The sequence below is a fragment of the Hydra vulgaris genome, chromosome 06 (assembly GCF_038396675.1).
Source record: "Hydra vulgaris chromosome 06, alternate assembly HydraT2T_AEP".
Classification (NCBI taxonomy): Eukaryota; Metazoa; Cnidaria; class Hydrozoa; order Anthoathecata; family Hydridae; genus Hydra; species Hydra vulgaris.
In genome coordinates this window covers 25046299-25118387 of record NC_088925.1, presented here as the reverse complement: position 1 = coordinate 25118387, position 72089 = coordinate 25046299, and the positions used below count along the sequence as shown (strand labels likewise).

The 72089-nt window shown below is 27.6% G+C and overlaps 3 protein-coding genes across 5 annotated transcripts in view; 2 read left to right on the top strand and 1 right to left on the bottom strand.

Annotated features, from left to right (window-relative positions):
- The first annotated feature begins 13947 nt into the window (after nt 1-13947).
- LOC100208710 (gamma-secretase subunit PEN-2) lies at nt 13948-14694 on the top strand. The gene has a single exon (XM_065799682.1). The coding sequence runs from the start codon at nt 14050-14052 to the stop codon at nt 14353-14355; it is 306 nt and encodes a 101-aa protein (XP_065655754.1). The 5' UTR covers nt 13948-14049; the 3' UTR covers nt 14356-14694.
- Nucleotides 14695-16381: 1687 nt separating this feature from the next.
- On the top strand, nt 16382-37390 carry LOC100201679 (microspherule protein 1). Its single transcript, XM_065799684.1, has 12 exons — nt 16382-16714; nt 18748-18804; nt 22251-22325; nt 22426-22535; nt 24701-24809; nt 25161-25299; nt 26097-26172; nt 26249-26376; nt 31930-32012; nt 35822-35908; nt 36060-36185; nt 36294-37390. Exons 1-12 carry the CDS (start codon nt 16421-16423, stop codon nt 36384-36386), a joined length of 1377 nt encoding a protein of 458 aa, XP_065655756.1. The 5' UTR covers nt 16382-16420; the 3' UTR covers nt 36387-37390.
- Nucleotides 37391-70052: 32662 nt separating this feature from the next.
- The window catches only part of LOC101236982 (probable voltage-dependent N-type calcium channel subunit alpha-1B), a 115669-nt gene continuing 113632 nt past the window's right edge, over nt 70053-72089 (bottom strand). For all 3 annotated transcript variants that reach the window (XM_065799677.1, XM_065799678.1, XM_065799681.1), the window contains 2 exons: nt 70304-70362; nt 70053-70185 (listed from right to left, as the gene is read on the bottom strand). In XM_065799677.1, coding sequence (XP_065655749.1) covers nt 70339-70362 — 24 coding nt within the window. In that variant the 3' untranslated portion in view covers nt 70053-70185; nt 70304-70338. The remainder of the gene's footprint in view (nt 70186-70303; nt 70363-72089) is intronic.

The following is a 72089-nucleotide window of genomic DNA, read 5'->3' as shown; positions in this document are numbered from 1 at the left end:
AAGTGAGTTTGGGAAGAACGAAGGTATATTAGAGTGAAAGGCAGAAGTTGTTGTGTTAGAAAGATGACATAGAGAGAGCGGACAGGAATTGCACACGATGTTAGAAGGTGCAATACGTACTGTTAATTAGGTCACATAGTTAATCTACGCCGACAAACACTTGATATGAACTCTTTATCAAGTAACTATGTTAGAATATTAGCATGTTTTAAATTCAGTTAAAATTATTATTTTTAGGTCTTCACTATAACCCTTTTTAAATTTAATCTCATTATAAATTTCATTGTGGTACTATTTTCTTTTCATTAATGTTAATCTGGATTTTGATTAATGCTATAAAAAAAAAAAAAATTTAATAATGCAGATAGATTAAAGACTGATGCTTATACAATAAAAGTCGCTATTATGGCTGTTTAATCTGGGAGATTATCACTACGAGCAGCTGCACAAGAGTATAAAATTTCAAAATTAAGTTTACATCAGTAAATAAAGGTTAACAAAAAAACTTCTTACAATAACTTATATTTTGATGAACAACATAAATATACTTTTAATAAGGCACAAGAAGATAAACTTTCAATATACCTTCGTCAAGCATCTATTATTCATCATTATATGTTAAAACAGCTGATGTAACAAGATAACATAAAATAACAGGACAACGTGTAACAGGATAACATAAGATAAGAGAATAAAATAACATAACAGGATAACGTGGCTGGATAGCTCAGTTGGTTAGAGCGTCAAACATAAAGTTATATCCCAGACTTTTGAACGATACGAGTTCAAATCCTGCCCCCGTCATTTCAGCGCTTGCATACTTCAGTACGCAAAAATGTTGGTCAATAACGGACGCTACTTTTAACTAGTCCTAATGACTATTTATGGCAGTTCCTATGCTAAGCCAATAATATCTTCGGATATAAGAACATTGTATAGAAAAATATAGCATAAAAATTCAAATAAATAAAATCAACACATATTTCTAATGTTTTCATAAAATAAATTTGTTCTTAGAACATTTTTTCCATATGATATGATTAAAAGCTTTGTTAGGATTTTGGGTTGTACCATCTAAGCATTTGACAACAAACCATCTGTATTAAAGTCAATAAAAGTTGCCTGCACATTTCTTATAGGAAGTGCAGGGGCTAAACGCTCATTCAGTGCGCTTCGACCACTCAAGCCTTATCTGAGAAGCACTATGAGTGAAGTTGAAATGGCAGAGCTATCCTGATGAATAATCATCATACTTTGAACAAAAGTATTTAAAGATTGTGTTATCAAACAAGCTATCCAGGAGTCTAGGTCTAGAGTTTTATTGGCATATCTTTTTATTAGCATAGGCTATGCCAAACTATCTATAATACTTTGCAATAAAATCTTTGGCTATCATTATTTTAACTATTGCTTTTTATTATTTGATATATTATCTCTTAGAAGTATTATCAGATCCAGATATAGTTTTTAAATAGTAAAAAAGACTCTCTTCTTTCCATAATACTTAGGCTGCCCCTGCGTAGCAATATAAAAAATTTTTAAGATCATAATTAAGTTCAGTTTTGTCTTTAACTAAATCTTCAATCGCAGCAGTACTTGACTAAGTTTGAATTAGACAGCGCTCTGATTTTAGACGATTGTGAAAAAATACGGAACTTACTGGAATATTTTGTAACGCTTTGAAATATTTAGTGTTATATTTATTGCAGATAATATTTTGGCCAACACTTAATTTATGATTCGGATGACAACTCTTTATGAAGGTACCCAGCGAAGGCTTTTAATGTTAACAAAATTTGAAACTTAAATAAACTACTTAAAAAGCTTAATAATCAAAATACTTTATGTTTTTGAAGTACGATTATGAACAAATTTTTAACAAAGTTAAACCTATGATAAAGACATATAGAGTCCTTATCAGTAGTTGATATGTGGATACATTATATCAATTTTCTCTTAGTGACTTTTCCGTCCACTCTGTCTTGTGGTGCGCCTTCAAAACCTAAAAACTATGATTTTGTGCGATGTAAACTGGGAAGAATTAAACAATCGATATCATTAACGGATCCATCTATTAACTTCAATTTGTATTAGATATTATATTTACCATATTTAACACCTAACACTTTGCTTAGTCCATAAACTCCATAAAGTGGGGCTTGCTTAGGCGTGATTGAAAGATTGAGGACTTAGGTGTTAATCAAAAGAAAGAAACTATTAAAGTAGTTAATCAAATAAAAACAATTAAAAAAATTTAATCAAACGCTTTTAACTTTTATACAACAAGAAATTAAACCATTTTCAAAGTTAGTTTAATCAATTTCAAAAAAGATTAAATCAGACAGGTAAAAAAATTGTATTTTTTCTAATGCTTTATTATCTTCTAATCTCTGTCTCTTAATCTGTTGACATCAAACCTTACAATCAGTATTTGAGTCTTTTTTTGATAATAGATTTTCTTTAAACTTTTCTTGAATGATGCTTGATTACAATTTTAACTGCTGCTTGATAACAATGCAGTATTCAGTTATTAGTTTTGCAATAAGTCATTAATTTGTTCTAATTAACTTCATTTGGAAATAAAATTATGATTTGGAACTCGAAAAATGGGAAGAAAATAAATAATTTATATTTGCAACTAGCAAAGCATATTTTAGCCATAGTGGCTTAACAGTAATATGTTCTCCTAAGATGACCGAGGTTCCTGAGTTCAATTGCTGGCGATTATTTTTTTTTGTCGCTTTTTTAAGAATAAAAATAAATTTGTATCAAAAAAATAATTATTGAGTAAATTTTATAATTAAATAGTTTTTGCATATTTTGACTTTAAAAAAAACAGAAATGTAAAAAAATTGATTGCTAAATTTGAGTTTTAATAACTGAAAAGCATTTGGTTTGAAAACAATTTTTTTATATTGACTTGTTTCAAGGGCGGATCAATAGGGTTGGGGAACGGTAATGGGGGCGACCACTCCCCCTTATATTTTTTGAATATATATGTCTGAAAAAGAAGGAAGTAAATTAGGTTGCATAGAAAATAGACTGTTAAATATAATAAGAAATTTAAATCAAATTTATGGCTTTGCCCGCCCAAAAATCAAAAAAACTTAAAAATCGCCTTCCTGACTAAATAGTCACTAATCCACTAAATCAAAAAAAATCTAAAAATGTATTTCTTCACTGGATGGTCTGGATACGTCCCTTAATTGTTCAACTAGTATTAGAAATTTATAAAAAAGGGGCATTTTTACAAGAAAGTAGTGTACAACAATAAATTAATTTGTTTAGCGGGAAGTCCATCTATACTCATTAGCTTAAGTATAAAGCAGACGGCAGAGGCTTTTAAAAAAATTTTTAAACTTTAAAAAGTTTAAAGTTTAAAAAGTTAGTCTCCATGACCATATAAAGTTTAAACCCCCCCTCCCCCACAAATTGAGGAGGGTTTAAACTTTATATGGTCATAATTTTTGAACGCTAAAACATTTTACTATGAAATTTAAATTTTAAAGACCAAAAAATGCTGGATCCGCCCTTGGCAGACGGTATAACTAATGTTGACAATTTAAAATAATTGAAGAAATTAATTTTACATTTGAAAATCACAGAATAAAGCTAGTCTTTATTTGTTTCGTAAAAACTGAAATAAAATAAAATAAATTCAATTATTTTATTTATAGTGCAAAACAAAGCACTGACTTTTTGTTTCGTAAAAATGGTTAAAAACAACAATTATTCTTTTGTACTCTGTCAAACAGAACTTTCAAGAGGATACAACCAAACATAGATGCTTAACTATTGAATGTAGCATCTAAAACTGTAGCATCGAATTTGTTAATTACATAAATAACTTAACAATTTTAATTGACTTCTAGTTCCCTGAGTTTATGTTAAACTTACTAATTACTATTAAGTTACATGATAAAAACACCTTCTTTAACTATTGACTGGAAAAAAAAACTTATGTTTAAAAAAAAAAGTTTTACTTTCCTGATAATAGATAACTAATAGATAACGATTGGCGCGTTGAGCTAGCTTATTTTCAAACATTTTTTAGGTCTGAAAATTGCCACCTTGCATTAGCATTTGCTATTGATGATAAAAAATACTGATGAATATTACACACAATATAAACTCATGAATAATATAAATAATATTTAATCTTGATATGTAAAACATACATACATACTTGATATGTAAAACATATTATAAATACCTAATTATACGCTATGTATAATAAATAACATTTTATATACCACCAAATAAACCTAAAATATACCGGTTTTTTCATTTAACTTGTTGGTTTTTTGCACGAATCTGGTGGTTTTTTGCACAAATCTAGTAGTTTTTTACATTCAATCTGGCGGTTTTTGCAATTAATCTGGCGGTTTTAAAATTTATTTCAATTTTATAATGCGTGTTATGAATTGCTTAAATGATTAGGAATAAAAAATATTCCACATATTCATATTTAAAAATAAATTTAGACGATAGATTAGGTGTAACAAATAGTATAATCCAAACGCATTGAGAAATAATACATATATATATATATATATATATATATATATATATATATATATATATATATATATATATATATATATATATATATATATATATATAAATATATATATATATATATATATATATATATATATATATATATATATATATATATGTATGTATGTATTATTTCTCAATGCGTATATATATATATATATGTATATATATATATATATATATATATATATATATATATATATATATATATATATATATATATATATATATATATATATATATATATATATATATATATACAATGAGGCATATTCGTTTTAGACGCATCAATTTTTTTCTCTTTATCTTAATTTTTTTCTATGTATTGTCAATTGATATGCATGCAAGTTATTATCAAAATAATTGTTGTGTTGTGGGCTAATAAAAACCACAAAAAAATTTTTTCTATGTGTCTTTATTAACATGAGAGTATGTTTGATATACAAAAGCACATTTTTTAATTGGAATATATCTATAGATGCAATCAGGTTAATAACGGTAATTATTGATTTTTAATCACTTTTACACAAATAAATTGATAAGTTTTAGTGTAATTTGATCTTTTGCTCTGCCAGTATCATTTTTATTGCATTTTACGAAATGCCTAAAGGAAAGTATTTGACAGATGCTGAAAAAATACAAATTAATTTATATCGTGGCTCAGAAATCTCACCAGCACTTTCTACACGAGAAATAGCAAGAAAAATTGGAAGATCTGACCATGTTGTACGAAACTACATTGCAAAAGGTGACAATTACGGTGTAAAGAAAGCAACAAACGGCAACAAAGTATTAACAAATCGGCAAATTAATCGAATTCGCTTCAAAGCAACCAAAAATAAATTGAATGCAACACAAATAAAGGATAAATTATTATTGCCTGTCACCAATAAACATGTTGCACATATTCTACGTACAACACCAAACGTAAAGTAGAAGAAACAACACCAAAAACCAATGTTGAATAACACCATAAAATTGCTAGATTACAGTTTGCTAAAAACCATATGCATTGGACTCATGAGTGGCAAAACGTAATATTTTCAGATGAAAAAAGTTTAATTTAGATGGTCCGGACTCTTACAGTTGTTATTGGCATGATCTAAGAGGAATAAATGACCCACAAACAAAACAAAATTATGGAGGAGGAAGATTAATGGTTTGGGGTGGGTTTTCTTATTCAAGAAAATTGACTCTGTGTTGTGGTTTACCTAAAATGAACTCGATAAAGTATACAGAAATGTTGGATGATGTTCTCATAACTTATATGGATGAAAACATGGACGATAATGCCATATTTCAGCAAGATAATACTGCAATTCACACATCTAGGCATTCTATGAAATGTTTTAAAGACCACAACATCCCGGTTCTCGAATGGTCAGCTTGTAGCCCGGACTTAAATCCAATCGAGAACGTGTGGGGAATGCTATCAAGAAAAGTTTATGACGCTAAAGCAACCGGACACCAATTTAAAACTGTTACTGAGTTAAAGTGTAAAATCCTTGAAACATGGTCCGAGTTGGATCAAACTACACTTCAACGACTAGTGGAGTCAATTAAAAGGCAGAATTTTTTAGGTGATCCAGTGTAATGGAGGACATACGCATTACTAATTTCCATCTTTTAATGTCAAAAATATGACTGCGTCTATAGATATATTCCAATTAAAAAATGTACTTTTGTATGTCAAATATACTCTCATGTTAATAAAGACACATAGAAAAATTTTTTTTGTGGTTTTTATTAGCTCACAACACAATAATAATAACTTGCATGCATATCAGTTGACAATACATAAAAAAAAATTAATGCGTCTAAACGAATATGCCTCAGTGTATATATATATATATATATATATATATATATATATATATATATATATATATATATATATATATACGTAGGAACAAAAATTATATTGGGGGAGGGGGGAAAGCAGTACTTTTTTGGGGGGAATTTTTTTTTTCTCAAAAAAAATAGCCAATACTACTGGGCAGGTAAAACAGTAGTAGATCACAACTTTTTCTCAAAGGAACTTACGCCGAAAATACAGATAACAAATTAGATCTTTTCTATCCTTTTTTTTCTTGTATATCTTGATTTGTAATCGTTTGCTCTTTTCTAAAAACTAACTTCAAAATTATTTTATTTTAAAAATTATTGGGGAGGGGGGGCAAATACCCGTATATATATATATATATATATATATATATATATATATATATATATATATGTATACATACATATATATATACATTTATATATTAATATATATTATATATATATAAATATATATATATGTATGTATACATATATCAGGCCCGGTTGCTACGGGCCTGATATATGTATACATATATATATATATATATATATATATATATATATATATATATATATATATATATATATATATATATATATATAAATTAGTAGAAAATTACTTATCAAACTTTTTTCATTAACAAATGATGAAAGTTAATGTTGTCCATCACCAAGGTAAACTGTTCTTCCTCCACCAAAATACTTTTAAGTGTGGTTAAGTATCTTTTAAAGATATCTGCCGTTACCCCTATACCAATTATTGCTTTACTGTGCACTATGTTTAAACATTTTAAAGCTAATATTATGGTTATGTTAGGTCGAATTTATGACAATACACATTGATTTGGGGTTGTTACTCGGAAACTGTATCCGTGGTTTCTTATCATATGAAGATTGAATGGGCTTTCTTCAATATAAATGATATTTCTTTAACGTTGTTGCAATGTCAAGTGTAAATACCACGAAACAGGTTTTTCTTCTTTTACCTATGCATTACTGCGTCTTTTACTAACAGGTCTTAAAATTTTATATGTATAATTCAATTTTTTCAGCCATCGCCATTATGTAGAGACACTGATATTAATTCTCAATTCTTCTGTAGATTATAGTTTCTGTTATTTCCAATTAAATCATCTTGCTTATTTCTTATTTCCTCAGTACAACCTGACTATTGAAAACCACTGTTAACACATATTGATGGACCAGGCGTTGTATTGAAGTCTCATTTCTATGCACGAGTTCCGATACTTTTTTTACACTTTTCCCTTCGTTAATTACAATTTAATGATTAAAGTTCATACTTCAACGTTAATTATTTTAGAGTTTAAAAATTAAAGAGAAAACGGGCTTAAATTGAAGGGATGGTAAAAATCCCGGACATTTTCAATGCCGGGATTTCGGGATTGAAAAAGTTGTCCCCGGAAAATCCCAGGATTGAATAGAAAAAAACGCAACTGTAGAAAGAGAAGCATTTGAAGAGATAACGTTTTAAGTACTTATCAAAATCTTAAAAGTGATTAACTTAATTATGATATAAATAAAGTACCTCATTCATTAATGAACCTAAGAAATTTAAATTATAAAACAATACCTTAAAATGATAACGCAGTATAAATAAAAATAATAACTAAAAATAATATGAACATACATGAAATGAGTTATATTTATTTTTGAAAGTACTACCCTAAAAAAATCAAAGTATCAATCATTTTATCGCAACTATTTTGCGAAACCAAATTTGTAAAGTCCTAAATACTGATAATGTTCCAATATTTTTGAATGGTTTAGATTGAACTAATCCCAAACACATTACAAAGCTTCGTTAGAATGGTGTTATATGGAAAAGAGGTAAAAGATGTTAAGATTAATTCAGCACATAGTAAAGTTGCATCTCTTATTTCTCAACTCATATTTTACAATTGTTTAAAAAACAAATTTCCAACCAAACAAGAAGGAAAATATAAACGTCATAAAGAAGAAAGAATTCCACCTTTTCCATTATATATTTGTTTAAATATACATTCCAAAATGAGAAAGAAAGACATTGTTAACAATTTAGCAAAGTTTGGAGTTAGTGTACCTCAAACAAGAGTTGATGCCATTAAAACCGCACTTACCAATCAACTATGTAAACTCTACAATGATAATTACATTGTGTATCCTCCTTCACTTATCGAAAATGTTCTTATAACTGCAGCAATCAATAACATTGATCACAACCTATCTTCTAGTACAGCTATCAAACCTTTTCATTGAACATCAGTATCCATATTTCAACATGATGAACTAGAATTAGTTGTAAAGAAGTTTGATTATGATTTTTCGGGAAAAGTTACCATCATATTACACTACAATAGAGCCTACTAAAGACCAATCTTTAGAATATCCATTTCAAACAATCAACTTCAACCAGTTCAAAAACTTTGACGCTTTAAGTGAATCAAGAGAATGGTTAACAGCTGTATTTAAAGTTTTACAGAAAAAATCAGAAGGGGAAGAAACAGCAAAAATATCTTGGACAGCTTTTCATTCAAAGACAGTAAAAGATAACCAGAAAATAAAACATAATTCTGTTTTATTTTCTGATTTTCTAGAAAGATTTGGAGAAGAAAAAGATGACGATGAGAAAAATCATCACGAAGATACACTTGCCTTTGAAAAAAATTATACTGAACATGTATTAGAGTTTATTGAAGTTATAAAAGATTTCGGAAATCCCTTTTTAGTAGAAGAAGACATTCTCATAAGTTTATCAACAAAGACATTACTTGATGCAGAAGCTAGAGCATCCGTAAGAAAAGCTAAGCAAATGGGTATTGAGTCATTCAGAATTGTTTAACAATTGGAAGGGATTGAATATATAAGACAATCCCCAAAAATAACTTATGCTTGTTTAGAGAAAAAAAAATCTTGCCACTCAAAAAGGAAAGTTAAAAACAGTAATGCTCAAAGAAGAATGTAAAATGTTTGCATCACTTTATGTTGCATCTCAACATAGAGATGGAAATTTATATGATTTTTTTTGACATGAAAATCATGCTTATCCACCAGTAATATCTGAATACGGTAAACTCTAAAAAAATAAAAAATCGGATTGTCTTAAATGTCTTGAAGAATATTCGGCACCTTCTTTGACTACTCCTGAAGGTATCACTTCAAAAGCCTTAGATGGAGGAGCAATATATTTCATCCGGTAAATTCGAAGACATTCAAGGAGTATTTAGAAATTGAATTTCGAGACAAAATAATCAATATCTCATCAGCAAAACATAAAGAAATTTTTTAAGAAAGGATTTAATTGTGTTTGACCGTTATTTTGAATGTAGTTTAAAAACCAAGATCAGGGATAGTCGTGGTAATGGAGTTAGAGTGTGTGTTTCTGATTCAACTCCTATTTGGAAAAATTGGTCACAGTTCTTACGATTGGATGAAAATAAAAATGAGTTGTTTAAAATGCTTGCAACAAACTTTGTACAAGTACCGACATTTGACCTACTTTTAGTAACAACGTTTGATGAAACTGTTTTATCTAATTCCAAATCTTTTAACAAAAAATCTATTTCACCTTGTAACTACGAGGTAGCTGACACTCGGATTTTGCTACACGTTAAAAATGCTGTTGACAGTGGGCACCAAGTTGTTTATATTCAGACAGTTGACATAAATATTGTTGCAATCTCAATTTCCGTTTTTAAACAATTAACGGGTATCAAACAACTTTGGATAGAGTTTGGAGTTAGAAAACTGAAACGTTGGCTTCTCGTACATTATTATGCTCAAAAGTTATGTGAAAAGCCCAAGCTGTTTCATTGTGGTTTAAATTCACTGGCTGTGATATCGTGTCTTCCTTTGCCGGGCGGGGTAAAAAACTAGCTTGGAACCTCTGAAACAATGGAGATGAAGAAATTATAAGAACATTTTGCAGGTAACTTATGTTTATATAGTTATAAAAAGGCAATAATTTTAGATTTGCAAGCTGCTTAAATTTTGTAGACTACTCTTTTTTTTATTATTTAACTTGTCATCTCCAAATACTAGAGTTATTTCAACTGATGTATTTCTGCAGTTTGAGCGCTACGTCATTTTACTTTATGATAAGACCAGTTCCACTAATGACCTCGCCATATGCCGAAGAACGTTTTTCACTAAAAAGTCACGGCAGAGCGAGGGGTTACCACCAACAAAAGAATCACTTTTTCAGTATTTGAAAAGAGTTGTGTTTCAAGGAAGGTTTTTTTTTTAGTAGTTGAATGGACTTAAAAAATAAATTCCAATTAAAAACTTTTATGTTTAAATATTTATTTAGTATAATATGGGAACAATCCTTGGTACCACAACAGATTTTACCGGACGTAAAATGGTAAATGGGGTTGGAAGAAAATAAATAACGCAATGACATCTTTATGGATGACTCTACCAGAGGCATCAAAATCATGCTTTAAGTTGATAAAATGAAGAAGTAAAAAAAGTTGCGGAACACAATGCAAATGCAAACGTTCAGGATTAAGCTGCACGGAGTTATGCGAGTGTTCTGGTCAGTGTTTAGAAGAATTAGAGTTAACCTCAAAAAACTAGTGTTGTTCAAATCCAATAAGTATTCATCCATAGAAAAAATTTATTATTCACCCTTTTAGTTTCGCTTTATATCTTTAGCCTCATTCTTCTATATAATATGATATATTTGTTTACTTGAAGTTAATTCTTCTTTAAATTCTTTAAATAAATAATAAAAGATTATATATTTTTTTATAATCAATTCGGGGGTCCTCCTAGGATCAAAGAAATGTCCTTAGAACGGTATCTCTTTTTTTTTTTGAATCCTTTTGGTTCTTAGACAAATGCCAGAAAGTTTTAACCGTGTATCACAATTTGAACTATTTAAACTTATTGCCCCCACTATATAAAATAAAGAGGTTTTGACTTGGGAGTCGCCCCAGGTCCAAACAAATATTTTTAAAACAGTCCTTTTTTTTTTTTTTTTTGAATTTTTTAAATCATAGAGAATTTCCTGAAAGTTTTAAACCGGTATAACAATTTGAACTATTTGAACTTATTGCCCCTCACTATATAAAATAAAGAGGTTCGAACTTGGGGGTCGCCCCAGGACCAAAAAAATATTTTTAGAACAAGGTCTCTTTTTTTTTTGTTCTTTTAGTTTTTAACAATTTCCTGAAATTTTCAAGCTGGTATCACAATTTGAATTATTTATACTTAATGCCCCTCTTTATAAAATGAAATTCTTTAAGCCCATTTCACTAAAAATAGAAGACTCAATAACTCAAAACCTAAAACATTGACAAGTGGGGTCCTTTTCTATATCAATTTGTATAGTTATTAACAACAATTTTGCCAAGTTTTATGCTGGTATCACAATTTGAACTATTTTTATGCTTAGAGCCCCCACTATTAATCACGAACACATTGGTTGTTAAATTGAGTGGACATAAAAATGAAATCAAAATCACCCAAACATTGGTATTAAAATAGATAAATAAGTTCAAAATAAAAAGGTATTTCTTCTATTAAAAATGTTTGATCTTCCAATTAGCAAGTGCTAAAATTCTATTTATTTTTAATAATATATTAGTTTTAATATTATAATATATATATACATTTTTTTATATGTTTTATCTTACAAAACATGTACGATTAAACATATAAAAAAATGTATATAAAGTATAATATTTTAATGTTTTTAGTTTGCATTTTTGATAAAATACAGAAAGAGGGAGAATAAAAAGTAAACATTGCAAAGAGGATAAACAGCTACAAAATCAAGCAGCTACTATTCCGAAGCATATATTTTTTTTGTTTGTTTTTTTTAATATATATTTGCCGTATATTAAAATTTACAATGAAATAAATCGTGTTAATAAATAAGAGAGCTGGAGCAAGCAGAAGACATAAACTGTCTTATCATCGAGCCCCATTTACATTGAAAAAAAATCGTCAGCTTATATATAAAAAAAGAAAAGTAGCAAAGTACATAATAAGCATTTTACATGTTAGTTACAATATAAATATAAGTGTTGAAATATAATGCAATATATCAAAAATTAACAAAAGTTAAATATAAATAAAACAGCAACAAAAGAGAAGTAGTGTCAATAACTATTTTTTAGATAATTTATATTATTTATTTTAAAAGAGATATTTTAAATCAAGGTCATTTTGCAATAAGAGACTCTTAGATTCTTTCCTGAATTGTTCCAAAGAGACGTTTTGAATATTATTTTTTTTTGTAATAAATTTTAAAAAATGTTTCCACAGAAACGGTCCACGATATTGAATTTAGTAAGAACCTAGTTTTAAATTAGTTTTTGGTACAATGAAGTTGTTAATTGAAAATTTAGTAGGATACTTGTGCGAGATTTCACTAAAGTAAGACTGAAACACAATAGGAGAAAGCCCACGTTTTATTTTAAACATGAATTGTAGAACCTGGTGTATATTAAGTTTATAGATACTTAGGGCACCAAGCTTCCTTAAAAGAGGTTCGCAATGAAAAGTTCTGTGTGCACCAAATACAATCCTGCATGCGTGTTTTTGCTTACTATAAAGTTTTTTTTATTTACTATAATTAGTACTACCCCATACAATATTACAGTACGAGATAAAACTATGAATAAATGAAAAGTATATTAACATTTTATGATGTACAAATTTCTTAATTACCAATTAAACTTAAACTTTTTGTGCTTTAACATTTTTTTATGACAATCGCGAAATCCCGGAAAAATTTCGGAGACTAATCCCGGGATTTCGGAACGAACGATTTATACGAAATCCCGGGATTTTGGGATCTCGGGATTGCCATCCCTATTAAATTGTGTCTAGGATGTTAAATTTAGTGAAGCAATAAATGCAAAACTATTTATCATGATGAAGAAAAACCGCCTGGTTGAATGCAAAAACCGCCAGATCAAATGCAAAAAACCGCCAGCATAAATGAAAAAAACCACCACCAGATTAATTGCAAAAACCGGTAGTATTTCATGTTTGGAAATCCTTTAAATATTAATTATTTAATTAGTATATTAGTTCCGCTCTCCTTCTCCTGCCTTTTTTTTTTTATCGTAAATAATCTTTTTTTATGTGTTTCCTCACGGTAAGAAAAATAAGGAAATAAAAGCGACAAATTTAAGTTAAAAGGGCGGAGCGATTTAGCATCATCTTTCCATAATAAATAACTAAAAATAACTATATTCTAAAATTTTATCTTTTTTTAGAATGTAATGCTGGTTTACGAGTTTATAAACTTTTTATCATTTGTAATGATGTTACAGTTGTTTGTTCAATATAAGTATGTAAATATCATTTCACTTTTACTTATAGTAATTATTATGATTACTACAAAAAAGTTGCCAAACTGTAGCAAATACGGTATTTTATTTACCACCAAAATTTTTTTACGAAAACAGTTATTACCTAAATAACTTGATTACCAATTAGTGTAATTTATCTCCTCTTTGTAATTAAATTATAAAGGTATTACCAGCTGATAAATTTATAAATGTTTATAAATGTGATAAATTTGTGTCGTTTGTGCTTTAATATGCTATTATATAAATTTTCATTTAGAGTAATAAAATGTTAACTAAAATGTATCAAAAATGGTTTTGTTATATTACACGCGTTTAGTTTATGAATTAATTTTTGATAAAAATGGACTTGAAAAAAGTTAAAGATGAAGAAAAAATTCGATTATCAAGAATTTATATGTATGGTGGATTTGTTTTTTTGCCATTTCTTTGGTTTATAAATACTGTTTGGTTTTTTCGAGATGCATTTTGTAAAGAAGAATTCGAAGGGCAGTCTTTAATTAGAAGAAGTGTTATTATATCTGCTATGGGAGCTGTCATATGGTCAATTGGAATATCAGTTTGGGTTGTAATGTACCAAGTTAATAGAGCAAACTGGGCAGAAATTGGTGATAAACTTTCTTTTTTGATACCACTTGGTCAACCTTAATGCAATAATTTCAAGTTGATTAAAAAAATAATTGAATCTTTTTTAGAGAAGTTAATTAATCTTGTTGTAAATGCACACACATAAACATTTAATTTTTTAATTTCTTTTTTTAATTGTGACTCTTTTTTTAATTTAATTTACTTTAGAGTATTTTTTGGACTTTTTAAATAAAATTAAATAAGTTTATTGGTTGTTAATATTTTTTATTCTTAAATTCTTTATTTAGCAGGAAATTTAATTTATATATTCATTGATAAAAATATATTTATCACTTATATTTTGATATGTTGTTGCTACTGTACATAAATCATTGGAAAATAAATCTTTTGTTGTTTTCAATGTGTTTTTGTTTTATGCAAACATAACATTCCTCAAATTGTAATAATCAGTTTGCAAACTTATAATCTTTTTTAAATTAGTAAATCAGTTTTTTTAATTTTATTAAAAATAATTTTTTCTAAAATCATATTCTGGCATAAATTAGCCTTGTCAATTCAACTGTCAATTTTGATGTAAAAATATCATTCATTTATAGATTGTATATGTCATAATCCAAACCTTCAGTTGAATAAATTTACTGAAGCCCCAACAGACGGTTATTTCAATTTTGTCAAAGATAAGTACGCAGAGATATTTTTGTATAAATGAGGCAGGTTAGGCTCCTTAGGCATGGCGAAGTCAACTTACCTTTGTGAAGGAAAACTCTGATATAAAATTATTTACTTATAAAACCATTAACAATATATGCATACACAAATAAACATGAAAATTTGTTTATATAAGTTGGCGTTAGGCTGTCACAGAAAAAATATTCTTTGAAATGGTTCAAAATTTTTAGCTTGATAGAAAATGTTTTAAGGGTCCCTCAGAGACCCTGAAAATTGACTCAGAACCATATAGTCTTAAACAATCGCTCATTTTAGAAAGATACCTAAAAATGCCTTTGTTTTCATAATTGTTATGAAAAGCGTGCTATGTACACACAATCTAAGACACTGAACACTTTCAATCAAATAATATATAATGTTTCAAAGTTGTTGTTTTTTTTTTCAAATAAAAAAATTCTAAAATTATGAATATAAGTACTAAATAGCAATCTTTTGGAACCATAAAAATAGTTTCAGAGCATTAGTGAAACTAGTACTTTTTTAATTAATTAATTAGAGAAGTAATGATAATATTTCTCTGATTCCAGTAGATGGAACATATAACAGGAGCATGTTTTTTAACCGAGCCATTTTTTCAAAAAATGCCTGGTTAAAAAACATCAAGATGATGGAGATGGGTTTCAGCTAATTTTTCCCCTAAAATATTTACTTTCAAGCTAAAATTTTTCTATATTTGACATAGATATTTGCTTACTTTAATCCAGACAAAAGAAAGTGATAAATACAACTTTTAGCAAACTTATATTTTTATTTCACTATTTATGATTCTTGAATTATGCACATTATGTGTAATAATTAGTTTGTTGAATGAGTACAAGCAGTGTGTATTTGATATTGTTGACTTTGAGATTATTGGATCAGAAAGTTAACTACAGCTATATCCATGGAGATGAAGAGCTTTAATCTAATGCAAGGAATAGTTTATTATTAAAGAGTTAAAATATTATTAGTTACATTTTTTTTTTCATTGATTGACAAGTCAATTTTTAACTTGTGGCATGTTTTATATTTTGTTCTTATTTTTTAGTAAGAAAATTTATTCTAAGTAATTTATTATGAGTAGGCTTTGAATTTTTTTATTAAATATAAATAAAATTATTGTTTTACACCAACTGGGCTGTTGTAAAGTCAAAATAAGAATAAAATATTCTTGAAATGCAGTGCTTTTTTGCTTTTAATAAATGATTATAATTTGAATTAAATATTAAAAGTTATTTAAAAAAAAAAATCTATTAGTTTTGATAAATTTAAATAAAGTAAATATATTTGTAAATCAATTTAATTTTGAGTTAGCGTATATGCTATTTATTTATTGTTATTTATGTTATATTTTTAATATTTATGGTTTACAAGGTTTTCACATATTTTGTTTATTATATATAACTAGTAAATATATAATGTTAGAAGATCAAATCAAAAATGATCATTGTATTGTTAAAAGTAATCAATCTATGTTAATGGATCAGTCATATAGAAGTTCAGGGTGTTTGCAAGGTATAGATGGAAGTGTTTACAGCCGATCTATTATGAAAGATGTACCTAAATCTGACTTAAAAAGTGTTCGTCGCAGTTCTTCTCGTCCTATTAAAAGACCTAAGTTTGACGATGAACTAGTTGAAGCTGGACATAAAAGAGGATTATCAGCTAGAAAAAGTTCAGATTCAAGTTCAGTGGATATAAAGTTAAAAAAGGTATATTTTTACTTTGTTTTATATTACCTCTGTCAGTTGTTAAAAGTATCTTGAATATAATTTTTTTTTTAATTAAGAAAATATTATTAATATGTATTTCTTTAAGGTTTTTAATGTATGTATAAACAATCTCATGTTTAAATAGTAAAATGGGATTATAGAAACCTGTCTAAACCACACAAGTGTTAAACCATGGACATTAAGTTTTAAAAACCAACAAACTGAGTATCAGATGTTTATATTTTTGGTTTTTTCCCAGGGTTGCCATTCTTTTTTTTCTGTCGGAAAATGCAGTGAAAATTTTGGTTTTAATTAGTTTAGTGCTGCACTCTCCTACAGAAAAAAGAGGACAATGGTAACCTAAGTATTTCCTTTTTTAAAGAAGGGTGGAAATGAATCATTGTAAAATATTTTTGTTTTATAATTTATATTTAAATCTTTGATCTAAGTTTTAAATTAGATATTTGCAGCGAAATCATAAATCTTATGAATTGATTATAAATATATGTAATATTGGAGTTTAACATCTTTTTTGCTGAAATTTATTGATTTAACCAAATTGAATCCAATTTAAAAAATTATAATTTCTAGTTGTTATCTCAAGGGTTGTTTTAACTATGAGCACCTTATTTATTTTTTTATTTTTTAATATCTGTTTGTAATATTGTTAGATATTTGTCTCATTTTTAAAATTTAGCGTATTCATCATTTCACTTGTTTAAAAAATGTAGTGTATTCATCATTTCACTTGTTTTTAAAATGTAGTGTATTCATTACGGATAGAAAAATGTTTAAATAAAAATGTGAAGTGCTTCTTTTACTTTTAATATGTGTTTAGTCAGTGCAGTACCCAAAATTTTTGAAAATCTATTTTTAAGGAGGAGGAAGTGGGGTGTGGGGGGGTGGAGATCAGGATCAATTTGTGTAGTAGATCAAAAGTATGGTAAAAAGATGCCACCGGCCAAATTGTTTTTCTAGAACAACCCCAACCTATATTTAAGCCATTAACAATCTAGGAACTCATGTGTTTTTTCCAATGAAATTTTGACCCTTGGTCAATTTCCAATCTTTTCAAATAGATTATAGAGACATAGTTTTCCTGTTTAACCTCAAAAAAAATAATTTAAGACAATTTTTATATGTGAGTTATTTTAACTCATTAATTTATAAAGCCTTTAATACTATTCCTTTAACCTTAATAAGTAAAAACCAATTACTCTAGACATATATATTCTTCATTTTGCAAAACTTGTCTTCTAATCTAAGACAGATGTGTATGCCATACAGATTATTAAGAAGTGAAGAAAAGCATATCATCATAAATAATAATAATGCTTTAAATGTTATGAAGCTGTCAGTTAAAGTAGTTTCAATAGAGATGGAGTTTTTAAACAACTCTTATCAAAAGAATTTGTGGCTTCAATCTTGACAAATACTTCAAATATAAGCAACTTTTTATATTTAAAAAATTGAAATAAATTAAATTAATTCATGAATAATAAAATAGTAATACAATTTTATGAAGTCCCAAATTTGATTATATCATAACATTTTATTGCAAAGTATAATAATTATTTCAATAGTAAGCTATTTTATTATTACAATTATGTATTATTTTTCAATGAAAAAAACAACAAACAAAAAATAAAAATTTAATAAATAAAATTAACAAGATAAAAAATAGAAAATGATGACAAGAAAAAGAAAATTTAATTAGATCTTTAACATACTACACTTATATACTGTAACATGCTGGTTTCTTTATTATGAAATTAAAATTGTGTTTAAACTATTTGTTTTCATATACAATTTTTTATCAAGGGAGAGGGAGAGGGGCAGAGTATCAAGGGAGATTGGACAGAGGAGTAATTTAGGGACCCAGATTAAAATTTAGTGATGTTGGGGATTTTTTTGTTGTTACTCAAAAGTCAGCAACGTTGAGTTTTACTACAAAGAGATTTCTGTTAGAACATCTGACAAATCATGTATTTATGTCTTGAAATCTTGATAAAAAGTTTTCAAAATTTATTTAGAATGTAAGCAACAAGCAGATGTCAAGTAGTCTTTCAAAAAAAAAGATTAAAGTAAAGGTATTTTCTTTTTTCATGTAAACATTAGATTTTGAATATAACTAGCTAGGAAAAACAAATCAATTAGCAAAATGTTTTAATTAGAAATTATTCAATAAGAGTTTAAATGTTTTTTTCTTAGTAAACAAGTTTTTTTAACTTTAATTAACTACTTTAACTTTTTACTTTTTGATATTTTATTTTATTTAATAAAAAGATTGTCTGCTCTAACCAAAATCCTAAGTCAATGTAGCAACACTTCTTGCATGTTTTATCTATTTCTGTTGATGTTTGTACACTCTGCTGTGCCAATCTTGAAATAAATCTATAATTTATGAAGTAGCCTGGCCATGAAGATGTACTAAGCTCCTTAAAGGTGTTCTCTTCTCTTTAATTCCGTGACTTAAAGCATCATACAATTGTTTTCCATCTTCAGATTGTTGTTCTTTTATTTTTGTCAATACGAACTCTAAAGTGCTACCACAGTTGCTTTATCAGGTTTTGCAATCCATGGTAATATGGGTTACCTTTCCAAACTCAATTTCTATGTAGTTTTGTAAATAATTTTCATTTTTGTTTGAAACCTTTTAAACATTTTTACCATTTTCCTGGCTTTTGTTGCAACATGTCAATTAGTTAGGTGCTTAATTTTAAATTCAGATGATTTTTTTTTTTTTTTTTCTCTCCATTTTTGCCGTATAAAAATATAAATACAACCAATATTTCCAATATACAGTTGGCTGGGGCAAGAAGAAGACACAATTTGTCTTATCGCCAAGCCCCGAGATTGATTCCATAAAAAATATATAATTTCGTATAGAGTATATAAATGTTACCAATATATATAAAATAAGACTTTTTTAAAAAAGATAAAACAAAAACAAAAAGTTACAGGGTCATAGAGAATTTTTTTTTTTTTTTTAAAAAAATTCTTTTAAAGTAATAAAATAATCAATAAAAAGTAAAATAACAAATTCTTAGAAATAAATATTAAATAAATAAGTATATAAAGATTAATATAAATTTGCACAAATTAAATATTGCAAGAAAATTAAAAAAAAAAAAAAAAAGGTTTTTAACAACTTTTTTTTTTTTTTTAATTAATTAAAATTAAATACTAAAATTATTAATAAAACACAGAATTGAGAAGAAATTGAACCTTTCCAATTAAAAAAAATATATGTATTTATATATATATATGCATGTATATGTATATATATATATATATATATATATATATATATATATATATATATATATATATATATATATATATATATATATATATATATATATATATGCATATATATGCATGCTTCAACCAAATCCATAAAAGGGTTGACAAAGATAAACTTTAAACTAAATGGAAAAAACTTACCTGTGTCACCCGAAAAAGTCAAGCACTCCATCACTAACAAGGAGCATTTGCTTCAATTTTACTTTAAATTCATCAAGAGTTTCAAGAGTTAATAGTTTTAAGTTTATTAGATAGGATTTTATTCCATACTTTTGGTCCTCTAATGGATAATGAAAACTCAGTTGCGGGAAAAAAACTTTTGGGTTGATTATAGGTGTTGTTTGAGTATCTGGTTAAGTATCTTTGTTTATTTATTTTGAATAGCGAATTAAAAATGTTTAGTGTTGTTCTTTTATTAACTTTATAAATGAAAATTAAAAGATGAAAAATATTTATTTGGTAGACATTGAGTATATTCAGCTTTATAAATAGTTCTTTGGAGTGAGTAAAACGGCCTACATTAGATATTATTCTCATTGCATGTTTCTGTTTATTAAAAAGTTTTTTAATTTTGTTTTGATTTGTGCTACACCAAGCAATGTTTGCGTAATTCAGATAACTATGAACAAAGGAGAAATATAACAATTTTGAATTAAAAATGGCCATGCTTTATAAAGTAGGCCAATATTTCTTGAGATTTTACTTTCAAGATAATGTATATGATTTGTCCAAGTAACGTTAATTAACAATGAATCATTCGAATCTCTAATATAATCTTCCTTATCAGAAAATAATTTCTTCATAAAATAATGATAACTAAAGTTTATTTAATAAACCTTCATTAATTAAACAGACATTTTAATTAAACTTTTTGTAATTTAAAAAACCTTCTGTACTTTGATAACTTGACTATGCACTAAAATCTTATTATTTTTAATATATTAGTTTTAATATTATACTATATATACATTTTTTATATTTTTAATCGTGCATGTTTTGCAGATAAGCAATGATGTTTTTAGTTTGTATTTTTGATAAAATACAGAAAGAGGGAGAATAAAAAGAAAAAATTTTTAAGAGAATAAACAGCTAGAAAACCAAACAGCTAATATACCAAAGCCTATATTTACATTTTATGATGTATGAATTAAATTACTGGGTTTAGAAGTTTTTTGGATAAAAACTATTTTTAAGGGTTGCACAATACCCTTAAACATCAGATAGCTTCCTAATATTATGAAAAAAAGATTTCTTTTAAGTATATCATTTTAGGTCTTAAAAGAAGCAAAATTATATAAGTTTCAAAACAAATCGTTTTATTAAAAAAATTTTAATTCAGATTTGACTGTCAAGAAAATGACATTTTTAAACTAAAAATAAAAAATATTTTCACAAAACTTTTCGGTTGTAACTTTTTATCCATAATGTTTTTTTATAAAATGGTGAATTTTTTTTTAATTTTTATATAATTTTACTTCTTTTAAGAACCAACATGATATACTTTGGGAAAATTTTTTTTATTTTATGGGTCTTGTGCCACCCCTAAAAATACTTTTTATTCAAAAACTTTTTAAATCCAGAATGGTTTTTTTATATTGAACACATTTAGGGCTTCAGAGCAGACACTATAAAAAAATGTTGTTTTAAGAGCTACCCTAATATGTATATATATATATATATATATATATATATATATATATATATATATATATATATATATATATATATATATATATATATATATATATATATATATATATATATATATATATATATATATATATATATATATATAGTAAAAAAACTGAATAATTATAACACTCGATTTATTTAAAACATTACTCTGAGTTTCACGCAAATAGCGATCATGAGATGTTACAAATATATATATATAATATATATATATATATATATATATATATATATATATATATATATATATATATATATATAATATATATATATATAAATATATATATATACATGTATATACGTATATATATATATATATATATATGTATGTATATATATGTGTATGTATGTATGTATATATATCAACTGATGTCTTATGAAAAATTCTGTATTATGTTTTCGAATACTGATTTTTAGCCTTTTTCCTATTTTATTTTGAGATGCATTAAAGTTTTGTTAGACAAAATGATTTTAGACATAACTGTTCAATTTTAATCTTGGTTATATAACCACTTGTTCATGATAAATCTGGTTTTAGTCAAATCTTGTTCCAAGTGATTTTGGGCGATGGCGTCCTGCAGATGATCTAAGACTGATCACATCTGTGCAACAAGTATATTGTTCTATTTTTTTTTATATTAAGTTTTCTTTTTCAAGATTTGTTGATAAAAAAGTTTAATAAATATTTTAGCTTGTAATATTGTTATATTTAGACATGTGATTTACAGGCTGTCCACATAGCTGTTCGTTTTTCATGTTCATTTACTCTAAAAGAAATTCAAGACCGTTGGTTTGCGTTACTTTATGATCCACTTCTATCAAGGTAATTAAACTAAAATTAAATTAAACTTTTCTTTTATTAATGAAATAATAGTTCACAAAAAATAGAAAATTTTAAAAAATTGTATAATAAGTGTTAATATATAATTAAATATATGTAGAATATAATAATGTATTTTAATGAATATATTTGTAGTAGATTGAAATATTATATGTAGATTATAAAAATGTGCTGATAATAATAATAATATATGTAATTGAGCAGCCGTGGAGGAGGCTTAGGTTTAAATTCTAGCTCAGAACCAAGATATCTGAGGTTCAGTACAAGTTTAACCAAATAAACAACAATTACTAAGAAAAGAGGTGTACTTTCTGGTTAAATGCTTTTCTACAGTGCTCTGTAATAAAACTTGGTCTTCTCGGAGCACCTTAATAGTTATTATCTACCTATTTAGAAATGGATAGGCTAAGAAGTAGATAGATGTTTATTAGAGCTGCCTAAGTAGATAAGAAATTGTTTATAACATTGAATTGTATTAATGTGTATATAGTTATTTTTTTAAAGTCAAGAGTTTTTGAATATAAGAAGACTCTAAAATTTTGTTAGTCTTTTAAGAATATGTAGTTAATAAATTGAATAGAACATTAAATAGTTAAATAGAATATTGCAAAAAGTTTTGAAAAATTAAATACCAAGACAAAAAAAATATTTATAGACAAACTTGATTTACAGATAAATAGGGTTAGTTGATGCATAAACTAATCTAGTGGTAAGATAAATAGGATTAGCTGATGCATAGACTAATAGTGAGATGTATGTTATGTATGTAAAAAAAAAAAGTCAAACTCTAAAATGTAAAAACTGAGCATACGTATGTATGTGCTAAAATATCATAGAAAATTAAACACCATTTTCATAATCTTTTTGATTCTAGCTAGATTCTATTGATTCTTCTTCTACTTTTTTTTAATTTTTTTCAATAAATATATATGCAAGGGATATTTTTTGGATTCATTAATGTGCTAAAGCTTATATTTTTTTGGCATTAGGTTTCATGAACCATATTTGGATCAAATGGACAGTTATCAATGTTATTTTGCTAATGTTTTCGCTGCTAACGAGTTTTTGACATATTGTTGATATGGCTTATAAATAGTATCCATATCCATTTATTATTATAGTCTATAAAACACTATTTATAGGAACAAACAACTAGTGGTATTTAAATCAGGGTAGTAGTGGCATTCAAATTATAACAGGTTACGTGAAACATTTTGATACAACATTGCAACAAAAATGCAACAAAAAAAAAGTTAAATTGCATTAAGTTATTAAGAAAACAGATTGTGTTTTATTAATTATTATGAATTAAGTATTGCATAAGCTCATCTTAAACCATTATTTTCTATTTTAAAGTGATGGAAATTAATCTGTAGTTAGTTGGCAAGAAGAGCTGCTCGCACATTAGATGATGGTTTTAAAGTTATCCTAAAAGTTAAAATTACTGTTAATGGTTAGACTAATTTTTTATTGGCTGATTATAAAAAATAATGTTTACGATTTCGTTATAGAGTTTTCATGGTATTCCATGGTGGGTAATAAATGCAACCAGTTAGAAATGTTTTGTATGCAAAATCAACTGTATTTCTAGTATTTTGGCTTATTGAGAGATATTTTTTTTCATGAACACATTCTTTATTCTATTTTTGTTAACAAACATGTGCACAAACAAGTTTTATTAATGTATCCTTAAATTGACAGTTAAGCATTAGATAATATATTTTGTGCAGTTGGAGTCACAACAGGTTGATTAGATGGATTTTTAACTTTTTATATTTAGTGAATGCGAAAATAGTTCTGTTTAATACATTATTAAACTTTCAAGTGTTGACAACTTTGTTAAAGACACAATAGCGATTTGTAAATAATAAAAGGAAATAAGCTACTTGCTAAACTTTCTCAAAAAATAACAACAAATTTTGTATGAACTTTTTAAATCATTTAGAGGAGAAAGTTCTGTATAATACATTATTAAATTTATGTTTAACTTTAATATTTAATCTAATAATTTAGAACGAGCTCGAGGAAAAAGACAAGCACTTTTACTAACTGTTGATTCTATCAAAATTTTAGTATTTTAAACGATATTTTTTACATCTATTTAAAATTTTGTTGTTGTTGTTAATTTTATTTTAATATATTCTAAGGCTATCACAACAAGCTATTAAATCACTTCCAGCAGATGTTGTCAACAAAATATTAAATGAAGCATTATGGTCACGCGAAGAAGAATGCTTGTTGGCAGATGTTGATATGGTTGTTTTTTTTTTGAAATTTGATTTGTCTAACACTAATACATATTTTATATTAAATTCTGTAGTAAAAATTATATTAATGTTGTAACAATATACTGCTAAAGTATTTAATACTTTTTTTATTATTTATATAGTATTATAATTTTATTAAATATTTTCAATATCTATAATTTAACAAATGAGCAGTATCATTAAACTTTTTTTACCACTGAAAATGACTGTAAATGTTAAGAAAAGTTATTGTGTTTTATATAAAAAATAAAAGTTTAATATAAAAGACAATAATCTGCAAAGAGTGACTCTTTTTGTTTGTAAAATTGATTTAAAAAATTTTATGAATTTTTTTTTTTAGAATGGAACTCGAGATATTCCTTATTTCCAACAGTTTTTAGACGATAATGTTTATGTTTTTCATAAAAACAGAACTGCTGAGGCACTCCAAGATCATTGGCTTCTACTGCGACATTATTACCTTTTAAATTGCCAAACAGGTTATTTTTTTTTATTTCATTTTCTATTCTATTTATTTCTTTTTGGCATTTTCTATTCCTATTTAAAACCAAATGTTAAAATTGATGGACCTAAGAAAAATACTGATTGGCAAGTTCTTTAATATGCAGGAATTTAGCATTACCTTATTTAAGCTAATGCTAAATTCCTGCATATTAAGCTAATGTTTTGAACTAATATTAACTTCATGTTTTTATTCTATGACAAAACTGCGTTGCTTTGGTACAAGGTGATAACTGTAAATGATTTACAAGATGAGAGCTGTAAATGATCTTTGTATAGAAATTTTTGATACGCAGTGTCAATTTAAAATTTAGCTCAAAATTGGATAAAAGGATGTCAAAGTTTTATTTTCTCCAATAAAGCCTCAAAAACCAGTAGTGAAGAGCCTCAGTCAGCCTTGTAAAAATAACTTTTTTTGAAAAAATTATCCCCTAAAAACAAATTTTAACCTAGATTTCAAAAATAATAATAATAAAAAATAACTTTCATGATTTTTCTTTCTCAAGATTGGCTACTTAAAAATATAGGACAAAATTTGAATTTCTAAATATTTGTACTGGTGTCAAATATTTTTTTAAAAATTATGGTAGTTTTTTGATGAACTGTATTAAAAATAATATTTATCTACGTAAAATTATCTATCTAGATTGCCTTTCACACCACCACCTACCCCCATAAATATACACAAATACAATTCACAATACCACCCACCCCGCATACACACAAATACGTATTGAAATTGATTTTATTTCTTATTGAAATATCTTTTTGTTAGTTAAATCACATGTGTCATCCGGTATTGCAACATCGATCAATGAGATGGAAGCAAAGATAATTGATGATCAGATTATGTATGCTCTTTCATGTGTTTTGTTTTATTGATAAGATTTTTTCTTTCATGTTAAGTAATTCGCATTTATTTTTGAGGGGTGACGAAGATGAAGTACTTAAGCAAGCATTGTCTTTAAATGATCGTTGCACTAAACGAGAAATTAAAAGATTGGAAAAAGAAATACCCCAATGGGAGTTGTTGTTAGAGAAGTCTGGTATCCCTGGTATGAATTTGTCTTTTTAAGTCAATGTTGTTGAACAACTATAATTTGCTAATATCATTAATTTCTTTATTTTAACAAGTGCATTAGGATTTAATTTGATTCATATAACTTTTGTAAATATTTGAATGATGCTCATTTTCAATTTCAATGTTCAATTTAGTTATCACTTTTTTTTCTTTTTTTTTTTTGTTCAATTTTCTATATTAAATTAGTATGATTTTGTATACATAATTATTGGAATAATATATTTATGTACCTCTATTTCTATCTATATTTAATTTTCTACATTTAATTTAGTATGATTTGTATATATTTCTATTAGGATGATATGTTTATTAATTTTAATGATGGAATGATGTCCGTCTATTCAATTTTGTATGTTGTGATTATATGTTGCAGACTATTTCTAAAAAAAGCCAATCCTCAGGAATTAAAATATGTATTTTTTGCATATTTTAATTCCCTTTGCAAACATAAATTTTGTTTCTATATTGGCAATTATATCCTTATACAAGATAATAAGAAAAAATTGTTGAGTTGATTTCTTTGGATTTAGGTTGGCTCAGTACAAATATATTTTGTTTAATTTAATTTTTAAACAGCTGGCTTTTATCCAGGTAGTTTATCAGACATAGAAGAAAAAGAAGAATTAAAAAAAAAGCAAAACACAGAATTCTTTTTCAGTAAAATAATATCCTTTATTCCGTCTAGACTCAAACACTATGACATTATTAGTGATATTTCATGGGCTGCTAAATCTGCAATTTGTATATATATATATATATATATATATATATATATATATATATATATATATATATATATATATATATGTATATATATATATGTATATATATATATATGTATATATATATATGTATATATATATATATACATATATATATATATATATATATATATATATATATATATGTATATATATATATATATATGTATATATATATATATATATATGTATATATATATATATATATATATATATATATATATATATATATATATATATATAGATCTATAGTTTGTTGTCTTTGGGAAGAGCGGAAGGAAAAAAGTGATTCTTACGCCAACACATGTCACTTTTAATTACTTTTGACTTTCGTTCAACATTTGCGTGTTGGACGAAAGTAAAAACCATTAATTTAATTGCAAATAAATCGTTTTTAAAAAAAACACAAAAACGCAAATTTAATTGACCAGAATGCTTTAAAAACATTCTGAATGTTTTTAACAATATAAACAATGTTTTTATTTTTATTTTTTTTAATAAAATGTTTTTATTTTTAATTTTTTTAATAAAATGTTTTTATTTTTATTTATTTTTACTGTAAATCATGCGCGGAGTGTTGCTACATCTTATAGCCTAACTCGCAAGGGAGTGCTGCTACAACGACTGACAAATAGCCTGACTCGCAAGGGAGTGCTGCTACATCGACTGACAAATAGCCTGACCCGTATGGGAGTGCTGCTACATCTACTATCTTTTAACCTGACCCGCAAGGGAGTGCTGCTACATCAACTGAGGGTTTGGTTGGGGCAGGCAGTCTATCAATTAATAAAAAAAATAATTCCGGTCTTGCATTTTAATTTTTACTTTTTGTCAACAAAATATGGAAAAAACTTTCGGACAACATCTACGGGTTGTATATATATATATAAATATATATATATATATATATATTTATATATATATATATATATATATATATATAATTAAATTTACTTCACAAGTAGATTTTTGCCCAAACTCAAGTCCTTAGTTTGTATTTAAAAAAAAAAAGTTTGTTGTTTTCTATTTTTCCATCTTAATTAATCTAGAATATAGTTAACACCTTTTTAAAAATCAATTCTCTGTTCACATTTTATGTATAAAAATTACTGTTTATTTCTATGCCAGTATTGTTATGCCATTCTGAATATTTGAATTATAAAAAAAAAGTTGTATTAATATAATTGTCTTTGTAATTGTTTTTGTGATGTTTATTGAGAAAACGAGTTTTAATGTAATTTTTTTTTGGTATTCTATTATGTGATTATAATCATTCCTTGGAAGGATTCCTTCTGCTCCTGATTTCTTTCCGATGTTTGAAACTGTTACAGTACTTTCACTGTCAGTACACGCAACAATTATATTCTCTGATATATACAAAATGATATATCAAAATATTCTACCAGATTCTGGAATAACCATAACCATACAATTAGCTTTTCTACTGTCTACAGGAACAATCCTAAGAAGTAAATCATAGTTTGATGAAAACTCACGACTTGTAACTGATACTGCTAGTCTATCAATGAGAACCTCTACTTATATTTTTCTATGTGCTCTAAAAATTTACCATATAAATAAAACAACAATGATTTGTTCTTCTTTGTTTCCATATTCCCATTATGGAACCTAAATAAATATTTATCTTAATAATTTCATTAACCAGCAATATAAAGCAGATTATTATATTATTACAGTCCTAAAACTAAAATATTAAAACAGTATAATTTTTATAAAATACTATATTAACAGTAATTTGTACATTCAGAATGAAGTAGTTAGCATCTGCTTCTTCCGGATGATTCTTTATAATGATAAAGATAAACAGAGTTTGATATCTTATACTGATACCAGATCTTATACATTTTGTTGTGGTTGATGCAATCAAACCCTCTCCCAGTGATCTGCTTATTTACTTTGAAGGCTGAGGGACCAGAACTATGTCTTGATTTAGGTCTATCATGTTTATCAGCCAAAGTTGGTTAATTGCTAAAGTCTGGGTAATAATCTTTTCTATTAGGGTGCAGTTTGGCAGGACCTATTAAAGAAGTAATTTTCTAGAAATCAAATTTTCTTCACTTTTATGACATAATTTTTTGACACAGAAGGGGAGACTTTTGAAAGGTACTGAAAAAAGGTTATTAAAAAGCTGTATCTGAGACTGATCTTTCTCTACTTTTTCATAAAGGTGATTTATCTTTTTCACTGATATTTTGTTTTATTGTTATTTACCCCAAGGCTGAGAGAGCCACCACAGTTAAGGAGGCTATTTTAATATGATTACAACCCTCTCTCAACTCTTTAACTACGAAATATGAATCTTGACGAATAAGGCAGTTGCACGGAGAAACAAGTTAATGTAGTCCTGATCTTCATTGTCTGCTCCCCCGGATCATTAAGAACCACTCTAATTGTTTCAGCTTTCTTCCTCAGCTCATCATGCCTAGTGTATCTATCACTTCTATTCTGGATCTAAACAAATCAAAACATTCAAAATTTATTATAGAAAATGTTTAGCTATTTAACAAATCTTATTCGCCTTTTGTCCAAAAAAATGTTTCTTATCCTGGCCTCTAACTTTTTGTCTTTTCTTTGGTCTTAAAGATTTTGGTTTTGAAGTTGCTTTTATTAAAACCTAATTATTCAAAAAAAATGTTTGTTAATCGTTATTTTAGTGTATTATTTTTTTTAATGATTATTGAAAGTGTAGCATAGTCTGAAATTGTGAATGTAAGTGATTGCAACAAAAGTGATTGCAACAAAAGTGATTGCAACAAAAGTGATTGCAACAAGAGCTATAACACATTAAAGAAACTAAGATATGAACGTTTGAAAACTCATTAATTTTATGATTAAAGATTCATTTAGTTTAGTAAATTAATAATATATTATTACTATTTATATTTTAACTACTTATTTTATTAATATAACATCAAGTGAAAGGAAAAAAATCAAAATAGTATTTATATTATTATAACTTTTTATTTATTTTCAAACCAATTTTCAACAGTTCTACTATCTGTCAACAATGTTTTATTTACACCCAAGGATTATTTTTTTCCGGATAAATCTGTAACTATGGATATATCTTTCAAGTTCTATTTTTTCCAGATTTCTTAAAATTTATTTGATCATTGTTTACACCATATGTGGCTGCAAATAATAAATCCATGTGATTGTAATAATTATATTAATCATGTTGCACAAATACTTTAGCCACATATGGTCCATTGTAATGTCATGCCATGAAATTCAATGTGAACAGAAATGTAATCTAATATGAGAATGAATTAGAGAACTAAACAAAACCAAAATCAATCAAAAAAGTCTAACAAGTTAAAAATAAATTTTGTTATTGTATTAAAAAGTAGACAAATTATTTTTTACATAAATAAATTGTTGATAAATTTGGTTCAATAAACAGATAATTTCAATTGTAGCTTATAGTTCAGTTTTTATTATTTGTGGAAACAACTAAATAAGAAGTTACTAAAATAAAATAAAATAAAAATTGAAGTGCATCACATGCATTGAATGGGTGTTTTGGAAAGAGCAGATATTTTGTCAGTCAATGAAATTTTTTGAAAAAATTTGACTTATACTTAATCCAAAATAATCCGAATCTAATAAATAAAAAAAATCAATATCTAATAAATAATCCAAAATATTTGAATAATTTAGTATTTGTACGCTACTTATAAACGAAACTTATTTATAAACTAAATCATTATGTTGTATGTAAAAACATATATTAACAATGTTTAAAAGATTGTATTTAAAAATTAAATAAATGATTAAAAAAATCCTCATCTTATGATAGCTTATCTTATGATAGCTTATCTTATGATAGCTTATCTTATGATAGCTTATCTTATGATAACTCATCTTATGATAACTTATCTTATGATAGCTTATCTTATGATAACTTATCTTATGATAGCTTTTCTTATGATAGCTTATCTTATGATAGCTTATCTTATGATAGCTTATCTTATGACAGCTTATCTTATGATAACTTATCTTATGATAGCTTATCTTATGATAGCTTATCTTATGATAGCTCGTCTTATGATAGCTTATCTTATGATAGCTTATCTTATGATAGCTTATCTTATGATAGCTTATCTTATGATAGCTTATCTTATGATTGCTTATCTTATGACAGCTTATCTTATGATAGCTTATCTTATGATAGCTTATCTTATGATAGCTTATCTTATGATAGCTTATCTTATGATAGCTCATCTTATGATAGCTTATCTTATGATAGCTTATCTTATGATAGCTTATCTTATGATTGCTTATCTTATGACAGCTTATCTTATGATAACTTATCTTATGATAGCTTATCTTATGATAGCTCGTCTTATGATAGCTTATCTTATGATAGCTTATCTTATGATAGCTCGTCTTATGATAGCTTATCTTATGATAGCTTATCTTATGATAACTTATCTTATGATAGCTCATCTTATGATAGCTTTTCACATTATTTACGTTTTATCATGTTATGATCATAATGAAAATTTTATTAAATGAAAAAAATTTAATTTTAAAAAATAACTTGATAATAGTTGTATGCTCTAGATTACTTATTAAAATTGTGATAAATTTATTTTTACATTATTTTTTTTTGTTTTATTAAATATATATTTTTATATGCATATTCAATATTAAAATTCTGTATTATGTTATAGTCACTTAGCCTATACAATATTAATTAGTTGGTATTTCTTTTTTCATATTTAAATATGGTTCATATTTAGAGTTGGCGTTTACAAGTTTTAAGCACGATGATTTGGCTTCACTGCAAGGGAGAATATTGAAATATTTCATGAAAAAAAATAAGGTTTAGTTTTTTCTGTTATTATATATTGTTCATCCATTAAGAAAAAAAAAAAGAACTTTATAAGTAATTATATTGTTGTTTGTCCATCCATTAGATAGAAAAAATAAGAGCTTTGTTAGTAATTTTTTGACATTTGAATTTGGTTGAGGAAGGTTTGAATTTAGGTGAGGAAGGAGCAAGTTTTGAAATCTTTTTATAAATAGCATCATCTTTTTATACATGCAGTGTTATTTACAGAGTGAGGCAAAATTAACTCCCCCATTTGGTTTGCTTACAATTTTGAAATAAATGAAAGATTTTTGTTTTTTTTCAAGTAATATGTTTATTTAGCATTTAAATTTTTTGTTTGTCAATTTTCAAAAATGATATCAACTTGATGTCCGCCTTTAGTGGTTCTACACAAATCAGCTCTTTTTATTGAATTTTTCATTACTTTTTTGAGTATTTCAACCAGTATGTTTTCTATTTCTTGTCGAATATTATTTTTCAGTTGATCAAGAGTTTGTGGTTTATTCACGTACACCTTTTCTTTTAAATAACCCCATAAAAAGAAGTCTAAAGCTGTTAAATCAGGTGATCTTGCAGGCCAATGCAAATCACCAAAACGAGAAATTAATCGACCTGGAAAAAGGTCAATTAATTCAAAATCCGTGTTGTTTCTCTGGCTGTATGTGGTGTGGCATCGTCCTGTTGACCACATATTGTCCAGATTTTGTTCTTTGATCAATTGTCGATAATTATCACCAGTAACAGTTGTTGTTTGTCCATTTTCGTCTTCAAAAATTAAGGTCCAATGACATTTTTGGCATGAATAACGCACCAAACTGTTATTTTTTGTGGATGCAATGATGTTTCATGAATGATTTATGGGCTTTCACTTCCCCAAAATCGAGAATTTTGTTTATTGACATGGCCACTGAGATGAAAATATGCTTCTTCACTCATCATTTTTTCACTAAAATTATCAATTTATAAAATAATTAATTTCTCTCGCAAGATTCAAAATGACATTACTGTACTTCAAACACTGATTATGGTCTCTGGGCAATAGCTTTTGCACTAAGTGGATTTTGTAAGGGAAAAGGTGTAAATCTTTTTTCAAAATTCGTCGAAGAGAGCGCTGAGAAATGTTTAATTGTTGGGCACGTCTTCTTGTTAATGTTTTTGGTGACTCTGCATCACTTTTACAAACACGAGCGATATTTTCTTCAGAGCGGGCGGTTCTTGGTCTTCCTGAATGGTGAGAGTCTAAAGTTGTTCCATACTGTTCAAATCGATTTGATAAAGCATGAATTGTTTTCTTATCAGGTGCTGATTGATTACGATGTCTTTTTCGATATTCTCGTTGAGTTAACACAACTGACTTATTTTTTTTGAATAAAAATAGTCACGATTTCTGCACGTTGTTGTGGATTGAATCGATTCTTAATTAATTTTGTGCTATTCTACTTTACAACTGTAAACAAAAATAATGACAGTTAATATCAAAATAAAAAATAACAGCTCTTTCAAATAGGGGAGTTAATTTTGTCTCACCCTGTATTAGTTTTTTAAACTGAGTACAAATGTTTTAGCTTTTATTTGTTCAAGTTTTCTAGAAGCTTAAGTTTTGAACATTGAAATGCTAAAATTCTGTCATGACTTCTAAAAAAGTTTTTCCAAATTTTACCCTGGTTTTCGAAAAAAAACGTTTTTTTTTTTATATATTGGAGTCAGTGACAAATATAACTGTTTTTGTACTTAGACCCACTTTCAAAATGATCCTATCTAGTCTCCATTCCAACTAGCTAATGTAATAATTATATTAATAAAAAACGCCTAATTTCGCTAATAAATAACGCTAATAAACAAAACAAAAGTGATTAAAAGTTTTTTCTCGCAGAGCCTGAAGTTAAATGAAAAATAAAAATAACGCATTAAGTTATTAATGAAAATCGCCGCGTAAAAGAGCTCAACATGTTTGTTTTTTCAATGTCCTGTTTTTTAAATAAATTTAGCGTTGCGTAATTTATGGACGATACCTTGTCATAATTCTGAGACCTATAATGGAAATATGTCGCTGTAAGCAAAATAAACTGACGTTGTAATATTTTAAATTACCTTAACTACACTGAGTGTCAGTTTAGGAAGTTGCTCTTTTTATAATATTGTAAAACTCTCAGTTAAAGCGGATATTGCAACAGGTGATCATGCAGTGGAATGCAATATTGGTTTAATTACATTAACATTACTCTAATAAAAGTTTTTATTTTTTTAAAAAGCATAACGTTTAAAGGTTGTAAATTAAACCGCGTAAAATTAACGTAGTGGTTATAAGTTCAAGCATTTAAGTTATAATTATTTCAAGCATTTAAGTTATAATTATTTCAAGCATTTAAGTTATAATTATTTCAAGCATTTAAGTTATAATTATTTCAAGCATTTAAGTTATAATTATTTCAAGCATTTAAGTTATAATTATTTCAAGCATTAAAGTTATAATTATTTCAAGCATTTAAATTATAATTATTTCAAGCATTTAAGTTATAATAATTTCAAGCATTTAAGTTATAATTATTCCAAGCATTTAAGTTATAATTATTTCAAGCATTTAAGTTATAATTATTTCAAGATTTTTTTATTGTTAGTAAAGAAATAAATTTCAATTACTTTACAATTTCAATATTTGTAAAAATAACATCGCTGATCTTTTAGTTAGCTTTCAATAAAACCGCCGTACAATTTTCATTGCAAAGTTTTTTATTTTAAATTGATAAAGTTGAATAGATATGTTAATTCAATTTTTGTAGTTTTTGTTTTAAATATTTAATTCTAATTTTTTTTTACACGTTTTAATTGGTAAACTAGTTTTACTAAATAGTTCACTCAATCTTATTATAAAAGGTAAAGATCATAGTAGACATTGTTTACCACTAAGAATTAGTAAACACCAAATAAAAGTTTTTAGTAAACAAATTTACGCATTTACAGCAAATTAACTAATACATACTATGCAGATAGTAACTTTTTGAAGTTAGGTTTTAATATATTTTTGATATCTCATGATGCAGGGTTATAGTAATTATTAATTGTTAAATGAAAAACAGTCAATAATATATCATTGAAGAGTTATCAAAATCTTTACAAGGTCAAATCGTTTGTACTCTAACAGACTATTAAGAAAATTTTTTAAAACTTTATAAATATATGTATATATATATATATATATATATATATATATATATATATATATATATATATATATATATATATATATATATATATATATATATATATATATATATATATATATAGGTTTTTTACTGAGAAAGAAAAGTAAATTACTTTGCTATTCTAAATAAATAAGACTTTTTAATTTTTTATTTTCAAAAGTACTTGTAATTTTTATTAACCCTTTCTACCTTCTAATATTTTTACCCCCTAGGTTTATAAATTTTGAGCCCCAATTTTTGCTTTATTCTAGATATGTTTTAACTGATATAAAATATTTTAGTTTAAAATCTTTTATTTCTTTTAAATTGGCCTAGTTGCATGGAGATTTGATAATTTTTTTTGGATTTATTGAAAGTCAAAATGATATTTCAATATTATTAAATTATATTCCAAAGCTATATCTCATGTTTTTACCCTAAAAAAATAAATTAAAAATAAATAGCACAAATTCCCCCACTACTACCACTAGGGATTTTGAAATACGGTTTCATAATCTATCAATTACAGTTTTAAATTTTAAAACTTGACGAGACGGGTTTTACATGCTATTTAACGAGGTGTATTTACAATTTTTTTTTTTTTTTTTTCATTTTTAGCTAATAATTGGTAGAGCTGCGCATGGGCACGAGGTTGATGTAGATCTTACAATAGAAGGTCCAAGTCGTAAAATATCAAGAAAACAGGTGTTTTAAAATATTTTGAACTGAACTTCAATAAATAAAAGCAAATTATATAGTAAAAAAAAAAAAAGTAAAGTTGGGTGAAATATAAAAATCATAAATTAAAATAAAAAATAAATTTTAACAAAAGTAAAACTATTTGCATGGATTTTAGGTTTCTATTGAGCATGAAGACGGTCGTTTTTTGCTACGTAATATTGGTAAATTACCAATATATGTAAATGGAGAAGTTATTTCAAAGAATGGTGAAATCTCTATCATTGATAATTCTGTTATTGAGGTTATTAAATATACATGCAATAGCAATATAATAAACATCATAATGCATACAATATTTGTGCATTTATTATTTGCACAAAACTAATTTTTTTTTAATCTAATTTTTTAGGTTTATTGTTTGAAACTTTTGTTTAACATTAATCCTGATCTACAAAAGCCTCATTTAAATCAATTAGACGTATATGCAGAAGAAACATCTTAGAGCTTTTTATAATGGAGATGAACAATCTTATTATATCAAACACCTGTTTAATAGATGTCTGTAACACAAAAACGCCACGGCCATCGACATACTCTATGTCGATCTTGTTTTTTTCCAAGAAGCAACTAGATTTACTCATGCACACAATGCAGAAAACTCGAACCAATTATTATTATTTGTAATTTAAATATTGCTATATGATTTTTTAGGATAAATGTTTAGGATTTATCAAGCATTTAAAACAAAAAAATACGTGTTAGTTCAAAACATATCACGAGCAATTTGCAACACTTCTTAGTACGTGATGTTTCAAGATGCTATAAAATGTAATAATAAAAAAAGCGTTCAGACATTTAATTTACTTGAATGATGGAGATATGGTCTTCTTGACAAATAATTTAGGGAAAAACTTTATGGTAGAGTTTAGGAGTTACTGATTTTATAAACAAATAAAAAACGACAGATAACTATGATATTTTGCAGATGGAGCCTTTGTCTACTTATGCTTTTGATGTGTTGGTGGTTTCTGTTTCTTGAATTACATCGTAATTACTCTTTTATTGCTGGGTTTAGATTTAGTATGAATAGTTTAACACCAAACCTCGATATTCTCAAATGGTGGAATCAGTTGGAATGTTTATCAATTAAGAAGATCTCGTCTGAACAAATGTATATAAATGTGGATTAGTTAATATCAAGTCAATGTTATCAAAAAGTATTTAAATGTTACTCGTATTTCTGAATCGATTGATTCTTAAAATTCTAGAAAAAGTTGTTAAAATAAATTTAAAAACTTGAACCCGTTTCCGAAAATATTGTCAGTTAAAGTTCAACATAAAACACTCACGAGCCTTGCCGTAAAGAGCCAAGAGGAACGATTTTTTAATTGCGATTTTACAGTTCAGTGTAATATTTAAATCTATTAAGCTGTATCTATCACAAAATTTAATGTTGGGTTTTATAAAAGCAATTTTAGAGAAAAAAGAAATACAACGATTTGTATACATTTGGGTTATGACTTTTTTCAACCCCATGCTCCTGTACTGTAGTTTGATGAACTTTTACCTAAAAAGCACAAAATGAACCATTATTTGCGTATCTTTTGAAAAAAGTTCACCCCGCTATTGAAAAATCATAACATAAATAATAAAATATTGAAAAATCAAATATAAGTACTACTATGTACTACATAGTAGTACTTATGTCAAAATCGAACCGTTATGTACTTACACTATGCATTACATTGTAGTACTTATGTCAAAATCGAACAAAAATTAAGCCAACATTTTGACATAACTACTACTATGTATTACATCAGTGGTTCTCAACCTGTGGGCCGCGACCCCGCCAGGGGTCGATTCTGACGATTTGCAAGGTGACATAAAAATGTAAATATAAATGCAAGTCAAAGATAAAATTCATTAACTTGTAATTTAATTACAATTGCAAATCTGTTTTGAAATGTAATTACATATTGTTTTGTGATTAAACATAAAACTTTAGCTATGTTCAGTTTTTCACAATGAAAATAATTCCTGTATATGCGGAAATTTATATTATAACAATAGCAAAAGTACAGTTACTTAGGCCTATGAGCGTAAATAATTTTACAGTTGGGGTCGCAATATCATAGGGGTTGTATTAAAAGGGTCACGGCAATGTAAAGGTTGAGAACCATTGTATTATATAGTAGTTAACCATGAGCGAGATCTCGTCTCGTTTCTCGTGAGAAATGGGACTTCTCGTGAGAAACGAGAAAAAGAAAATTCTCCCAAGAAGTACAACGAGACTTGAATATTATATTATTTTCCAAATTAAAAATTATTATAATTTACAAAATGCTTAATAATTTGTTTTTTTGATTAATTGATATTTTGACTCCGTGATTTTAATTAGATTTAAAAAAAAAATCTAATTAAAAAATTTTAATTAGATTTTAAATACAAAAACTTTTTGTGTAAAATGGTGCACTTTCGACTTAATTTCATTAGTTTACCAGTGGAATTCAACTTGACACATATTGTTTATATTGAAAAGATATATTCTTGTCTCATTTCAACGATCAAAAATGTCACCAAGAAGAAACAAAATCTGGAGATACTTTCAAAAAACAAGTGACGGTGCTGAATGCAAGGCGTGCAAAAAGTCTTTGAAAACAAAAGATGGAAATACAATTGGACTTCATCGTCACCTCGATAAAAGACACAGCCAAGATTACGTTGAGTATTCTGAAAAAACTGACGATTCTCTTCTTCCTCCTCCTAAGAAGAAACAACGAACCATTGTCGAAATGCTTGAAATAAAGTCCAAATATGACAAAAACAATTCCATTCAAAAACAGTTTGACTCTGCAATGCTGGATTACTTTTGCACTGATCTGGCATCCTTTTCAGCAGTCGAAGGAAGAGGTTTCAAGAAATTGTTTGACCCCCTAAACTGAGCCTTCATCACAGAACGACATATTCAAGAAAGCTTTCAATTCGGTTAAGAGAAGTTCAAGCTGCAATGAAGAGCATAATAACGGAGATTACGCCAAATCTAAAAAGTGCTGCATTTACTTCTGACTTTTGGACTTCTAGAGCTCAGGACAGCTACATCTCTTGAACTTTTCATGCTATTGACGAAAATTGGAGACTGCATCACTGGACACCCCATGTCCAACAGCTCCCAGGCAGACACACAGGTATCTTAATTGAAGGAAAGCTGGATTCTTTCTTAGAAGAACTAAGTTTGCCTGCTGATTTGCCAATGTACTGCGTGAACGACCAGGCAAGAAACATAAAACTTGCAGTCAAATTGTCAAAGCGCTTTGACCAATACTTGTGCAACAATCATATTTTGCAATGTGCAGTTCGAGACTCATTTGGAATGACTGCTGGAATGGATGATGCGTTGCAAACATGCAAAGATTTGGCTTCTTTAACTCATCAGTCAACAGTTGCAGCTGAGTTGCTTGAATCAGAATCAGACGCTCAAGGAATCAATTTTAGACAGTTACGCTAATCTGTTGACACAAGATGGAATAGTGAACTGGATTGCATGGCTTTTGTCCTACATCTAAAGAGTGCAATTATCAGCTTATCTGCAAATTAAGATATTTTTTATTCAAAGACCATCAGTGCATCAGTGGAAACCAATCGAGGGAGCAGTAGAAATTTTGGCACCACTTAAAGAAGCTACAGAAACTGAGTCTATTCCAACAATTAACACTGTCGCCGATTCTCTTTATTTAATCCATGACAAAATTGATCAATTTATTGAGACGGATGGAAAAAATGGCTACGGTGTCTTGTATGCAAAAAACTTGAAAAGCTGCATTGAGAAAAGATTTCCTCTTTGTCACACTGGAAACTTATTGAGTGCTGCAGCAAACTACTTAAATCCTGCTTTAAAGGGACTTCACTTTTAGCTCTTCAAAAAATTTCAAACAACAAAAGAATGGTTAGCCTCACAGGTTAAGGATAATGTTGAGTGCCAACCTGTTGCCAGAGTCCTTTCAGCAGATTTGTCTCCTAATTCAAAACTGAAGCGCAAGTTAAACGTCAGACTTGAAACACAAGAGTCAACATCTGAACTGAATCCTATTTTGAGCGAAATGTGCCAGTATGAATATCTCCCTGATGCCAAAAAAGACTTTCCGATTCTTGATTGCTGGAAATTGCATTCAAATACATTGCCAGAACTCTTTTCATTAGCTAGACGAATTTTAGCTATTCCAGCAAGTTCAACTAAATCAGAGAGAGTTTTTAGCTCAGGTGGAAATGTCCGATCATCCAGACACAACTTACACCCAGAAAAAGTAGAATAAATCATCTTAATCAGAGAAAACATTGTCTTGTTGGAGAAGTTTAGCAAAAAAATTCTGAATTAATATTTGAAAAAGTTGTTTACATTTACAATTGGTTACAATTAGACACAGTTGGTTACAATTAGACACAGTGAAAAAGTTGTTTACAATTACAATTGGTTTTGACAATTAGACACAAATGACAAATGTCATTTGTGTCTAATTGTCAAAATCATGTTTACATTTTTTCTTTTACTTGGATTTTAATAAATTTGTTTTCAAAAATTGTTAAATTTCTCGTCTCGTCTCGTTCTCGGTCTCACGAGAAGTACTAACTTCTCGTCTCGGTCTCGTCTTGGTTTGAAAAAACCTAGTCTCGCTCATGGTTAATAGTAGTACTTGTCAAAATCGATTTTTCAATGGTAGGGTAAACTTTTTTCAGAAGATATTCAAATAATAGTTCATTTCGTGCTTTTTAGGTAAAAGTTCATCAAACTACAGTACAGGAGCATGGGGTTGAAAAAAAAGTCATAACCCTAGTATACATTCAAAAATAAAACCTTTATAGAATAGAAAGTTATGAAAAGCAAGGTTTTTTCTGCTTTAGTTTCAAGTATACATATTTTTTAATTTGTGCTGAGTTTTTTCAGCTAAAATCTACGCTTATTGTGTGAACGAGGTAAATAATATATAACGTTACTTTTCCAAAATATATTTTAAATAAAAAATACCAAAGGTTTTGTCACTATGGATCGCAATAGAAAGTCCTCTAAAATTATATACCAAATATTTAAAAACTAAAACAAAGGAAAGTAAGATTTTTTATAAAAATTTTGAACGACAAAGGAAATATCTGCACGATTTCAAACCGAAAAATATTTAATTTTTTCAAGTACATAGAGTAAAACCGGGTCAAACCGGTTGATAAATAATAAAATTATCGAAAATATTAAATATAAAGAAAAAAAATTGTGCGGTTTTAGGCGATCGCCTCAAATTTAAAAATTCAATATTTTCTCGAGTGTGCGGCTTTATCTGAATGTCGCGACATACTGATAAAACCGCACACTCGAGAAAATATTGAATTTTTTAAATTTTAGTTTTTTTTTATAATTTTTTTTAATACGACTTAAGATAACCAATAAATACATTAACAGAAAAAGAAAAAAAAAAAAGAAACCCAACTAGAGCGATAAAAGCCGACTAGAAAAAAAAGCCATCTAGAGTGGTAAAAACCAACAAAAATATTAAGATTTCATTTTAAATTAGCTTATTAATGCATCCAACATCTTTCATAAAAACCATGCATAATTTGCATGAGCATTGCTTGGGAATCCAGTTTTTTATTTTAAGTTTAAATTCCTTCAAAGATGAAGATGTTTTATAATCATTCGGGATTAGTTTCCAAATTTTTGGTCCTAGGTAAGATAGATTTCAATCCATATTTTGTTGTACGAATACTGGTGGAGTTTGGCTTTTCATATCTTAGATTTGATTCGAGAAACTTAAAAACATCATTCATAGATATAGGCGCAATTTGCAATTTTACTTTGAAAATCTCAGTGACTAAACAATCCAGGTTTTTTTGGTGTATAGTTAATGTACCGCTGTTTAGTAAGAGAGTTTCAAATGAAGATTCATAGTCTCTATAGATAATTCTAAGAGCTCTCTCATGGATTCGATTTATGCGATTATTTAGTTTCTTACTGTAAAACATCTAAATAAGTGGACAGTATGAGAAGTTTGAAGTTGTAAATGCAGAAAGTATAAGTTTATGTTGTTTAAAAAACATATATGATGCGATTCTTGAAAGTGCGTTTACTTTTCTGCTGACATATTTGCATAAAGTGTTCACATGCTCTTCGAAGGAAAGTTTATTGTTGAGTTTTATTCCGAGTAATTTAACATTTTCGAATGTTTTAATTGTTAACTTAGAAATAGTAACTTCAAGGTTACTATGTTTGCTAATAATAAGGTGATGCTTTTCAGGATTTGCCTTTATTCCATTATTTTCGAACCGTTCTAACATTTGGTTTGCGACTTTTTGGAGGTTGGTAGTTACAGAAGTAACATCTTTTCCTGTGTAGTATGGAGTATTTTTTTTTTTACATTTATTTTGCTGTTTAACAATAAATAATCAACATATATATATATACAAGGAAAAAAAATATGTCCGTAGAAACAAAGAAGACTGTAAAATCTTGTCAACAAGCACCGTTTTTGTATATACAATAAAAAATAAAAACTTTCTTTTTTACAATAATAATAAGGTGCATATCCAGCAACTTCAACGTCAGGAAGGAAAAAAAATAAATCACAAATAAAAATGTTAAATAACAGAGGTCCGAGAACCGAACCTTGCGGAACTCCGTATAGCATATCAGTGTAACAGTAGAATTCATCATTAATTATTCTTTGTTTTCTATTCATTAGGTAAGAAGACATAAACATTAAACTGTTTCGACTAAAACCATAGGCGTCTGGTTTGGCGACTAGTAAAGCATGGGATATGCAATCAAAAGCTTTAGAGAGAACAGTAAGTAATAGGCCAAAGCATCCGTTGTGATCTAGGGCTTTTCTCCATTTTTCGGTCATTGCAATCAAACATTGTTAAGCACTATAACCTTTACGAAAACCGTATTGATGTCTAGATAAAATTGTTTCAAAGAAGTTATCTATATCCTCATACATTCATTTTTCATATACCTTAGATAGGTTGGATAGAATACTGACTGGCCTGTAGTTGCGTTCATCTGCTTTGGAGTCTTTTTTGTGTATTGAAGTAATATCAGAGTTTTTTGATAGGTCTGGAAAAACGTTGTTTGAAATAGCGTAGTTATAGTCTTTACATATAAAATTAGAAAAATAATAATGTTATCCTTAAATATTCTAGTTGGTATATCGCCTTTTTGTTGTGCTTTAGTTTTATTTAGTTAAGAAATATGGTTGGATACTTTTTTGACGGTTGTATGTTGGAAAAAAAAGGGAATTGGATTTCTTATTAAATTTTTAATCGCAATTATACTTGGATGTGATTTGTATTTTAAGATTGAATTTTCTATGGGGTCGTGTGTTTTGTGAGTTTCAGGGATCGGTTTGATGCACAGCTGCAATATAGTGTCTTTATAATATGCGTTAATAATATCGGCCACAAGTTTATCATCTGATATTATAGAATCATATTCCACTAAAACAATTTTTTCATTAAAATGTGGGTTTTCCTTAAAACATAGTTTCACTGTTTTCCAGAAGGTTTTATTGCCGGTAACATTTTTAGTTTGAAGATTTTCAAAAAATAACTTTTTAGTATTTATTAGAAGTCTTACACAGTTATTTAATTGACGATTGAATGCTTTTATACTAGACTTCGTTCTATTCAAACGATAACGGTTTAGTAGTCTGAACCGATTCATAATAGCTTTGTTCAATTCTTTGGTCATAAATACTGCTTCGTTTTTCGTACATACCTTTTTTTTTGTGGTGCATGCTTATTTAAAGTGACTATTAGGGAAACTTTAAATCCAAAAAAATCCAAGTTTTATACGTTTTTTTAAATTTATTTTCTTTATTAGCTCATTTTGAAAATTTTCGTTATTATAAATGAAGCATCTGTATGTAATTATTTTTCGTTTTTGCTCAGGAAAATTACATCTCAAGACTGAGATAACGAGTTTATGGATGTCGGATAAATCTGTTTCAATTGCATTCGATTGACAGAAATATTTTGGAGTATTTGTTAGGATTAGGTCAATTACTTTTGGTTTATGTATATTTTTAAAACATGTTGGTACTTTTATAAGAGATTTTAGTTTATTCGTAATTCAAAACTCTTCCATAAATTCATTTTTTATCTCAGCATTAACATCGCCCATGACTATTAAATATTCATATTTTCCTAAAAAATAATCGAGATTTTTTCCGAGATTTATAAGAAACTGATTGATTGACGAGGTTTTAGGATTATAGCAGCAGGCAATCAACCATTTTCTGTTTCTTTGATTTATTTCTACAAAGAAGCATTCATAAACATTTACGTGTGTAATTGTAATCTACACCTTTTACATTTTGCAACTTTTAATCGTTTGGCTGCTGATAGTTTTTCTTATATAACTATTTGTTTTGCTGAGGTTGCTCAACATTATTAAGAATATATGAATGACCAGAGTCACTACAACTTTTACATAGCCCCTATGTGAACTTTAACAAATGCAAAAGGAAATAAAATTATTATAATAAAATAAAAAAAAATAAAAAAATAAAAACACCGTTAAAATCTTTAAAAAAATTACGAAACTTCGTAAAAAAAAAAAATTATAAAGAAAAAAAAGACAATAGGGGGAATAATTCTTTTGAATAAATCAAAAAATTTTAAAAAACGATAGTGTATATGTTAAGTTTCAAAGCTGTCATTTGATTTTAAAATTTCTTTTTTTTACATGAAACTTAAATGAATTTATTGTTTTCACCATATTGATTTGGTTATTTTTAATTATGATTTATGTTGTTTTTATTAGGTGGAAATAAGCCAATGTACTGGAAACCAGCGATTGCATGAAAGCGTGTAACACACTTTAATATTTTAAGACTTTACAAACAACTTTATTACTTTAAAGATAAAAAAAATAATCTAAAAAAAAAAATTATAAGATAACTAAGAAAAAGAATTTTGTAATATTATTAGTAACCTTTTGTGTCTTTCTGACTTTTTGCTTTTGGCTTTTGAACTGACAAGCGCGTTTTAAGACGCGTAAGTATTTGTTTGTTTTTTCGAACTTTTTCTACAGGTTTTAACGATAGTTTTTATTTTATCTGTGTTTTTCCTTTACAATTATTTTTTTAAATTTCTTCATATATTTCTTATCTGCACTCTAAGACTTTTTTACTATTCGGTAGCCTTGCTTTTCTACTAACATTTTAATCGATCGAGTAAATTTATTTTGTTGTTGTAATTATCTGCTTACGTTACATACAAATACTTATAAACATATAATTATATTTATATAAAAAATATATATCTAATCGAGGGTTTTATTTGTATCTAAATTATTCTTATTTTCCAATTTTTTTGATACTTTTTAAACTTTCTAAGTTCTTTTCTTTCTATTTTTCTTTCTCTCATAGTTTTCATACCGAATAGTTTTGCTGTGCACCTGGTCTACTAATCTTTTGTTTTATTTTAAATTAAATTTCTATAAGCTTTTATATCGTTCTTTTATCATACCTAAAGTTTTTATATCTTTATATAATATTGTTTATAAATATAGATATATATTGTCAAACAAATATTTTTCCTGAAATCTTTAATATATATATAATATATAAACAATATTAGGTGTTTTACTATTATATTCATTTTTAACGAAAAAACTTACTAGCATATATAATATATATTAGATTTTTGATATATATATATTTCAGTTTTTTTTATTTTCAACTATATTCAATATATAAGATACGATCAAACAGTTATAAGACAAACACAAGGATTTTTTAACAAAACTATACCAGAAATCAATTAATCATTAAAAAAAGGAAATAAGCAAAACCATGACTAATTTAACTGCTTCGCAAGAAAAACAGATAAAAAAGATGATAGATAGTGCAATAAAAAATTTCGAGGATGAAATAAAAAACTTAAAGTCTGAGGTTGCAGAATGTGTTAAAGAAAAAAAGCAACTGAAAAGTAAAATTGCAGAAATGGAAAAATCAAGGAAAATCAATTATGATATAAAAGAAACTTTGTGGTCGAAAGTCGTATCAGGGGCTGCCAAAAAAACGAACGACCAATTGTCACTTCTTTTTGAAACCACAAAAGAACGTAAAGAGCGGGAACGCAAAGAATTAAATGTCATCATCTATGGATTACAAGCTGACAAAAATGACAAATTACAAGTAAATAACTTACTTAGTGCTATTGAATCCGATGGAACTAGAGTTAGATCTATTCGCCGCCTTAAATCTAAAGGAGTCATTGATCCTTTGCTTATCAAGCTTGTAGATGTAAATAGCAAGAATATGGTTCTTAAAGCATCAATTAAGTTAAGAAAAATCGAAGAATATGTAAATGTGTACATAGGTCGTGATCTAACAGCAAGTCAAAAATTCATTCTAAAAAAAAATTTGATAGAACAAAACGAAAAAAACGCGTCAAGAAGTGAAGAAGAAAAAATAAAGTTTCATTACGGTATTAGAAATGATAATCTTACTAGAATTTTCCACAAATAGCCACTAGCAACCACTAATTTGGAACCGTCATCAAAAATAACCTTAAAACAAATGATAAATAATGACTATACTCAAATAAAATCTAAACATATTCAAGATCAACCTTTTGACAAAAACACTTCTTACTTTGACTCGGATAAAGCCACTATTTTTCTTAAAAGATTTAAATTATGCTTTTCTAATCAATTCTCAGTGTTTCATCTAAATATTCGTAGTATTACCAAAAACTTTGAAGAACTCAAAATCCTACTACTTAATCTAAACTTTAACTTTAGCTTAATATGTTTAACGGAAAGCTGGATTATAGATACATCATTTTATCAAAATTCTAATTTTATTTTGCCCAATTACAAAGCCATTAGCTTTGAACGTAAATCTTTGAAAACAGGTGGAGGTATATGTGTCTATGTGCTTGAAGAATTTACTTATAAAATTAGATATGACCTGTCGTTTTCTGAGCCAGATTTCGAATCTTTCACTTTAGAAATTTATAACAAACCATCAAAAAATATTATCGTAACAACTTCATACCGACCACCAAACGGAAGTTTAAACAACTTTAAAAATCACTTAAATGATCTTGAAATCGCATGCAAAAAAAAGAAATATGGTGAAAATATTAAAATACAACAATTTTACAATCGCTTTAATGAGTTTGGAATGGTGCCTTTAATAAAAAAACCAACAAGAATCACGCAAAACTGTTATTCTGCGATCGACAATATTTTCACAAACACTCTTTCTATTCCACATTTAAATCAGACATTATTCGAAGTGACATAACTGACCATTTTCCAGTCTTCGCAATTTTCAAAAAACCAAAAAATATACAAAAGAAAAATTCATTCTTAAAAAAAAAGAATCTTTGCCACCCAAGAAAAAAATATGTTTAAACTAGAGTTGTCTTCTATTAATTGGAACTTTGTATATCTCGAGACATGCACAAACAAAAACTACAACCTATTTCTAAATAAATTTCTTAATATGTACGACAAGCATTTTCCTAACAAAACTAACTGAATTAAAACTAAAAGATTTCTCAACCCTTGGTTCTCAAAAAACCTTTTAAAGTGTTCGAAGCGAAAACAAAAGCTATATATACGTTTTATTAAATCAAAGAAAAATCGCGACAAGCATAATTACTTAAACCACAAACGTCTATATGAAAGAACCAAAAAATAGCCCGAACTACATATTTCAAAAACAAGCTATTGAGCCTAAAAGGTAACGGGAAAAAAACATGGGATGCAATCAAAGAGATTCTCGGTAAACAAAAAATTCACAATAAAGTCTTACCAAGCGTGATTACCGTTGACGACACTCAGATCTTCGATGGTAAATCGGTAGCAACAAAATTTAATGAGTTTTTCGTAAACATAGGTCCAAACTTAGCCAGTAAAATTAAACACACTCCTGTTCATTTCTCGAACTATCTATCGAAGTCTGATAAAAACTTAGAACTTAAAAAACTCACTAGTAAAGAACTTGAGGATTCGATGAAAAAACTCAATACTAATAAAGCAACAGGTTATGATTTTATTTCAGCAAGCATAATCAAAGATTGCTATGGATTTATTAAAGATGTTTTATTAGATGTTTTTGATAAATTGCTCAATACAGGTGTTTTTCCAGATAAACTTAAAATTGCAATTATTACACCCATTTTTAAAACAGGAGATGAAAGTCTGGTTTCGAATTATCGACCTATTTAAGTTTTACCAGTTTTTTCTAAAATCCTCGTGCATATCATGTATAATAGGCTATTTTCCTTTTTGGACGAAAACAATCTTCTTTATTTTAACCAATATGGTTTTCGATCAAATTACTCTACGGAGCATGCACTTATGCAACTAGTTGAAGTTATCAGCATCTTCTCATAACAATTTCACTTTAGGTATATTTCTAGATTTGTCAAAAGCGTTCGATTCCCGTAACCATTAAACTTTACTAGATAAAATAAAATATTATGGAATATGCCATACATACCATAAATGGTTTACCAGTTACTTAACTGATAGAAAACAGTTTATATCTCTAAATGACAGTTTTCAGACAAACAAACTTATAATATTATGTGGGGTTCCGCAGGGCTCCATCTTAGGTCCTCTACTATTTCTAATATACGTCAACGATCTATATAAAGCATCAAATACTATGTCTACCATCATGTTTGCAGATGACACCACTTTATTTCATTCTCACAATAACATTATTCTCTATTTCAAGTTGCAAACAATGAACTAGAACAAATATCAATCTGGCTTAACGCGAACAGCCTATCTTTAAACACTGTTAAAATTAAGTTTTCCTTATTCCATTCTAAACGAAAGTTTTAATATATTCCTAAATCCTTACCAATGCTATATATAAATAACATGGAAATTGAGCGCTCTTTCACAAATAAATTACTTGGTGTCTTAGTAGATGAAAACTTATCCTGGAGAGATCATATTAAATATATTAGCAATAAAATCTCAAGAAATATTGGTATTTTATATAAAACCCGTCAAATCTTAGACAAATCTACCCTAACTCAGCTATATTTTGCATTCGTACATAGTTATTTATTGTATGGTAATATTGTTTGGGGTAGTACAAACAAATCTAAACTCAAATGTCTCATCAAACAACAAAATTATGCAGCACGCATTATTTATTTTCAAAATCGCTTCAGAAACGCTAAACCTCTTCTAAGAAGTATGAGGGCACTTGATATTTATAAAATAAATGTATTCAAAATCACACAATTTATGTTCCATCATCAGTTTAAAAAAAATCCGAAGGTTTTCGAAAATATTTTTCCTAAAATATCAAACCGACACAACACTCGATCAACCGGAAATTATAAAAAAGACTTGAGTTATAAAAAAGACTTCAGTATTCTGCCCTGTGCCGGACTTGAAGTCCGGCACAGGGCAGAATACTGAAAAAATACAAAAAAAGAGTAAATTTTACAACATTATTGAACACCCAAAATATACATATAATATAAAATTTTACTTCATCATGTTTATAGGTACTAGAAGTAGGAAATTAAAAAAAAACTGAATATAGAAACTTTATCTAATATCTCATTATACATTTACGTGTATACATACATATATTAGTCTTATATTATATTTGTGTATACATTATATATTAGTCACCTTCATGCAAAATTTTCTGGCAACCAAAATTTTATAAATTTTCTGGTTCATTATAAAGAAAAAATAACAAATCAAATTCAAAAATAACAGTGAAATGTGTAATGTTATTTGGAAAAACTTCTTTTACTTGCAGCAACAGGTATTGTTTTACAGCAACAGGTATTGTTTTACAGCAACAGGTATTGTTTTACAGCAACAGGTATTGTTTTACAGTAACAGGTATTGCTAGCAAAAATTAAAACTGCATGCCATTGCTTGAATGCAAATGTTACATTTTATGGTTCTTTATGAAGTTTTGAAAATGATAAAAAATTTTATGAGTTTACTGTTAGTGCATTAAATAGAGCTAAAAAAGACTTTAGGATTTTTTTTCCTTTTGCAAACTAAAACATTATACAAAAATCGCAAAATTCTGAATAATTTTTCAGCTATGTAGTTAGAGATATGTCCAAATGAGTTATGAACCAACGACATAAATCAATAAATTAATAAAAAAAACTCTTTAACTTCCACTCTATTATCTGATGAACAATATTGACAATATAGTGATTAAATAATAAATATTAAACCTTTTGATTTGTTTAATCAGCAGTTATTAAATAATAAATATTAAACCTTTTGATTTGTTTTGAACATTTTTCTGCAGTACTCAGTGACCCAGAGGTGAAAATAGAAAACAAATATTTTTTTGGGAATGCCTGTAAAAATTATTTGTTCAGAAAGTCAGATAAATTTGTGGATAAATTAAAAAAAAAATTATGTTTCTATAAGGTAACCATATTTGAAAAATACCAGACGCGTACAAGGAATAAATTTGGTATGTACAAATGCTAATGGTATTTAAATCAGGCCCGTAGCCCGATTTAAATACCATTTCTTCACAGGGGGAGCGCTTTTTCAAGAGGCGCCAAAAATAAAATAAAAATAAAGGCACCCAAGGGCAATTTTTTTTAACGTCTATATTCACCTATTTTTTGATAAGATTTTGCATAAATTTAATAACATGATTAGTTTTATTTTTTATATTTGCAAGACGTTTTCGCCTTGCCCTTTTTTGTGTTGTACTAACAATTTTTGAATATATGCTTAATTTCAATTTTCTAATGGCCAAACAGGATAAAGCGCAGGGAAGCACGTGCCCCCTCGCTCCCGCCCTGCCTACAGTCTAGTTTTAATGGGTTTTACTAAAAACTCGTTCATTTATTTTAAAATAAAATATGAAGAAACTAAATTATGGAAAAAATATTAAACAATATTTGCATTTTTAAATCACAAATATTTTTCATAAGAATAAATTATTTTCAGCAACATGTCATCTTTTTCAATTTTTTCTGCAAATTCAGAGTCATTGAATGTGGTTCCTATTGATTTTTTCAAAAAAGTTATAGTTTCAATAATTTCAATCCATTCAACTTTTTTAGTTAAGTAAAGACTATTTAAAAACTTCAACCTGATTAAAGTGACGCGTCCACTCATCTATATACTCTAGACAGACACTGTAAAAAATGTCTACTTCTTTCAGAAATTGGAAATGACTACTTTCTTCGGTAACTTGCAAATGCTGTCTTACTATGAAAGGTAGAAATTTTTCTTCTTTTCTAGATTTTATCTGGTCTTTCAAATCTTTTAATGCTACGGCAACTTCAGCAGCAGAAATATCATCTTACTCAATTTTTTTTACCGTGTTATAAAAAACATTGGCTTGACTGTAAACAAAAAACAATTCTATTTCACCCATTTCGTTATTGAAAAAGTCAAATAAAAGTTCGGAACAATTTTCTAAGCTTAAAAAGTATGATCTTAGTGGCTGTTATAACTCTTTCGATAGCTGGAAGTAAGGCTAACCAACGAACCTTTGAGAATCTTAGTAATTTTTGATATTCCACACCAGCCTCTATTGTTATTACCGTTTCGTTTTAAACCTCCGAAATTGTTTTTGGCGTTGTCCGCAGAAATAGCCAAAACTTTTGAAGAAATATTTTTAGCACTAGTGCATTTAAAGGTAACTTCTGATGAAATATCCAATGTTTCTCCATTTACCCAATCCATGTTAATCAGCTGAGTTTGCACTCCCTCTTTAACATAAAAATAACGAGCCCAAAATTGGATACATTTTAACGTACTTGTAGTTTGATGCATTAGAAAGAATTGACACATATGATGCTTTTAATAAAGCATTTTCTGAGTTAGTTTCACAATATTTCTTGAACACGTTTACAATTATTGCTTCACATTTTGTACGCGCACATGCAAATTTTGGATTATAAAATTTCTTAATTAGCTTTGACGCACAAACAGCACTTCTAAAGTTATGGTTGTGTTTGATTGTCTGGAATGCAATTGTTCCTTCTTGAATGGCTAATACTTATTCATTTTGACCAAAGCTCCGACTCTTCATTAACTTTGTAATTTTATTTGACGATATACAAGCATCCAATGCCATTTTGTGTTTGATAGATTTGCAATGACCTTCAATTGCCGACTGTCCACGACTACTAACGTCAAATAGACTTTGACAAATAGTACATTTGAGGAGCTCATCTTTGACCTGTGTTTCTGTTAAGAAAGCAAACTTTTTTTTTAAATTATCATTAAATGTGTTTAACTTTCTCTTCTTACTATTCATTTTTTGAATTTGATGTATAAATAGTTATAAAAACCTTTAATTACTTTTATATGACCACTTATTTTTATGAACTTTTTATTAAAATAAATCGCAAAGCGTTATTTACAATATTTAGGGAAAAAAGACATTGCAAGGCAGACAAAATTTGCGTAAAACGAGCGCATTTTCTTTGTTGTGGTTGAAAAATCTTTCGAATTAATATTTTTTCTTCTCTAATTGGAGTTTTAAAAACTTTTTTTTTTTAATGTTTACGGGAATTTAATTCATTTAGTTTCGTGTTTTATAGATAAGTTTATTAGAGTTTTAATCATTTTGTTTTTTAATTTTATTTTAGAAAATTCATTTATTAAAAGTTTTTCAAATAATATTTTTTGAACGAATTTTATTTCCATTTTTTAATATATAAACGCGTACACAAACGCGTACAAACCCCAAACGCGCATAACTACCGTCAAACGCGTACGTATGGTCACACTACAAAATAGAGTGCTCAATGTTTTTAAAAGAACATAGCAATTATAAATTAGTAGAAAATCACTTAACAAAAACATTTTTCATTTTACACTGTGTTTCATCAATAAAGACTCATCAGAAAATCTGACGAGTCTTTATTGATTAAACACAGTGTAAAATGGAAAAAAAATTTATTAAGTGATTTTCTACTAATTTATATATATATATATATATATATATATATATATATATATATATATATATATATATATATATATATATATATATATATATATATATATATATATATATATATATATATATATTTATATATATATATATATATATATATATGTATATATATATATATATGTATATATATATATATATATATATATATATATATATATATATATATATATATATACATATATATATATATATATATATATATATATATATATATATATATATATATATATATATATATATATATATATATATATATATATATATATATATATCACTATCATTAATTTACATATGTGGTCCACATCAAATTTGTTTTTGACTATAAGTGTAATTTATGTAACCTAATGTGAATACAATATTTAATTTAATGGAACAAAGCCAACGTAAATATGTTATTTTATTTACAATTAAGTGAAGCACGTGATTGTTTACACATTTTCCTGCAACTTCATTGTTCGGCAAAATAGCCATTTAAATTCTGTGACCATTATTATTTTTTTATTATTGTATTTTCATTTTTATACTCGCTCAAAGCTGGGTACAGTGCCGTTAAGTTAAGAACTATATTTACAATAGTTTAAATAACCGATTTTTCTTGGGCTCCTCGAGTTGTAGTTGTTGTATTTTTTTGTTTTTTTGTTTTGTTATTCTCTCTAAGTTTGCTCAACTTTTATTCAGTATCTTATAGCCAACAAATCGTCAACAAATTTTATTTTTTTATGAGTTTACCCCTTGGTACGATCTCCAAATAGATCGTAAAAGGCTGGAAAAAAATCTCTAGTTATAATAGAACGAACAAGTTCAGCTGCATGTTTTTCTCTTCTATCTTTTAGTGAGTGTAGTTTTAATTTAGTAAGAAGAAGGGCTGAATGAGCATCTCGATTTGCCCCGCAAATAATTCGTGCAGCAATTTTTTGAACTATATCTAGTTTCTGATGTGATGGTGATGCAGATACAAGAATTGCACTAGAATACTCAAGCTGAGATCTTACTAGTGATATATAAGCCAATCTTAGAAGATCCCGAGTTAGGTACCGACTAGCTCTCGAAAGAACTCCCAAGATACCATAACATTTTTTAAAAATATTATCTATATGAGGTCCAAAGGTGAGATGTCAGTCAAGGTTACTCCTAACAATTTAACTGTTTTGACTGGAATAGTTATACAACAATTTACTATCATCTGTAAATTATTCGGCAGTTTCTTTCTAGGGTTCTTAAATATTATCAACTGTGTCTTTGAAGAATTTATTGTGAGGCCATAAGTCTTTACAGAAGTCTTTGGTTTTATAAAATATATGTACCAATTTTGTAATAAGTGCGTACGAGTTCACATCTTCCTTAGAGTGGGTAATATCGTCAGCAAACTGAGTTGTATGAGAATTAGAACTAGTTGGAAGACCTCTAATGTAAATATTAAAAAGTTTAGGACTAAGTCCACTTCCCTGAGGAAGTCCAAATGAAACTAGCGTCCACTGGATCACTTGGTTTGCCTTAAGTGACTCTCTACTCCCTATCGGATAAATAGCTGTGAAACCAGGATATTGTGCTCAAGAAACAGCCTATTTTTAATAGTTTGTTAATAAGAAGTTGGTGTGGAACAGAGCCAAATGCCTTAGACAGGTTAATCATAATAGCACCTGCAAATTTACCCTGATCAATGCTACGCATCCAAACGTCCACAACATTTTTAAGAGCATACTCGCAACTCGATTTCTCTCTAAATCCATATTGTTCTGGAGGAATTGTCTTATTCACATCACAAACAGTAGACAGTTGTCTAGCTATTATCTTTTCAAACATTCCTAATACGAGAAGTATTGAAATAGAAATGATTCTCTGGTTTTAATTTTGGTCCTTTATTTTGCTTTTTTCCACATTATTGGAAAACAGTTATCTTCAATGCTTTTGTTGATAATTGCTGTTATGTTGGGCAAAAAATTATATGGTCCACTTGATATACTTGGTCCACTTGATATACTTGGTTGATATAAGGCCTCGAACCTTATGAGCATCATGTTTGCAGACGATACAAATTTATTTTTATCAAACAAAGACATTAACAAACTTTTTTTAAATATGAACGAAGAACTTATAAAAATTTCGACTTGGTTTAAATGCAAAAAACTAACCTTAAATATTGACAAAACAAAGTGGATCCTTTTCCACTCCTCAACAAAAAAGCGTTTTTTGCCCAATGATTTACCAAAACTCTATATTGATGAAGTAGAAATAAAAAAAGATTCCGTTTTAAAATTCCTAGGTATTTATCTTGACGAAAATATGACATGGAAAACTCATATTGATTATATATCAACAAAAGTTGCAAAAAGTATTGGAATCCTCTATAAGGCCAGAAATTATTTAAATAAAAATAATTTAAAACAACTATACTACTCATTTATTCATAGCTATATAAACTATGCAAATATTGCCTGGGGAAGTACAGGTAAAAGTAAATTGCAATGTCTTTACCGCCATCAGAAACATGCAATGCGAATAATACATTTTTTAAATCGTTTTTCAAATACAAAACCTTTATTCAAAGATATGAATGTATTAAACGTTTTTGAACTTAATTTGTATAATACTTTATGTTTTACGTTTTTTTGTATGAACAACCCTTTATTACATGTTTTTAAAGATCTATTTACCTTTAAAGAAAAGAATAAATATAGTTTGCGAAATAAAAACTATTTAAAAGAACCCTTTTGTCAAACAAAGCTTAATCAATTTTGTATAGATTATCGAGCACCTTATCTCTGGAATAAAATTGTCCAGCCTAATTTTGATTCATCTATCTCTTTTTCTGTTTTTAAAAACAAATTAAAGAATATTATTTTTTCAACGGATAATATATTGAAATATTTTTGAGATATTATTTTAACGATTTATTATTTGAATTGTTGGATTGTTATTTTGTCTTAATCTACTTGTATTGTTTTATATTTATATTGTAATTTTTATATGGTTTTGGCGACAAGATCGTTATGATCTTCTTCCGGATTCCAAGTTTATATATTTATATATTACATGTAAATCACGACATGTAAATAATGTAAACTAAAAATTAAAAAAAAAAAAAAAAAAAGATTGCTGCTAATTTTTTTAAAACAAATCCTGGTAGACCATCGTACCCAGTATCAGTTTTTTCCTTCTGAAATCAGATTAGGATTACCATTCCAAAATCGAATTAGGATTCTCCTAATTTACGACCATTTTTCTGCAAAAAAAAACAACCGTTCACAGTAAATCTTTGCTTGGTGTAGCGTTTTTAAGATACTGCTTTAAAACTTTATAGCTGAAAAATTTGGTTCATAATAACTCCAACTGTATCGCCTTCTTGGCCTTGGAGGTAAATTAACTGTGTTAATTTAGCTCCAAGGTTATTAACTATTTAAATGTGTCAAAAATTATAAAGAACACTTAAAGTTAAAAGTTTTGTGTTAAAGTTTCATTGCGCAAATATTTTAACTAGATCTTAAAATATCTCTTACCTAAAACTTGTGGAACAACAAACAATGGTGTAAAATTGATAAAACTGCATCAAATGGGTTTCGAATATGGGTTTATTCTTATCGATTATTTCTTTTAATGGAGTTGAACATTTTAGCAATAAAACAGCTGTTTTAGTAGCGTAAAGTTGTTTGCAGAAAACCGTTTTAAATAACAAATCAAAGATCTTCTCAATTACAAACACTTACTTTAATCATGAACAACTATGAGGATGAAGCAGAATGTATTATTTCTGAAGACTTTCACTCATTTTTTTAAAAAATATATGATTCAGAACTTTTTAAAAAAAAAAAAATGCAACAACCTTTAAAAACATTTCACTAATTTTATAGAATGAAACAAGCTCGTTTTCGTCAATATAACCAACGGTGCTGGTTACACCTATCAACATAAAACTCATTCTAATTTGTCTTACATCAACCATATTGCATCCTTAAAAGAGACAGAACTATGTTTTACAAATTGTCAAGTAATTAACCCTTCACCGTTTAACTTTAGTAATCACTTTTTAGTATCCATAAGTATCAACTTTATAGGTAGCAGCTTATCTAACGAAATAAATATTATGATGCAAAAGTATTATTCAATTTCAAAACACGCATAGAAGAATGAAGAGGTTTATAGGTTTTTATAATCTTAGTTTATCTTAAACATTTATCAGTTACTCGTTTATGGAAGAAAAAATTAAAGCAGAATTTAAAAAAAACTCAAAAATCTCAAAAATCGATAATTGTTGCTCTCTTGGCATTTAAACAATGTTTTGGACAACAAGTGATATCAAAGTATTTACAGCCTTGATGGACACCAGAGCTTAAAAAATGTAAATATAACCTCTCCTTTCACTTTAAACAACGACATAAATCCAATAATAACAAGTCAGTAGAGTGCATAGTGTACAAAAGATTCCTGAAAAAACTTTTATAAAGCTGATATAAGCACATAAAAAAAAAATCTATAAAAAAACTAAAAAAATATAGAATCCTACGCAATGCAAATCCTCAAAGGTTTTGGGACAATATTAATAATATATATTTGGGACAATAAAAATTAACAAAGGTTTCTCTTAGAATTAATAAAAAACAAACACGAAACTATTGAATAATTTAGCCATCATTTTCAAGAATTCTTAATACTTCGCATTTTATAAATAACGAATTCAAGCTTAAAAATAATAAATCCTACAATTGTTATGAAATAAGTGCTGAGCATCTTAAAAACTCTCGCAACAACAATTTTCCAATATTATTTTCTTCTTTTTATAATAGTATGTTAACAAATGGAAAGGTTTCTCAATGTTTATCAACCACCACAATTATTCCATTAGTTAGTTCTGATAAACTATCACTGGAAAATCCAAATAACTATCGAGGAGTCAGCATTCTACCTATTTTTACAAAACTTCTCAAATATCTTATTGTACTCATAAGTCCAGTTTTAACAGAAAGTCATTCCAATCAATTCGGTTTCAAAGAAAATAGCTCTACCCTCCACGCAGAAATTCTTTTGAGTGAAACAATAAAACTCAATAAACATAACAACTCACCTTTATATATATTCATTCTAAATGCCAGCAAAGCTTTTAACAGTTGTAATTAGAAATTAATATTTGAAAAACCCTACTATCAGAAAAAAATCCCATAATCTATAGTTCATACCAGGCCACGGTGGGAGCAAATGAGTGCAAGAATGGAGAAAAGCTCTCCAAAAACGAACATAGCGAGCCATGCAAGCTGCTCCTCTAAACAGCTTTTGCGGTGAAAAAGTTCTTCCGCCGTGAAAAAATTCTTTAGAGGAGCGTTGCCATTCGGTATTCACACTAGCTATCCATTTTTTTTATTAACAACATTACTTATTTGATAAAAAATTGATAAAAGAGCTATAAAAGTCTTTACTGTTTTTAAAAAATGTTTTATCTTTTTTTATTGTAATAGAATGCAGGCATTTTAAGAATTATTACAACAATTAAAAATTCCAGAATAAAAGTGAATAACATGTTAAATAATTAACATAGAAAAATATAAATCATTATATAAAATAAAAATTATTATGCTATGATTTAGATCTTATACTTTATCAATATAAGTAATAAGAATGTATAAATTTTATATTTATCAAATAGTTCAATTTAATCAAAAACATTTGCATTTAAATCGACGCTCTTTTTAATTCTTTTTTTCTTCTTCATGCAACAACCATGCCTTTTAAATAGCATTGCAATTAATGACTTTTTTTTTTTTTTTTAATAAAAACGACTTTTTATTTTTCATTTTAGTTATAATGATAATTATAATTTTGAGAAAAAAAAATATTTTTGCGAGAGTTATAAATTGCTATAGTAAACCGTTTTAGGGGAGTGTAGGCGAGACCAAGAACTAAAGCTCTTGCTTTCCGCCGAAGCCTGAGTTCATACTATCTCATTGTAATATCGGGTAGGTACTGCTAATATATCATATCTTGGATGTACATTAAAAAAATTTAGGTTGTCTCAGGGAGTGCAACAAGGGTTCGTACTTTTGCATCATCCTTACAATATTTACACTGAAAATCTTTTAGAGAAAATTGTTTCAGAATCCAAAATGGGAATTTCAATAAATAGTATATATACAGGTGTCATTGCGTATGTGGATGATATAATTTTTACAAAGTTCAACTATATCTGGTCTTCAAAATCTTATTAATATTGTTCAAAAATAGGGAATATCGAACTTTATTATACTAAATTCAGAGAAAACTGAATTTTCAATGTCCGGAGTAAGCTTGTAAACCAATAACGTGATTTATATTAACGGGGCTCCTCTTAAGTTTCAAAGAAATTTAAATCATCTTGGTTTCCTTTGGGATTATAAGAACAAAAGTATAATGGCAGCACTCTAAAAAACAAATATGAACAAACATTTAATAAAATTCTTATCTGTTGCAAAGGCTCTTATAAGAAACAAAATTCGCTTTTGCCAGCCTGCTACGGTTATTTATTTATTTAATTCTCTTGCTATCTTAAAGTTATTATGCAGATTAGAACTCGGAGGTTGCAACAATAAGTTTCTTCGGAATATTGATGTAGTTGGACAATCTGTATTAAAATCATTTATTTATTTTTTACTTCTAAGTACAGTAAAAATTATCTTGATTCTTTTTTTCAAAGCAGATTCTGTTTTGAACATTCCATTTCGAAACAAATTAAACTTAGTTATAAGGCTACTTAGCAAATCCATATCGTCGGAGATAGCATTGGATAATACCGCGTATTTTTATTTCAACAGATTTAGAGCTCATTTTAGTATAAAGAGTATTATTCATATTTTTTTGTCAACAATAGATATTTGGTGTTAAAATTAGTTGGTGGATTTGAACTTGTAACGTCCAATGAAATGTTAAAGCAGTCCAGGTTTTAACATTGCGCTCGACTCTCTAACCAACTAAGCTATTCAGCTATAATGTACGTTGAATGTTTGCTTATTATTATTGCCTATTATTTTTAACATTATAAACTTTAGCACAAATCATTTAATATAGTAAATTATATACAATTTGCTGATTTTTAAGCTAAAAAGAAGCAATGGTTTCATGTCACGTAAGTATTTTGGTTCATGTCAATAGATCAAAATTAAAAAGTTTTACAAATAATTTTATTTGCATTTCATTTATGAATTTCAATAAAGTTCGATGTTTGTATTCAGATAACTAACAGATAAAGAAGGAGAACAGATAACAATCGATAACTAAACGAACTAGTCTTTTTGGCGAGTACTTTTTAACATATCATACAAAGAACAGAAAAGTTTGTCAAAAAGAAAGTTTGTTCAAAAGTAAAATGAAATAAAAAAATGATAAAAGTTTAGATAAATATAAGGTAATCTTCGACTGATAAAACTTTTAGCCCTATACACGCTCTCCTACATCTACACAAACATATATACTCCCCTATAAATAAATACATGGTTTTTATCCGTCATTTTATTGGCTCGTAAATTGATCAACCAATTGCTGAGGTAGCTATGTATAAAAAATTGTTTTAATATAACGTCTAAATATTGTTGTCTAAATATGCAACATAGAAATCCAAAAAGGGTGCTTTCACTTTTTATTCAATCTCAGAGTCTTTGACTTCTCTTATAAGGAAAATGTGTTCCATAACTTCTAATGCAAATTTTTTTTTGCATGCATGTAGATTTTTATTTTTATGCAAACACCGTTTTACAATGACCAGCATAAATAGGTTCATTATCTAATATTACCTTACCATTATCAACCATTGTTAAACTAAAGTACAAAACCATTGCTTGTAGTACTTTACTAGTATACTAAACTAAAATCAATCTTCTTAGAGAGACATGTAACCAAAAGCTCAATTAAAACCAAAAGATAGTAAAGTAAAATAAACAAAAGATAGAAGGTAAAATAGTAACCATCAATACACTTAAATATAATAAAGCAATTAAAGTAGTGACTCGCAAAGTCCGCTATATTGGATCCTGAAGTACCGTCGACATCTGCGTCCATTTTCTGTTCCGTTTTTACAAAATGCTTTTTTGGCACATCAGTGCTTCAAGCATTGTTTGATAGATCAGCCACTTTCAGTCACATTGTTTGTTTCATTTTACCAACAAGAAGGATCTCTAAGCATCAGTAAATTTTTATTTTTGTGTATCCGTAGCCATTTTGGTGTTTTTCCCTTTTGAAATAAGGTAAGTTTTGTTTTTTTAAATAAAATTTATCTATTGACCGTACATATCTAATTTTTAACAATACACCTAGCAAATTCGTTTTTCTATGTTAGTTTAAAATTGTATTACAATCAGTTTAGTCAACAATATAAAATTTTTAAACACAAATCTACATGTTGCCATTGTCGGCCGACTACCAATTATCGACAATGAGATCGTTTTTTTTTAAAAAGTAAAACTAAGGAGCCATGATACTAGTCTAGACTCTAGATTACTCTAGAACTAGATCTATTTCTATCTGTTAAAATGTGAACATATTATAATTGTAAGTTATTAGATCTAGAATGTAGATTATTCTAGATCTAGATTGGAAAATTAGACTTAGTGACTTAGACTTTATTACTTTATAAGTTTATTCAGTGAATTTAAGTGACTAGTTTAGTCAGTAGTGACATAGTCTTAGAACTTTTAATTGTTGATTGATCTATTCTAGACTCTAGAATCTGTGACTATATATATATTATTATATTATGGATCTAATTCTTTCTTTTTTTTCCATTTTTAGGTCCACAAATTCAAAATGAGAAAAACAACCCAGGATTTATGGAGTTTCATTGGAGATCCCTAATCAACATACCTATTAAGAATGGGTGTATTTTATATCTAAAATATCAAAGTAAAAAAGCTCTTGCAGAGTCTACAAAGATTTTAACTGAATATTTGCCAAAGGCTGATGTTGTTAAGCAAAAGACTGCCATTAAAAGAACAGAATATGGTTTGTTAAAATTCAAAAAAGTTCCTGATCGATACTGGTTTGAAATAGTTAATTATTGTGATATGCCTTTCAGGTATCAACCAAAGGAGGATGAGTCTACTAAAGCAATGACCAGTATAGATCTTCATACAGCCTTTATGGCAGATACTACTGATACAGGAATAGTTGACACAACCTTAGATCTCAACACAGCTTTTGCTGATGCAAATGAAACTCAACATGCTGCTGCAGATGGCATATCATGTACAACAGGCTTCAGCAACCGAAAAGGTTGCCCGTCATGTTTTGCAAAAAAACAATCTCTTCGCCACTCTAGTGAAACTGTTCGATTTCTGAGAGATAAACTAAAAATAAATAAAAATCTAAAATTTACAGATCGTAGTTTGACTCAGAAGGAAAACAGAAAATCTGCTTCATTGACAATATGGAAACAAAAGTATCTTCACGCTAAAGACAACCAGATAGTTTTGAAATCTCTGGATCATAAAGAGTACATTAATTCAATAAGGAAGCTGAAGATATCAAACAGTAAGCTAAGAACTCAGTTAAATAACTTATTAGAAAAAAACAGATCTGAGGCAAAAGAAAGAGATAAACACATTAAAAGCATTGAACTTGAGTTCAAGATGGAGTTGGTGAAAGTAAAAAAGGAATGTTGTCAACTCACAGAACAAAACCATTATCTCTTAAGTTTGATCTTAGAGCCACAAGACAAAAGTGTGGTTGAAACCATGGTAGAACGAGCATATGGTCCAGCATTGAGGAAATGTGTCTACAGGTCCTTAGTTAGCCAAGTACCTATCACAAATATAAGTGATGTTCTGACCCATGTATGTCAAATTTTGACTGGGACAGAACTGTCTCCAGTTCCGCACAAATCAAATGTTGCCAGAATGGTTTTTGAGCTAGGAGTGATATCTCTTATTCAGACAGGAGAGGCTCTACATACTTGTGACGTTGCGACTTTGGCATTTGATGCCACTACAGTGGTGGACAAATATTTCAACGAATTCCATGTAAGTGTTTACCCACAAAAGCAGCCACTTACCATTTCTACCACGAGACTACCAGGGGGTAAAGCATTTGATTATGCCACACACATATTAATAGCATTGAAAGAAGTAGCTGATACTTATGCTGATTTTACACAGATGTCTAGAGTAACAGTTAAAGAAATCTTTTTGTCCAAAATTAAAAGTTGTCTTTCAGATAGGGCACCTGTGAATCATTGTGTTATTGAATTGCTAAAGCAGGATATTAATGTTGAACTTCTAGAACTTCATTGCAATGTGCATCCATTGGACGGAATAGCTACAGCGTCTAAAAAAGCTCTCACTGATGTAGACAAAGAGCTGAAAATTAAAACTGCCACTGGAAAAGAAGGATCTGTAGTGTCTTTTCTTTACAACCTTTCAAAACTTAGGTAACTATATCTAATTTATACATTATTTGTTTTGCTAACCTTTTTAAATAACAAATATGATGTATGGTGCTATAAAAAAATATAACATATAATATATATATTATATATATATATATATATATATATATATATATATATATATATATATATATATATATATATATATATATATATATATTTATTTATTTATTTATTTCTAAAAGTAAAACAAATTGAAAACTATTTTTAGAAATAGCTTCAAAGGTGAACCACCAACATTCAAGTCTTTCTTGAGAGAACATGGAATTGCTCCAGGAATCTTTCTGCGCTATGTTGGAAACAGGGTACATGTAATTTTTTACATGGCTGGAGTTGCTATATTCCATCTACAGCTGCTAAAGTCATTTCTTCAGAAGTAAGAGTTTTATTTTTACAAATTATTGATAGAGCTTCAAAAATATAATTGAAAATCAAGTTAACATTTTGAAATATTTACTTTCAGACACAACAAAAATGTTGTGAGCAAAGCTCTTTTTGGGGACATCGGTAAAGATGGCATCATCTTTCAGCTGCAAGCTCTAGGATTGATTGGAAAAGTAATTACAGGCCTGTGGATGAAACTAGTTTATGGCAATGTATTGCAGAAATCTAATCTTGAACTGGTATGTTTTTTTGTATTTTAAAATAATAGTAGTTAAAACTTATTTTTAGTAAAATCGATCACATTTAATTGTTGTCTTTCTATCTTTTTTACTTAATAGTATTTTAGCTTAAAAATATTGTGTACCCTTTTTCATTTATTTTTACATTTCATTAAATTTAGGTACCCATGTTCCAAATTTGTGACCAAAGAATCACCCAGATGAAACAAAGTTCCAATTTGTTGTCTATTTTTGGGCAAAAAATAGTGTTTGACGAGGTGCACAAGTCATTGCTGAAAACAACTGACATAACGCTCCTCAACAAAATAACATCAACTCTTCTGAGTTCTATTGAGTGTGTTATTCATAGACAATTGCACAATTATATCTGGGCCTTTATCTAACCCTACTGAGAAAATATTGAAGGACACACTATCAGCACCTGCCAACAATATGCATGCAGAACGTGCTCTTGGCATGACAGACTGTCTACTTAGAAAAGCCCCCAATGCCACTATTGGATATCTAGATTCAAAAGTTAAAGCAAAATTAAATCACACTCTTCAGTGGATTGAATCCAAACCAGAAGATATTTAAAGAAACCTAATACAATTTTCTATCACTAGAGGATCACAGATCCAAAAAGCACGAGTGCTTGAAAGTAAAGGGATAGACGATAACATTAAAACAAGACGGATTGAAGCATCTCAAATCGCTAACAAGGCATCCAGGCAGAAACTGGAACGAGACGTTAAAAAAGTCTTGCTAAATAATGCCTCTGTTGGTAATGAAATGTTTATAAAAGTTGCCCCAAACCAGAAACCTTTTCTTGAAAAAATGTTAAGCAATCAAAGTATGACTAATCATTTGTTTAATCATAAATGGGAACTAGACAATGGACAGGACAAAATTTTTTATGGACGAATACTAACAGAAAGGCAAAAAGACAAGAGAACTGTGTATGTTACATCTTACTGGGGTTTCGACGAGGACTCATCAGAGGATTTTGACATGTTTATTGAGTCAATTATTGCTGACATGATACTTGGCAAACTATTTTTTGAAGTTTAGTTAACTGTTATTGTTTATGTAAGAAAAACATTTTCATGTTCTTTTGCTACTTATAAGTTCTAATTCATCTCTTGAAACTGTTCATTTTGATGTGTTTTTTTTTACCTATATGTAATCTTAAAAACTTATAAAATATTCATATTTATTTAAAAAAGATTATCAAGCGTTTTTTTGTAATTTGAATAATTTATGGATAATAATTTCTTTATTTCATTTCATTTTTCATTGCAACTAGTACAAATAAATTCCTCTTTTGAAACTGCTCATTTTGGTATATACTTTTGTTAATGTATTCATAATACTTTCTGAAATATTTACATTTGAAAGAAAATTGCTTCACTTTTTTTTAATTTCTCTATATAAAGTCAATAGGATGTCAAGGCACTTCGGACAAACTAAAAATCTCAATAACTTTTGAACCAATAATGCCAGCATCATAAGTTTGGTGTTGTTGGAAAGCATTTTTCATTCTCTTTCATTTTATTACACATTTATTGGTATTGGATTAAATTAACTTTTTTGGTGCAACTACTTAAACTAAAGTATAGAAACAAACTACACTTGCACATACCAGTTGTATATTAAGATTTGCACATACCAGTTGTATATTAAGATTTGATTTATCATCATTCGATAAAGGAGTATTCATAGCCATCATGACGCAATTTGCTGTAATCACTAACATTATAAAAAACACAAACATTTTAGAAGTGCAAATTAAAACACACGCTTTGCGAGACTGGTTCTTAGGTTTTAAAACAAATAAATGGGTATGAGGATGCAAACTTTCAATATCGGCTAATTGCACTTCGGTAAAATTTGAAAGTCTCGGATTCATTACTGTTTATTAGTTGATTTTTATCTAATTATGTCTTGATACATTTTGTTAACACTCGAGCAACTCAATTTTATTAGTCTAATTTAGTCTAGCGTTTTTTTAAGCCGTTTATAAAACTATTTTATTAAATTATAAAGGCACGCTGTAAATGGCGACAAGAGCACAAATAAATCGATCAATTTATCTGTACTTTAGTCGTATCTATAGTCGATCTTTTTGTGCTCTTGTCGCCGTTAAAACAGGTTTATAATTTGAGTTTTTTTATAAAATTTTTATTAAATTTTATTAATCTAAACTAGTTATGATTAATTTAATCAATAATTATAATTCATAAGTTGCATCCAAGATGGTAGACTCATTGTAGTCTACGTATATCAGTGTTTCTATTTCTTTTGGTGACAAAGTTAAAAAAAAAGAACTTTGCAAAATATTAAAAAACTTGTAGCGATCTCAGTTAAATCGACTATTTTGAAAAGATTACATTATAAACCAATATACTATTATTTTTAAATAATAATAAAATCTCTAAAAGAACTTGTATTCTTAACTTGACATTTGCCGTTTACGTTATATTATATTTACTCCAATTCAATAAAATGGTTTTATAAATGGTGTTAAGTTACGCAAAAGTTATAATAAATTATAAATTGCAAGAATGGCTCCAAGAACAGGTCTTTTGGTTTTTTCAGCGGATCTTAGTGATCATTCAATCTTTTTCGAGTCTTTCGTTTTTTTAAGTTTTAGAACGTTAACATTTTTGTAACTTTTTTGAAAATAATATTATTTTTAATTTTTTTAATTGGAAAATGTATTTTATAATTGATTTGTAATAAAGAACAAAAAAAGAAAAGAAACTTTTTTTTTTCTACAGACGTCAAGACAAATTTTTCTACAGACGTGATGTCAAGAAACCATCGTCACTGTTTTTCCGCTGTTTCTGGCAACGGTTCAAATAGAACAAAACGATGGATTCAAAAGAGAAGAAATAGGTTCTGTAGAAGAAAACGGTGAATCTTAATCTTTTCCCTTTTTTTTTAAAAAAGTCGATCTAAAAAGTAATATGTTTTTACTTTTCATGCAAAAACACATTTCAAAAAATATCAAAATGTTTTCTTTATGAGCTTGTTTTTTGGTTAGTTGTAAACTGGAAAAGACCTGTCTTGGAATATTGAAAAAAATTTTGTTGTGATTTTTGGAAATGTCAGAAACTCAAATGACTCAAAAATTACACAGAACATAATTACTATCTGATATCCATAATACTATTTGGAGGTGGACGAATCATAAGACATGTGTTTCAGTAAGTAAATAAAAATTGTATTTTCAAAATGCAAGACAAATTTTTCGATAAACTATAGATTAGGGGAGACCGGGGCTAGTTGGCTCGGTTTTTACTCTATGAGCTCTGTAGCCCTAACAGTACATTTTTTTAAAAATATTAACGTGTAGTCTTAAAGTGTATGGATTAGGGTATCTTATAAAATTTGCATTCATTTAAAAAAAAAAATTCTTGGGGCCTTTCCGGACCCTCAAAAAAAAAAAATACCCCACCACGGGGTAAGTTGGCGCAAACTATAAAAAATGATTATTAATGCACTATTAAGTGCAAAATTAATAGAAATTTTTTTAAAATTAATTTTTGCAACAATTTTATCCCAAAATTTAATATTACTTTTAGCTGGTACCAAATATTAGTCCGTATAAAAGCCAAACAGTAACCCACCTTTTATCTGTGGAAAAAAAAACTAAACAAAATTTTTTTTTAATTTTTTTGTAAGAATAAATATTTTCAATATTGTTAAAAATAAAAAAAATAAAAAAAAATAATTTTATAAAAATAAATATTTTTTTCCATAGTAAATGCTATGAGCCAACTTACCCCGTAAAAAATTTGTCAACTTATCCCGAAAGCTTTTTTTTTAATAAACAGTCTATAGATCCTGAAAAACGGCAGCTTTGAAAAAAAAGTCTGACCGAATATAGTAAACCAATTGTGACTGGAACTTTTACAATAATTTTTTTTTCATACGACTAAATATTTTCTTTGTAGAGTAAAAAGGAAGCGATGTTTTAACAGTTACGTTTTTGTCCAAAAAACGCATAAATCTCAATATCTCCCATGCGCATGCGCGAATCCTGACAATACTACAGTGAATGATGAAATGGTCAATGAGGAAGTTTCTGAGTAATTTTTGTCACTTTCTGATGAAAGACTCTAAAGATAAACGCAGTTCGTCAACTTACCCCTGCGGCCAACTAGCCCCGGTCTCCCCTATAGAAATAATTTTGATGCTTTCTCAGATCTTTTTTAATGTGACGTCATCAACACGCGATAAACTTAAAAAAATGCGCTCTTTACAATTTTTAATTATTTTTTTCTTATAACTTTTGGATTATTCACGCTCTGTTTACTTCAGTGTTAATACATAGGCAATATCTTAATCTCTATGTATACATATTGTAGAGTAACTTGATGAACCATTTAATTTTGTCCGAAGGGCATATTTAACTTTTAAGATTTTGATGAAAAACATCTTTGATTAGCAAGTTTTGAAGATTATCATTTTTTTTAACGTAACAATTTCGTAAATAATGTTATCATTTAGAAGCAAGAGATACAGGGTTCGAAATGAGCTCTGCCCAAGAAAAAAAGTTCTATTTAGTTAAATAGAATTTCTATAAACTTTAGAAACATATAGCCTATAGAAATTCTATAGAATGTCTGTTAATTTCTATAGAAATTCCAATAGAACTTTTTTTTCTATAGAAAAAAAAGTTTTATAGCAGTTTCTATCGAAACTAATAGACATTTTAAAGAATTTCTATAGAAATTCTATAGAATTTCTTTAGGCAATAAGTTCATAGAAATTCTATAGAACTTTTTTTCCTGGGTGGACGTTGACTTCTTTAAAGTAGATTATTTCTTCTTTATTTTGATGTTAAAAAATTCAGTATTGAGGTGAACATTGACTATTTTTGACTGTTCTAACCGAATCAAATTGTTCTGAACTTTTATTTTTTACAATTTAATATAATTAAAAAAAAAATAACAATTTTTAATAAAAACCTATTACCTGGGATTACTAAACTTTGTTTTCCACCGGTCACTAAGTTGATTTTTGTAGTCTCTGGTACCATTGGGCGATCCTTTCTCTGTGGAAATGACTGATGAGATTGTTTAGCTCCAATTTGTGAATTTAAAAGCAATTTTTTTCTAGCTTAGATTTTTTATTCAGCTGTGTTATAGCTTTAAACTTAACCAATAATTGAGAGATACCTAGTGGATTTTTTTAAAATTTGTTGTGTGAATGAAGCTTTTGAGCTTAACGATGAGCACAAAATTTGTTGTTTTTTGTTTGACTTTCACTGGATGCTTTTTAATAAGCTTTTGTTTTTAATGTTAATTTCTATAGAACTTTTTTTCTATAGAAAAAAAAAAGTTTTATAGCAGTTTCTATAGAAATTAATAGACATTCTATAGAAATTCTATATAACTTCTATAGGCCATATGTTTCAAAAGTTTATAGAAATTCTACAACTTTTTTTCCTGGGCACTCCATATACAAATTAAATCAAAATTTAGTAGCTGAAAAATTTTTTGGAAGCTTGATTCAATTTTTTAAGCAATTTTAAATAGGTATCACATACTCCACTTAAAATGTCTACTCATTATTAAAATTCGATCCATTTTTTACAAATTTGTGCACTCTTTTATTAATAAATTTGTTAATAAAAGAGTTTATATATAGAAAGCGAGGGATAGTTTATTACGTATCTCATTGATAAAAATAAAAAGATCCAATGTAATCAGGCTTTTAAAAATCGAAAATATAAATTCAACTAGTTGGTGATAAAAATAAAGATTTGAAAAAGTAAAACAAAATTCATTCTATTATAGGAACCTCTATTATCCGTTTATTAGACTGTAAAAAAATTTCCATCCCCTACTTGTATGAGGCAAAATTTGGGATAAAAATAATATCATTTATATGTTATATTATAACGAAGAATATAATAGACATAAAAGTTGTCACACGTAGCCAACGTAAATAAAAAAATTAACATAAAAAAACTACAAAGATACAAGTACTTCGTAAAATTTACATAAAAATATTATTACAATAAACTATGAATACATAATTATATAAATATGTATAATAATAATAATAGATTAAATATGTTACAAAAAAAAAAACATCAATTTAATAAATTGATTAAATAAAAAAAAGGAAATTAAATAAATTAATTTATTAAAAAATAAAATATAAGTTTTTGAAATCTAGATAAACATCTTGTTATGCATGTGTTGAACTACTTTTCACACAACAGCAGAATGTCATTATCGGTCAGATTATACTTCGTTAAAACGTAATTAATTTCTAGCTACCGAATTTTCATGTATCCTTTAAAAATTATTTGAAAATCAAGAAATTATAAAAATAAAAAAACTGTTAAAAGAAAGTTTGTTTTAAAAATATTATTTAAAAAAAAAAAAGAAACAATGTTTCATTAAGACCATACCTCTTAGAATCTGTTACAATTAACATTAACCGTGGTTAAGTATCGCTTATAGCTTCAGTCTATACAAATAAAAAAAAAGGTCGCAGATGAAAACTAATTGATGAAGTCTAAAATCTTTTGGTGTAAACACCTTTTCTAATATAAAAATGAATATTTACTGATTATAAATATTATGGCTATGAAAAAAATTAAAAAAAAAAGAAAAATTAATCAGATAAAAAAACTATCCTAGTCTGTTACTAATCTGATACTATCATAATCTGTCTTAAAAATAAGGATAATATCCAAAATATACCCAAGAACTCTAAACTCCATCCATGAAAACACCTTCAGGTTATATAACTTTTTATAGGAAAATATTTTAAGCATGGAAATAACTAATAGGGGAAAGGCGCCTTTGATGGCATAGCGCCTATGATGGCATACGGGTCATATTTCCATTAAAATTGGTTTTGGTAAAAAAATGATTAGACCTACATGACTATACTGACTTTACATTAGTTTTAGTCAAAAAACGTCCCTTGTGCACAAGTATTGTTTTTATAATCAACAAAAATCGATTTTGGGATGTGCTGTTGTAGTTTTATTCCCTTCATATATTTAAGATTGTGATTTTACTATTAACTGTGCAGAAATGAAATTTTCATGCATTTTATATTCAAGTTTTGTGCATTTAGTGGAATAGTTACTTTAATTTTATCTTTTGAACAAAGCAGACACAGCTTGTTTTAATGAAAATGATAACTTTTAACCATGATGGCATACTGACGAGTTGGGGGTGTTGAAATATTGACGAGTTGGGAAAACCTTTTTTTTATAAGAAAAACTTATTTTTAAGTAAAGTTAAAAGAAAGCAATGCTCCAAAATTTTTTTTTGGTCCAAAAAATACGTAAAACGCAATATATCATATGCGCATGCGCAAAATTTTACAATGCTGGTGTGTAGCATGAAATGGTAAATTAGGATGGTTTCGAGTAATTTCTGGCTTTTCTGAGGGAAGTCTCTAAGGTTAAATGAAATCATTAAGTTACCCTCGATCCTAACTAGCCCCATCCTCCCCTATGCCATCATAGGAGCAGTGGTTGCCTATGATGGCACACTTGTGCTTTTTTTTACAATAAGAATAACTTCTAAAAAAAATAAAACTGATGAAAACTCCCAGGGTAATTATTTTTCTAGATGTAACAAGGAATGCATCCATATCAAAACTTTTATTATTGGTCTTCAGGATACTGAACAATGAAGTTTCAAAGTTAAGTATGCCATCATAGGCGCCTTTCCCTTAATATTTTCTCCATAAAACGTTATTTTCATGGAGAAAAATCAAAGTATTAATGTTTAAGGAGACAACTATAAAAAAGTTTTTAGAACATGAAGGTACAATTATAGTAAAATAATAAAACTTTGCTTAATGACAAGTCACGCTAGAATATGTTTTGGTTGATGGAAAATGAGGTGATTCTAAGAAGATTTGTTATGAGATACAACTTTATGACTATTAAACGGAAAATAAGGTCCAATAACATTTTCAAAGCATTTTTGATCAAGTCTAGATGAGAGAGGTTCTTATTAAAAGAATCAGCTCAAAAATGACAACAGTATTCCATACAAGTAGGAATTTTGAGAGGTAGAAAATGGAATTAGGAGTAAGAAACTATTAAGCACAATAAAAACAATCTATTGCAAATGCTTACATTGCAATAGATTGTTTATATAATTTCCATTAAAAGTATTGAAAGATAATACGAGTGTTACCATTCATCAATAGAAGAATATCACAACAAT

Coding starts and splice junctions, on each gene's coding strand:
- LOC100201679 (XM_065799684.1), top strand. CDS start 16,421: ATGTTAGAAGATCAAATCAAAAATGATCATTGTATTGTTAAAAGTAAT. Junction 16,715..18,747: donor TGGATATAAAGTTAAAAAAG/GTATATTTTTAC, acceptor AAATTTATTTAG/AATGTAAGCAACAAGCAGAT. Junction 26,173..26,248: donor ATAATTGATGATCAGATTAT/GTATGCTCTTTC, acceptor TTTATTTTTGAG/GGGTGACGAAGATGAAGTAC.
- LOC100208710 (XM_065799682.1), top strand. CDS start 14,050: ATGGACTTGAAAAAAGTTAAAGATGAAGAAAAAATTCGATTATCAAGA.